The following is a 72089-nucleotide window of genomic DNA, read 5'->3' as shown; positions in this document are numbered from 1 at the left end:
TATTGTGATTCTATCAAGCAACTCGGGGCCTAACACTGAATCAAGAGCTGCTATAAATACTCCAGCACTAATATTTAAGCCGAATGGGAGTACTTTAAACTGGTAACTCCGACCAGCGAAAATAAAAGCTGTATACTTTCTCGACTCTTCTATCAAGGGGATTTGACAATAAAAAAATCGCAGATCAATGGAGGAAAGATACTTTACTCCAAATAACTTTCGGAATTGTTCCTCCAAGTTCTCTGGCCCAGTCCTTTCTGGAACAATAATTTTATCAATGTCACGAGCATCTAACACCAGTATTTTTACAGTATGCTTTTTAACTGCTAGGGTGACGTTAATGGCTTAATTATTCTCCAGTCTATATTAAGGTGAACTGTTTCCCCGAGCCTGTCTATTGTTATTAGCTTTATGATCATTTGGATGGCTGTTAAATGACTGATTTCCATTCGTAGGTTTATCATTGTGGTTTCGCCCATTAGAACAATTTCCACAATTATTCCAATTATTTTGCCTATTGTTGCTCTTCTCTTTATACTCGTAACCATTCCCATTGCAAATTTAAGTTTTCCTGGATTAGATCTGTTGAATCCAAAACAGGCAAGAAGTTATTCAAATCATTGTTTGGTACATGGATTAGTTTTTCTCTGATACTGGGTGTAAGACAGGCTTGGGGAAACAGTTCACCTCGATATAGACGAAAACAAAGATATGAGGAAAGGTTTGGCCCAGGAGGTGGCAATCAACAACAAATGCGATACGCAGGGAAAGAATGGGTTTGCAATGCCATGGTATCCGAGACAGGATAATCAGAATAACAACGAAAGATACTCAAACAATAGTAACAATAGAAACGAACATAGCCAAGCAGGTACTTCAAACAACCTGGCTTGGCAGAACTAGAGTCAAAGTGTGAGAATCGTCGATGTGACGAATGACAATTGGGTGGAAGTCTGATCACATCACGATTGAAGATCGCTTCGTCCCAGTATCGCGTTTTGTTAACATATTTTTCGAAATACTTTCTTAGGCTTCCTTGTTTAGGACTATATGCCTGTGGGATGTATACTTCTTTTCTAAGTCTTTCCTGAATACGGGGTGACCAGTATTTGTTTAGAAATGCTTTCTCAAACTGTTCACAGGTGCAGCTAGTTTCAGCTACATCTGTTGCATATAGAGCAGCATCTCCTACTATGCCCGAAACAACAAAATGTATCTTTTGTTTCTCGGTCCATGCTCCGGGCAGTATATTCCGGAAACTCTTTATGAATACTACTGGGCGAATGTTTTTCGTATCGGTGGAGAAGGTTTGAAACTGGCGATGTTTGATTAAACTTTCCTCCATCATTATTGAAGACACAGTAGTCACAGCCCACGCACCATTCAATAATTCACTGCTATGACAATACGTTCCTGCCTGTACCCCAGAAAGTGTGATATAGGTGGCAGCGAACGGCGGATAATCGTGTGAAACATGAGAAGCAGGTATATAATTGCCCTCCATTCTCACGTTGCGTACCCTTTGCTGTTGTGTCTAATTAATCGGACCATTTGAGTGAACTGCGCGAATAGCGCGTGTCACTTCTGTCTGTATTTTCTCGTCTATTTGTTTCTCTTTGTCATCTATCCGTTGTTCTACTTTTTCTACCATCTTTTTAGTGTGTTCCGCTAAGCAATTCTGTATCTTTTCTTCATTTCCTATTTCTATATTTTCTACCCTTTTGGTTATATTTTGGATATCTTCCTTCATGCTATTTTGTTCTTTCTGCAGATTTTGTACATCTGTCGTTAGACTGACTACCAAATTTGGTAATTCTTGGTACGCTTGTTTTAAGCTCGCTATGTCTGCTTTCATGACTTCGAAACTTTTCAGTTGCTCGCATATTCTGTTTTCCCATTCTTTTTTCCTTTCTTCTCTCTCTCTTTCTCTCTCCTCCAGTTACTGTTGGAACTGATCTAATTTCATCAATAGCAGTTACGGCGTCGTAATCCTGTGCGGCGCACGTTAACTGTTTATTGCGGGCGCGGCAGTTTCACCTGCAACAGTTGGCAACACACTGCCATCAGCGCTACGCACGATCTCTGCGCGCTGATGTGCAGTCTCGCTTTCATGGTTAGTAATACTGTCTTGCGTATTTCTATGCGAGGTAGATCCCATTGGAATTTCCTCTAATTCATTATCACTATCCTCTCGTGAATCTGCTTCTATATAGATCTCTCTCTTAGTCTTGCTACGTAATCTCATGGGTTCTGAACTGGACATTATTTTAGCACAACTATTTTCACACGGTAATCACCACAAAAATAATAATAATACAATCACCTTTTTCTAATTCTACACGAAATCTACAACAAATATAAATTTCCTTGCTTACTGGAATTACTATTTGCCAAATACTGGCACACAACACGACACACGAAAGCAAGAGATATTTTCAGAAGCCCTTGCCTTCGTTCTTATTGTCGGCTTTATTGTTATTAATCAGATCTGGTAGGAAGGTAGGTTCCAGATCTTTACATCGAAATTAATAATCCTCGTATACATGAAACAGATTACATGTACAAGCATTAAATTTCTTATCTTAAAAATATATTCTTTACATATACATAAATTTTCTGGAACATCGAGCCCCACGTTGGGCGCCATTTATCGCGTAGCCTTTTTTCAAAAGAGAATGAAATAAATTATTCTGATAATTGGAAATGAAAATGGTTTGTTAAAAATTCTCTTTTCTGTTGTTTAAAAGCCACGGCTAATTGTTTCTCAGGGCGCTATCGTCAGAAATATCACACCTATTCCAACGTGAAGACATCCGTCTTACGATGGATTTTAAAAAATCTTTCTTTTTATCTTACGCGAAAACCAGTTAAATAGACTGCTTAATTATTTCTTTTTCTGTGAGGATTCATGCTCCAGTATAGCTGCCTATGTGCAATGGCAGCGTATACATTAATAAAAATTATTATTCATAAAACTGTACCTCTGGTCTAAAAAATAAAATGGAAAATATTACAAGACGCCGTTCTGTATTCGTTAAGATTATTATCTTTAATACTTCTTGCAAGAAATGACTATTTAAAAAAAGCGTTTTTATCATTCAACAATTATCTTACACAAAATGGCCAGGGCAACATGTAATTATTACGTAAATGAATCACGGGTCAGAGAATGTGCTTTGTGCTACCAACAAAAAACACATTCTAGCATAAATAATTGCATATATATTTGACAAAATTGATAGTAACGCTACAGATAATTATATTAATTATTTACAGACCATGATGTCTATGCGACTGTCAGATAGGACATCAGAACCAACAAGACCAGGAAGTCAAAGAAGAAGACAAAGAAACAAAAATGTCCTTTTCTTATATACTACGATACAGAGATGGTAATTATTGCACATCTAAGGGCGCAGAGAGCGCTTCCATTGTTGAGGAATATCGGTAATTTAATTTACATTACTTTTTTCCGGAGGCTATGCTGTACCACCTGGCTGTCAGAATGTTGAGTATGGGTGATCTGAGAGAACTGGTAATGCGGGTCCATGGCGATGGTGAAGCAAGAGAATATCCTAAAAAGCGATATCACCTTTTATTGACGGCGCCCATTCTGTACAGCAAATTACTCCACTAATGGCTGGCAACCATGTCATGTACACACGAAAAGCACTGCAACAGGCGATTGTGTGAATGAACTGAGCCCGTTGCAAGACAGAATGCAATGTACTGGATGCTGAAATACGTGGCTGCATTGAAGTGCCTGCCAGTGGGGTTCCGTAACTAGCTGCCCATGCGTCTAGCTGCAATGGGCCTCTAGAGCCCTTGATGTAACGCGTACCTCTTGCCTGCAAGACGCCATTCGCGCATGTCTGTCCGATCACACGCTTCCATTTGTTCGTCTGCAGTAACCTACTAGTGACGATCACCTTCAGTAATGTAACGCACCACTCCATTTCCCCTGAATTGAATGAGAAGATTTGAGAAACGATTCACTAACATGTTACCACAAGCCCATTCACCACATCTTTGAAAGCATTGTGCGAGATGTACGTGTCTTAGGCGCAACTACAAACAATCGCATGAACTGTGGACAGCAACTAAGCCTTAGTGGATCAATGAGACGCCCCAGCGCTTGCTTTGCCTCATGGAATACAAACCGTGGTAAATTACTAAACCTGTTCTATGCAGGTGATATGGGAGATGATATTCGGAATCTATACACAGGTCTGCCGCCTCCGACAGCAACAATGGCTCTTATCCCACAAGGAATCAAGTGGAACTAAGGTTACAGGAACTACTTTATTAACGGATTCTTCCATTTTTCACCGAAATTTTCTTCTTCCATTTATTTCTTATCCGGGATGAATAATTCACCGTCTGTGTTTCAGTCTATTACGAATTATATTTGATGGAACAAATATAATCTTAAAACTTATCTTCTTGAAAAACTGTTCTGTTATGATTTCTTTGGTTATGCTGAATTTCGTTAATGTTGGCAACGCTTGAGGTTCGAAATTCCAGTAACAACCAACGATACTAATCTACATTGCTTTCTCCAGCAGCTACAGTCTGATTCAAGCGCAGCTCGGAGTGTCTTCGTAATCCGATAGACTTCACTAGAAAATTAGTTTCAAGTTAAAAACGTTTGAGGGTGAAGAAGCCCCATCCTAGACTCCTCCGCAAAAGAAGTTTAATCTCAAGGCAAACAACACCAAATACATCTCAAGAAATGGAAAGAAATGTTATCGTGGATTAAGCCAGAACCAGACGAGAGCCGAGCGTTTTATACTTAGTGTAGGAAGCATTTTACATTTCGTATGGTAAACAAACTCACCTGAGGCGACATGTCCAATGTCAGTATAAGGGACGTCATCTTAACAAAAAGTGTTATCCTAGAAGTTCAAATAAACTATCACGGTATTTTATTAACTTAAACAGTAAAGAAGAATGTGATAAAAGCACTGCATGCATCATGTGTATCATGCAGTGACATATAAAAATGTGTGTGAAATCCTATGGGACGTAACTGCTAAAGTCATCAGTCCCTAAGCTTACACACTACTTAACCTAAATTATCCTAAGGACAAACACAAACACCCATGCCCGAGGGAGGAGTCGAACCTCCGCCGGGATCAGCTGCACAGTTCTTCTGTCGCCTATTTTTAATGATTCTGCAGTTGCTTCCAATCTTTCATATCGACTCACTAGATCGGAAATTACTGTCAAGAATGTTCATACTCCTAAAAGGTTAACGACTTTGTGTCTACTTTGACGTAGCCAGAAAGTACTGTAACCTCTTTTTTTTTCTTGGCAACCTGTACATCAGACAAAAACAACCGAAAACTGTTCGCAGTTTGCGCCCAGTACTTCGACACTTTAAAGGTAGTGCACAATATACTTCTAGATTTGGTTGAAAGTGCTGAGGGACTGTCAATGGCAATTACTGATATGCTACTGCAAAGCTTAGAAAAACGCAGTTTACCTTCGTACTGTACAGACAATCCAGTGCGAACTTTGGGGGGAAAAAAACATTCCGTATATCACTTGATGAAAAATAAAAACCATAACTTACTGAAAGGTAACCGTTCTAATCATATATATATATATATATATATATATATATAAAACAGTTAAGTTTTCCGTTGTTAGATTAGATACTGATATTGAAAATATAGTACTGAAGTATATAATCACTTCCGTGTCTCAGGCAAAAGAAGAGTAGAACTGAAATCGTTCTTTGAATTTGTGAATTTGGAGTTGACTGAAATTTTGAGGCTTGTTCCAGTTGAGTGGCTCTCATTGACACCAGCCATTTTGAAACTGCTTGAGAGCTTGGAAGCAATTAAAAGTCACTTCAATAGTATTCCTGACCGTCCAAAATTACTGTTACACATTTTCATGAGATACGTCCCAGAGGAAGCAGAATTTTATGATACTTACTTTAATTCCTTAAGTAATACTGGGAGTCAGTTAGAAACGGTAGCTAAAACACTAAGATCTGACTTTAATATACTAGAAACTTACAAACAAATGAGACTTATCAATTCCAAAATCCAGCACAGAAGAAAAAAAAATTTTTTTGAGCAAAGCAAAAAACTCCTAAGTGGATTGTTTACGCAACTACAGAAAAAGGTAACGGAAGATCTTAACAGCTTCTATAGCGATGTGCTTCGTGTCTACAAAACAGGTACTACATGACACATGACAGTCCCTATGCAACCCTCGGAGCATTTCTCTGCAGGAAGGCAGTGAGTTCAAAGATTCTGGAAAGGCTGTAGAACTTTTTCACCTAAGTGAAAATATTTGCATAGATGACCTATATGAGGAGTTGAGCAGTTATCGAGATTACTTTAGCAGCAGTGTAAGCAAAGATGGTGGTTATGTTCCAAATTGGCTTAAATTCTTTTCTTTAGTAGCTAATCAAGGTGTACTAAGCATTTCCAAAGGGATAGAAGTTTTGTTCAGTATCCCTGGCTCTAGTGCCTTTGTGGAACGAAGCTTTTCATACATGAAGGCTAAGTGGAGTTACACAAGAAACAGGTGGTCAACAGATGTAATCAAGGCAGAACGCCAAGTGATAGGGAACTATGAAAACAAGACTTGCTCAGAATTTTGTAAATTTGAGAAGAATGGTTTTCGATTATGTGCCAAATGTTCACTGAATTACAGTTAGTATCTAACTGAATATGATTGATTGACTAGCTCCTGAAAATGACAAATATGTACTTTAAGTGCTCTTTAGAGGTGTGCTTCTGTGCTGTTAATATTTTGTGCACTCTGTTAAATATATAGAAGGGTTATGTAATTTTTTGTGTAATATAATATACATGTTCACTCTAGTTTTGAAACTAATGTTATTAACAAATAACGAGGGTCATGACTTCTTTTCATTTTAAAATGTCTGGCAGCCCTAAGTTTGAACATCACATGCGAATACATCATTCCATGTTGTAAGGTGGTGTGGCCTCCTGACCTTCATTTCTTACATATTCCGTCCTCACAATCGTACTCTGCACATCAAGACGCTTCATTCGAACCCAAACTCGATAAGGTAGAGTCAATTTTGTGTGAATTCATGTAAGCCATATGCAAATCTAATAAGTAAATCACATGTGCGCACCGAGGTTGAAAAACGTTGAGGCTGGCATACACAACATGATGGCCACAGGAATTTTCGCTCTAAAGAGGAAACCAGCCTGCTGGGAAGACCGTCCCTTCAAAGGGCTGGGTCAGCAACATACCTAGTTCGGCCGAAGCGACCGCCCAGAGAGAAGACAGCTTTTGTCAGAGCAAAAGGATAATGACCCCCATGTTTGACTTAAAAGTAAATTCCGCTACATTGTGTGGGAGCGCCCAGAAGACGCATTTTTTCATGGACCGACTGCATAGTTACAGAGTTCTCACAGAAGGACAGTATACACCTAACAGAGATGCTACAGATTTCCGCATTGGTCGACTTAAGCGAATCGTCATTCTCCCGTTTAAAAGAGCAACGCTGATTGGCGGAATATTTCTGACGCAAACAGCCAGAGGAGTGAGGGAAGACAGCGAATGGTATACCCTTGCAACTTTTCCAGAAAAAGAGGCACTTCTGTTGTCGCTCTTGGAGCAGGAACACATAATGAGAGCGAGTGTGCTCTTATGTGAACGCAAAGAGTGAGGAACAGAGTCTGTCCTCAGTACTTCACTGGGAGAGCACCTCTGTCATTAGCGAATCGGAGTGACACTCTATATTGAATCGCTCGCGATTAAGCATTGTTCACTGTGTTGCCCGCCACACTTATTGTACGGTGTGAACATGGACAGAGTACTAGTTAAACACCTGCGAGCGAGTATTGAGCCAATCCAGATAGAAAGAGATAGTTGTGTTATTTGACAGCAGCGAGCGACGCAGGCAGCAGTCATCGCAGCTCACGGTATTGTGCGCTACAGCGTATGCGAGCCCCATCTGTCTTCCATAACAGTGCACTCCATTGCATTTCTCATGCGACAGCCTTGACACTACCTAGAAAAGTTATTCAAGTTGTGCAGGCGCAGCTCTCAGCCATTCTGCCAAGTAAATAGCATTCTTAAAGTAAAGGTAGAAAAGAACTTTTCCATACGTTTTAAAATAATAGCATTCCTATCCATAAGAGGCAATCTACTGTTCTGAAAAGAACCTGGAAATTTATTATTTTTTTAAATAAGAAAAAGTTTCACTTGATTTCTCAGAATTTTTGCAATAAATAATATTTTTCGTTCGTTTAATGTTTTTCATACAGTAACTAGCAATGCTCCCATAACGAAGTATTCCACTAGTTACATAAGAATATAGAATATTTTTGTGTCTTTTCCTTACAGCGGATGACTCCAGAAGATATTTGTTGCTGAATGTTTTTCAAGCAGTTCTCGTTGGTTCATTAGGAGCGTCTGTCTGGCTTCTGTAGTAGTGTGAGGTGGCAATTGTTTCTTGCAGGAGCAAATGGGCACTTGTTGGATCAATCCATTGTGCATCTTTACAGAATAAAACCCACATATATTGTCACTTCGAGTTTATGCCAGAGTTCATAAACTGTAGTGGCTGGCGAGTGGTGGTGAGTCACGTTCTCTTGATAACCCAAGATCAGATGTTACAATAGGAGAGAGATCTGAAGAACGTGATAGCCAGGGCATCTGTCTGTAACACCTTTTGTATCGATGTAGTGCAGTGCACACCGGCAATTGCGGTCTTCCATTATCTTGTTGAAATATTACTTGACTTAGAAGCTTAACCTTTTTGCATCACCAAGGGACCAAAGACCTTACTACCGTAAGAAACCTAAATTTCAACGTGATACGTCTACCCGTTCCTGAGAAGAAGGGGTCTTAACAGACAGACAGACAGATGGACAGACATACAACAGAGTGATTCCATAACGGTTCCGTGAGGAATGGAACCTTAAGAAGAGCGTTATTTCAAAGTTGCTCAGCATTAATGTGTGAAGTAAACTCACTTTCACGCCGGATTTTATGTCGAATGAAACTCTTACAAACATAATTCTGACCTGCTATTAAGGTATAATGAAATTATGCCAGATCTGAAACTACGATGACGTTAGTGTTCTGCGAAATATAGATTTTTGTATTATATTCTCCATTACCCTCAGGACGAATCAGTTATGTTTTAATTCTATTTTAGTGCAACAGCATATGAGCCAGAAAACTTGTCAGCATACAGTGTCTGCCTGTTCACCCACTATCAGTTACAATATGTTTGATGTGCTTCAAAACATTAATTTTCTGTTGGCTCTACATTTCTGACGTTCGGAGTATTAAGTTGCTGACGCTTCATTCAAGAAAGTTTAGAGACAAATGATTCTCGGTCACAGACCGAATCTAAGGATTTACGCATATAAATGCAATATGAAATATGAAATTCATTCTGATGGGCATTGTATCTGTCTGTATAATATTTTAATTATTCGCCGTCAGTGTGTTCACATTGTCATCAAATTTATCTTTGATGGACTTAAAACCAGCAGCTTGACATGGCTAGCACAATGTTAATTTCTTAATTTGTCATTCTTGTGCTTCACTGGCGTCCCGTCCCTGTCGCAACGCCACAAGCTGCGCCGGATACCATCAAAGGTATGCAGTCCTTCGACGATCGACGGCAGTTAAGTGCAGTAGTATTTGTCAATACTTCTTTTGTACCTTCTTTCGCACTCAAAAATTGTCCATTACTGTGAATGTCTTCTCTGAGTGGCCATTTCTGTAGTCTGTCAGTCCATTCAGATCCGGAATGCAGACGTTAGCCACTTTTTTCCAACGTTTCTTTCCTGTCTGGAGCTTTCTGGCAGCTGTATACATGGTAGGTGAGAGAAAACGTGGAGTGTTGGAGCTTATTCTGTATGGATGAAGAATTGATACGGTTAAAGCCCCTATCCGCCGGCTGCGGCACGTTGCAAATGAACAACACCATGGGCTTAATACCCTTCCCCGTGCCCATCCACAGATCGCTGAACAATACAGTAATCACACCATCGTCAGTTTAAAAGTTTTACGAGACTTCGTGATTATACTTCTAATGTCGTACAATTGCACGCAAGCTTTCATTCAAATTCTAGTCTTCATCACATCCAAAATCACTCAGCTGCTGTGTTGATAGTAGGTAACAAATTAAAACTATGTTGGTGATCAAATCAGGATCCCTCAGTTACGAACATGCCTCATGGAACAATGTAAATCTTCAACTTGTCACAAGTTTTTCCCAGAGGCAGGGTATGAGTGAAATTCCAGGCCGACACAATGTTTTAACATGTCATGTACTGTCAAGATAAAACTGAATCACACGAATTATTGAAAGAAATACAGCAATCAGCCACTTTGTTGTACAGCTTTATTTATCCCAAGCTGCGTTTCGGGCTCTCACCTATCTTAAATTGGTGTAATACATTTACATTTTCGTTAGCATAACATCTTTATCTCCCCATGAACCATGGACCTTGTGACTGGTGGGAAGGCTTGCCTGCCTCAGCGTTACAGAAGCCGCACTGTAGGTGCAACCACAACGGAGGGGTATCTGTTGAGAAGCCAGACAAACGTGTGGTTCCTGAAGAGGGGCAGCAGCCTTTTCAATAGTTGCAGGGGCAACAGTCTGGATGATTGACTGATCTGGGCTTGTAACATTAATCAAAACGGCCTTGCCGTGCTGGTACTGCGAACAGCTGAAAGCAGGGAAACTACATCCGTAATTATTCCCGAGGGCATGCAGCTTTACTGTATGGTCAAATGATGATGGCATCCTCCTGGATAAAATATTCCGGAGGTAAAATAGTCCCCCATTCGGATTTCCGGGCGGGGACTACTCAGGAGGACATTGATATCAGGAGAAAGAAAATTGGCATTCTACTAATCGGAGCGTGGAATGTCAGATCCCTTAATTGGCAGATAGGTTAGAACATTTAAAAAGATAAATGGATAGCTTAAAGTTAGGTATAGTGGAAATTAGTGAAGTTCAGTGGTAGGAGGAACAAGACTTTTGGTCAGGTGAATACAGGGTTATAAATACAAAACAGAATTGAGGTAATGCAGGAGTAGGTTTAATAATGAATAAAAAAAGGAGTGCGGGTAAGCTACCGCGAACAGCATAGTGAACACATTATTGTAGCCAAGATAGATACGATGCCCACGCCTACCACAGTTGTACAAGTTTATATGCCAACTAGCTCCGCAGATGACGAAGATATTGAATATATGTATAATGAGATAAAAGAAATCATTCAGATAGTGAGGGGAGACGAAAATTTGATAGTCACGGGCGACTGGAGTTCGATAGTAGGAAAAGGAAGAGAAGGAAAAGTAGAAGGTGAATATGGAATGGGGGCTAAGTAATGAAAGAGGAAGCCGCCTCGTAGAATTTTACACAGAGCATAACTTAATCATAGCTAACACTTGGTTTAAGAATCATGAAAGAAGGTTATATGCGTGGAAGAAGCCAGGAAACACTTTAAGGTTTCAGATAGATTATATAATGGTAAGACAGAGATTTAGGAACCATGTTTTAAATTGTAAGGCATTTCCAGGGGCAGATGTGGACTATGACCACAATTTATTGGTTATGAACTGTAACTCAAGAAGGTAGTAATGTAAGAAGATGAGCCTAGATAAACTCAAAGAATCAGAGGTTGCAAAGAGTTTCAGCGAACGATTGACAAATACAGGGGAAAGAAATATAGTAGAAGAAGAATTGGTAGCATTGAGATATGAAATAGTGAAGGCAGCAGAGGATCAAGTAGGTAAAATGACGAGGGCTAGTAGAAATCGTTGGGTATAATTAATGAAAGGAGAAAACATAAAAATACAGTAAATGAAGCAGGCAAAAAGGAATACAAACGTCTCAAAAATGAGATCGACAGGAAGTGCAAAATGTCTAAGCAGGGATGGCTAGAGGACAAATGTAAGGATGTAGAGGCTTACCTCACTAGGGGTAAGATAGATACTGCCTACAGGAAAATTAAAGAGAACTTTGGAGGAAAGAGAACCATTTGTATGAATATCAAGAGCACAGATGGAACCCAGTTATAAGCAAAGAAGGGAAAGCAGAAAGGTGGAAGGAGTATATAGAGGGTCTATACAAGGGCGATGTACTTGAGGACAATATCATGGAAATGGAAGAGGATGTAAATGAAGATGAAATGGGAGATATGATACTGCGTGAAGAGTTTGTTTGACAGAGCACTGAAAGACCTGAGTCGAAACAAGGCCCCGGGAGTAGACAACATTCCATTAGAACTACTGGCAGCCTTGGGAGAGCCAGTCCTGACAAAACTCTACCATCTGGTGAGCAAGATGTATGAGACAGGCGAAATACCCTCAGACTTCAAGAAAAATATAATAATTCCAGTCCCAAAGAAAGCAGCTATTGACAGATAAGAAAATTACCGAACTATCAATTTAATAAGTGACAGTTGCAAATTACTAACACGAATTCTTTACAGACGCATGGAAAAACTGGTAGAAGCCGACGTTGGGGAAGGTCAGATTGGATTCCGTAGAAATGTTGGAACACATGGGGCAATACTGACCCTACGATGTATCTTACAATATAGATTAAGGAAAGGCAAACTTACGTTTCTAGCTCTTGTAGACTTAGAGAAAGTTTTTGACAATGTTGACTGGAATACTCTTTTTCAAATTCTGAAGAGGCAGGGGTAAAATATATGAAGCGAAAAGCTATTTACAATTTGTACAGAAACCAGATGGCAGTAATAAGAGTCGAGGAGCATGAAAGGGAAGCAGTGGTTGGGAAGGGAGTGCGACAGGGTTGTAGCCTATGTTATTCAATCTATACAGGGTGTTACAAAAAGGTACGGCCAAACTTTCAGGAAACATTCCTCACACACAAAGAAAGAAAATATGTTATGTGGACATGTGTCCAGAAACGCTTACTTTCCATGTTAGAGCTCATTTTATTACTTCTCTTCAAATCACATTAATCATGGAATGGAAACACGCAGCAACAGAACGTACCAGCGTGACTTCAAACACTTTGTTACAGGAAATGTTCAAAATGTCCTCCGTTAGCGAGGATACATGCATCCACCCTCCATCGCACGCAATCCCTGATGCGCTGATGCAGCCCTGGAGAATGGCGTATTGTATCACAGCCGTCCACAATACGAGCACGAAGAGTCTCTACATTTGGTACCGGGGTTGCGTAGACAAGAGCTTTCAAATGCCCCCATAAATGAAAGTCAAGAGGGTTGAGGTCAGGACAGCGTGGAGGCCATGGAATTGGTCCGCCTCTACCAATCCATCGGTCACCGAATCTGTTGTTGAGAAGCGTACGAACACTTCGACTGAAATGTGCAGGAGCTCCATCGTGCATATACCACATGTTGTGTCGTACTTGTAAAGGCACATGTTCTAGCAGCACTGGTAGAGTATCCCGTATGAAATCATGATAACGTGCTCCATTGAGCGTAGGTGGAAGAATATGGGGCCCAGTCAAGACATCACCAACAATGCCTGCCCAACCGTTCACCGACAATCTGTGTTGATGACGTGATTGCACAATTGCGTGCTTATTTTCGTCAGCCCACGTATGTTGATTATGAAAATTTACAATTTGTTCGCGTTGGCATGACGAAACTGAAATGAGCTCTAACATGGAAATTAAGCGTTTCCGGACACATGTCCACATAACATCTTTTCTTTATTTGTGTGTGAGGATTGTTTCCTGAAAGTTTGGCCGTACCTTTTTGTAACACCCTGTATATTGAGTAAGCAGTAAAGGAAACAAAAGAAAAGTTTGGAGTAGAAAATAAAATCCTTGGAGAAGAAATTAAAGCTTTGAGGTTTGCTGATGACACTCTAATACTGTCAGAGACAGCAAAGGACCAAGAAGATCAGTTGAACGGAAGGGACAATGTCTTGAAAGGAGGATGTAAGATGAAAATCAACAAAAGCAAAACGAGAATAATGGAATGTAGTCGAATTAAATCAGGTGATGCAGAGGGAATTAGATTAGGAAATGAGACACTTTAAGTAGTAGTTGAGTTTTACTATTTGGGGAGCAAAATAACTGATGATGGTCGAAGTAGAGAGGATATAAAATTTAGATTGGCAATGGCAAGGAAAGCGTTTCTGAAGAAGAGAAATTTGTTAACATCGATTGTAGATTTAAGTGTCAGGAAGTCTTTTCTGGAAGTATTTGTATGAAGTGTAGCCATGAATGGAAGTGAAACAAGGACGATAAATAGTTTAGAGAAGAAGAGAATAGAGACTTTCGAAATGTGGTGCTACAGAAGAATGCTGAAGATTAGATGGATAGATCAGGCAGCTAATGAGGAGGTACGGAACAGAATTAAAGAGAACAGGAATTTGTGGCACAACTTTACTAGAAGAAGGGATCGGTTGATAGGACATGTTCTGAGGCATCAAGGGATTACTAATTTAGTATTGGAGGGCGGCGTGGAAGGTAAAAATCGTAGAGGGAGACCAAGATATGAATACTCTAAGCAGATTCAGAAGGATGTAGGTTGCAGTAGGCACTGGGAGATGAAGAAGCTTGCACAGGATGGGGTAGCATGGAGAGCTGCATCAAACCAGTCTCTAGATTGAAGACCACAACAACAACAACATCTTTATCGACTGACTTTTGAACTCTGTAGCTGCCTTTTGCTCTGCAATCTTTTGGTGCTTTTTCTGTCTTTATATGCGCAGTATAAATACTTTTAGGTCCACTGATGCAGCACTACATTCATTATGTGGCTGAGCAATACTGGTTGTGGTAGTTCTTCAAGTAATTCAATCCCCAGCCACGAAATAAACCACCGCTAAGAAGGATAAATCGAATTTAATCACTCGTATTTGGTTTAGTACTATGTCCAAAACAAGTAACAAGATAACTTCTGAAACTGAAGATACACATGTTTATGTAAAAAAAGCCATAAACAGAAAATGCCTTCCGTAATTACAATACAGCTGAAAGGCTGCACATTTACCTTGAGTTTCTACTCACATTTCTATTCAGCAATTCAGCAAACTCTCTACGAGCTGGCTGAAGAGCTCCACTAGCATCAGTTCCATTCCTGAAGAAGACCTGTATGTAGATCTAGAAGAGTGGTCCTTGGGGGCCGTTGGACTGCATTTCGTCCCTTCATTTCAACTACATTGCTGTGCCGCCCAAGTACTCTATGTGATTCAGTGCCGAATACCTCATTACTTCACGCTGCGGTATCTTCTCCCGAGAGAAATTCATCCACAAAGATCGATGAGAGTGTGCATTAAACCCTTTAAGAAGAAATGCTGTACATACGGCACCTTTGGATAGTCAAACACGTGATTGCAATATTCTGCGCCTTAACAGTGTTCCTGCGTCCACACTGTATTAACACACTAAGATCCCATCACCAACAAACCGGTTTCTTTCCTAGATGTTCCACCGATTATGTCGACTACTACTTTGCCTCCATACAAATGGGTGACGAAAGTGAAGTCGGATTCATTTATGAAGCACACATAGCCGACGTATAGGATTCAATTCAGCCGCTCAGTAAATTCGATTCATCGTATGTCGGGAGAGCTTAACTCCTAAGGCAGTCAACTATCCTGAAGATATCGTTGGATTCCGTTGCGAATAACTGACGGACGAGCATCAGCAGTATAGTGTATTAGTTATTCCTGGTCGACCTTGCTGATATCTAGGCACAGTCAACAGCTGAAACTGTGGGCCGTGTATCACCTGATTGGTATCCTCGCCACACCCTGTATGTCGAACGAGGGGTTGTTTGCGGTCTAGAGTCGGAGTTATCCGCAGCTCCACCGTTGGCGGCATGAGTGTCGCGTACTCTTGATTCATATTGACAGGATGTGTAGGAAACGACTAAGGCTTCGATATATGTAAGCGGGAAGACGTAATTGTCTACAAATTTCGAGAAAATCGAATTCGAAAAGGCGTAACTAAGTACTTTGCACTGGACAGTGTCTTTCGAGTTTTCAAGACAAGTGCACGAATTATGCCTCAGTGATTTCATCCATATTGACAGACGGTGTGGTAAGCGACTAACACTTCAGCAGTTGTAAGCGGAAAGACGCAGTAGTCTGCCCGTCTCGAGAAGATCGAATTCGAAAATTTTAGGCGTACCTAAGTGCTTAGTGTGACCGGAACACTAAAGGTGACCACAGCTGAAATATTAAGCGCTTAGTTTCATAATTTCAAGTTGTTTGGATCGAGTTTTCTTTCTTTATTCCGAAGAAATTCTAAGAACAGAGATATTATGACTGTGCGAAATAGATTAATAAATTTGATTTTCGAGAAGCAAAGGTATGTACCGATCAAGGGCATGCATGGTATCCGCCATCCGTGAAACAGAGTCCCGTTTTCATCGGAAGCATGTGCTTTTGAAGACGTAAAGGCTAGGAAGTTTCGCCCTCTAGAAATTTCTAGAAAATTCCAGAACATTCGAGATTATTCGAGAACATTCGAGAGTATTCTAGAGCATTCCATAACATTCCAGAGTGCTCCGTAATGTTCCACTATGTTCCAGAATAATCTGAAATGTTCCGGAACAGTCTGAAACATTCGGGAACACTCCGAAACATCCCAGCTATTTATGGAACATTCCAGAACACTTTCGAATGCTGTGGAATGTTCTGGAACGTTGTAGACGATTCGAAGCCTTTTTGGTATGTTCTGGAATTCGCCACTGGTAGGGCTAGCCATTGGGAAGGGTATACAAAACAAGATACGTCGTGGATTCGATCGTCACTTTCTTATCACTGACGACGGAAGAAACCGAAAAAGTAATGCAGCGAGTGCATAAAAATAAACTGCGAAATGTGAGTAGTCAAACTGATACAGTGACTGAATATAAATCGAAGCGTACTTAGTATATCGGTTAATAAAAAGTTGATTTGATTTATATTTTAGATAATGCCCACACGTAAAACACGAGATCTTGCCAGTTCTGAAGCAAAACTCCGGAAATAAAAATGACAGTGAAAAAACGAAACAGACGAAGAGCACGAAGCACGTTTAAGTTCCAAACGAAGGCAAGGAGCAACGTGAGAAGCAGAGAAACCGAAGAACAATTAAATGAACGGATTGAAGAATCAAGAATTGCGACACAATCTTATGATATAAGACTGCGAACTCAAGCCAGCCGTGAACATATCACCCTACGAGAAGCGAGAACGATGAAAAGTAAACAATAGACCCTAACAAATGAAGCATTCCACTACGACCCGACGAAAGAATATAACCAACAGAAACACGTCGTAATAGGAAAAATGGAGAACTTCTGCCAATGTTTCAATGCGAAAAAATTCAGTAAAGAAATACCAGGATTATGTTGTATGAATTGCACGAATAGAATAATTCTATTACATTTGCAATCTCTGTTCACAACTTACATCCAAAAAGATATTTTCTAGTTAATGTGACCAAACACTTTTTATTTTACTAGAAACATAGTTTTTATCTTCGTACTGTCCATCTAGGATCCTTATAATTTAAACTATTTACATTAACGTAAAAGTTGTAACTACAGTGTACATCACTTGATAGCTACACTGTTTGCAGAAAAAGTGCGTAAAAACCTCGTAACTTGGGGTAACGCTCCTATAACATGCGAATAGCTTCGTCTTACTCCTAGCCTGTGACGTCACCAGGGCATCAGCCAGTAACAGAGCGTTTTTGATCACGTGATCAGATATTGATATTTAATGATTTTCAAGCTTTAATTACACAAAAATTACATATTTTGTGAGAACATGACTGTAAATGCTATGTAAATGTTACAGTCAATCAGAATAACAACAATCGAACCATATTTTTAACTATGGAAAACAGCCCATTGTACCCCGATCCGTCTTCTAGCAACACTAGGGAAGCTCCTCGAAGGGTATTACTTAAAAGACTACAAGACACTATGGTACGGGACAAAGTAATCCGACCTGAACACTTCGGATTCCAAAGCGAACTCTCCGTCGAACGTCAGCTACCGCGAATTACCGAAACCATACAAAACGACTTGAATAAACGATATTCTGGAATTGTAGTGATCTTGGACCTCGAGAAAGATTACAATGAAGTATGGCGTGAGGACTTAATTGTCAAGCTGAACCAAAACAAAACACCACCATACACGAGTGATACGTAAAACTACTTGATAACTTCCCTCGAGACAGGAAACTGCAAGTGCATATCGAAGACAAGAACTCTGCCGAGAAACCATTCCATGCTGGTATCCCAAAGGAATCTGTGATCTCGCCAGCACTTTTCAACCTCTATATCAACGACATACCTACATTTCCACACATGTCAGTTAGCCTCTGTGCTGCGTTTTTTAACAAGAGACAGGAAATTAGACCAAGGGATTGTAATATTGCAAGAACGGGATCTCATGGAGTGATGAGCACACAAGATTACCATCAACCCCGAGAAAACTGTGGCCATTATTTTCACAAGACGCAGAGCCGTCATCCGCACGAGGCTCGAAACCGGAAACCAACCTACCTGCGATAAAATACCTGGGCGTTTACCTAGACACCAAACTATTCTCCTCCCATCACTGTCAGGAAAGAAGAGAGCTGGACTAAGAATGTTGAGGTGTTTCATCCACTTCTTCAAGAGTAAGGATCTGAATGTTGCAGCGAAGAGGAGACTATACCGAGCCACGGTGGAGCCCACGCTACTCAATGGAGAGACTTTCTGGGCACAACATGATACACCAATTTCACACATAACAAATGTCTCCGATGGACCCTCAGAGCACATTGCAGGATAAGGCAGACGATCGAATTGCTTGTGCAGGACACTATATATATATATATATATATATATATATATATATATATATATATATATATATATATATACATATATATATAATTTAAAAAATAATACGCTCGCCATCCCAACATCTGTAAATAAAGAACAATAAGTAAAGTCTGAAACGTCTCCCTAACCTAACACACAGACAGCAAAATCACCAAAGGTGATAAGGCTCCACCAGAACCACACATTTAAAAAAAACATTGGTTGTCAATAGAGAAACAGTTACAGCACAATGGGTCAGCCAGGAGAGCTCAGTTATCTTCGAGCGAGGCCTAGTCACTGGATGCCACCTGAGTAACAAATCCATTAGGGGTATTTCAGCCCTTCTAAAGCAAGCCAACTGTCGGTGATGTGACTGTCAAGACACGGAGGAAAAACTACAGTTAAGCCAAAATGTGGCGTTTTTACCTGAAGTACCCAGCTTTTGCAGTCACAGCCATATTCTGTGCGCAGACAAACACGATCCGAAAACACTGTCCCTTCCCACGCTAAACTGTCAATCACTTTGTTATACTGCGCAACACACTTAAAGGATCACGTTTTGGAAACCCCGTCATTGTCTCCCACTGCGACGCAAAGTTTTAAATCACGCTCGAAGGCGCCTCCGCAATGGTGCAAAATTGAGGCGTCCTGCGACGTTAGCTTCGGGCTCGACGACGCATCAGACAGCAAAGGGTCGACACGCGTGAAGAAAAGATCACAGCTCAGAAGTTCGTATGAGATGTAAAGTGGGTTAATGATGTCACACTAGCAGAAAATTTCACCACAATTCTGCCCAGCTCCACTGTGGACGTGTCACGCTATGAGAAGGTTGCTATAGCCTCCGTTACCAACATTTCACCCCTTCTCTTGACGCGTCTGCGATGGAGGTAAGAATCGCAACGCCCAGAGTTCAAATCACTCGGTTTTGTTGTGGATGGCCAAGGAACAGAATTCAGACAACCGCCGCTCAAAATCGCTTCAGGGGATGGCATAAAGGGCGTGAAATAAATCACCCCTTTCCTTGTGGTGTTCATTCCCACAAACTTCGCGGTCGTTCACAGCGCGATGAGCAACCCGACGGCATTCTTGACAACCTTTCACACTACTTGCACCCTGGACGTTTCAACCTTTTTCTAAGGACATTGTGGAGCTGCGTCCCCACTGAACGTAATCGCACCCCTTTAGAAGGCAGCGCGACCTCAATTTTTGCTCTCGTGCGTAAGTTGGGATCACTGGGGACCATTCAAAATCATTCGACGAAACATGAACGCGAACCCAAGCAAGAAGGGGTGCTTATGTGTCTTCAGCCGTCCTGTGTCGCGTCGATCTCCATTTCGAGAACGCCCTCACTGGCACCGACCACCATCATTGAGGATTTTAAGAATGTGCCTTTACAATTACAACCTGTGAAATAGTCCTAGGTGTCAGAACGCGGCAACCCCTTGACACACCTCCGGTACCGATTCCTGCGGCCTTGAGTCCAAGAGTGACATCACACTGCGCCACAATTTTACACCATTACAGAGGAAGTTTGTAAGCACCTTTGAAACAAATTTTTGAACTTCTGCGTCGGAATGGGAGACAATTATGGAGTCTAAGAAAAGTGATTCTTTAATTTTGTCGCAAACTGCTGTTTTGATCCAGGTTATAACTTTTTACTTCCATGAGGTCAGACAACAAATTAGTCCTCAAATAACGATAAAGACAATTAGGATCTGCAGGAGCTGTGCCCAAGACAATATCCTCGAATTATAGCATCAGTACGTTTGCTGTAATGGGAATTAAGGGGCTTTTCATCGCGATCCCTTCGGGATGGTTAAAATATTTTCAACCTTAAAAAAAGAGTTTATGTCAGAATGTGCTTAAATAAATCCACGAAAGAATCATCAATCATGGGGACAGAAAATCTACAGAGTTCGTGATGGGAACACGCCTGAATAATGAGACCACAACAAAGATGAACACTATATCTCCTTCTTCAAGACATCGTCATTTTATTTGCCTGAAGAAGTTGGTCACATTTTTGAAATGGAACATACATTTACCAAAGTCCGAAGGAAGAAGCCTGGCTAGATGTCTCGCTAGTAGCCTTCATGAGTCTGCGGTTCACTGGGGCTTACAAAGTACCTTTTGGCAAACCGTAAAACCTAGGTGGTCGAGACGCTTGATGGAGGAGATTCTTAATGATACCCTCCCCTAGCCTGAGAATCTCCAACCTAATTCCTGCTGGACACCCCCATTTGAAATACGTGCACCTTCTCGCCGTGTCAGTAGAAGATCGACCCAGTTACAACGCTGCACTGACACATGTGGAGGCGTGATTGAACAACTGGAGGGGAGCCTATGTCGCCGCTGTGGTAGGTTCGTGAGAGACTCTCGCAGCTGTGATTGTATAGCAGATAAGATACAGGCGTACAAGGCTCGATAAAATCCCTAATGTGTACACTGTACGATAACTGACTCCTGAGCGAACTTTGAGAACCCTCCAAATTGGATATCGGTCCATGCAGTACCGACAACTCATACGTCACTGGAGCGGCTGTAACTATGCTTTAGTGTTTTGAGCAGCGAGTGATGGCTGTTTACTGTGGCGGTCCTGTTTAACAGCAAACTGCTGCAAAGACTGCAAATAATTTCTTGCTGACTGGTGAAATGAAAACCCATGTCCATCTTGGCGATCAGTGAACTTATATGAAGAAATACTAAGCTCATGACCTACATTACAATCAGCAGTTCCCGAGCATTAGTTTTATTGTGTATTGTATTGTGTATTAAACCAGGGACTTAGAAAGGACGGAGAAGCTTCGTCCCTGCTGTAGCCCTCAGTGGTTCACAGCCCCACAACAGGCCACAGCAGTCCACAGTCCATCCACCCCACCGCCTCCCCACACCGAACCCAGGGTTATTGGGAGGTTCGGCCCCCAGTGGACACCCCCACCCCCCCCCCCTCCTCGCCAGGGAACGTCTCGTCCCAGGCGAGTGTAACCCCAAATGTTTGCGTGGTAGAGTAATTATGGTGTACGTTTGCGTGGAGACAGTGTTTGCACAGCAGTCGCCGACATAGTGTAACTGAAGCGGAATAAGGGGAACCAGGCTGCATTCGCCGAAGCAGATGGAAAACCGCCTTAAAAGTCATCCACAGGCTGGCCGGCACACCGGACCTCGACACTAATCAGCCGGGCGGATTCGTGCAAGGGACGGGGCACGCCTTTCCGCTAGGAAGCAGCGTGTTAGATCGCGCGGCTAGCCGGGTGGGCGAACATTAGTTACATCAGACTTCAAGAAAATATAACAGTTCCAATTTCAAAGAAGGAAAGTGCTGACTGGTTTGAACACGCTGTCCAGCAAATTTTAACTTCTTGTCTGCCCGTTGGATAAAATTGAAATTATTGCTTGTCATGATTATGGGGAATATGGATTATAAAATAAAAATTTGTATCACATTCCGTTCTCCAAGAGTAAAGATTTTTTATTTATGAAAAATAAATAATTATGAAACTCTGGAAAGATAAATATTTCACTGGAGGGTAAGTTTAGAAGGATATTTTTGGTCGTTTTCTTTTGTATTCATGTTCTGCAGTGTTTTTAACTAAGGACTAACAATACTAGTTGTTTGGTTTTTGCAGTTAAAGAGGCCAAACTGCGAAGTCATCAGCCCCTACCAACAACATTCTGCCAACACGCTGCAGTACCACCGCCCAACAAACCTCCTTTGCATTACAACAATGTCCTCAGGAAAACGTGCGCCGTATTTACCACTTGCATTCCCCAGGTGCTGAGGGAAAAAGTCTTGATGGTAATCAAGGAAATGTAACTTTGGTGACATATGACACCTCTACAAAAACATCAGATTTGTGAATTCAAGGAGAGTACGTACACAGTGACCTGAAGCCATTACGTGCATCTTTCTCAGTCTTATTCAACGAGCTGGTCAAATCTCTATCTTGCATAAGCTGTCGTGATTGAGGACCAATAAAACCCCCTCTTTAATGTTTGCCCCACTGATTTTGGGAAACTTTGTCTTCAGAAGTGCAAAATCTTCCCCCTCCCTGGCCAGCACTTTTACAAATATCTTCATTAAACCCCATTGTAATATGCAGGTGTGGGAGTCGTACATCCTCAGGGTTTACTAACGGCACTTACGACACGTTTTACCTGGAATGTAGGCGTTTCACTTAGGCTACGCTTTACCTGCGTAATATTCTTTCTTGTATTGACTGTCTCACTCGCACAGAAACCAGCAGTACTTCGTGTAACCTGGTTGCAGACTAATCACTAGGTGTATTACTTCCAGATCTGCATACACTTTCCAGCTATACAAATCATAGAGTAAGTAACTGAGCAAATTTCGCATAGGTTAGGTTCATAAGTCTCTTTGTTGCTAACCGAGTATCCGACTGGAATTGACTGATATATAGGAGTATTACCAATATGAAAGAGTACTGCCCATAAACTTGATTTCGAGGAATCAATAAAGAATCTCCATCCTCACGGTTGCGAACAAGGCGCTACGAACCATAGATATCATTAGAGTACACAAACTCGTTCGAGAAAGAGAAAACCGTTTCAAACTCACGCTGGCACCTCCTACATGAAGTACGAGGTGCATTCAAGTTCTAAGGCCTCCGACTTTTTTTCTCCAGACTGGAAAGAGATAGAAACATGCGCATTGTTTTAAAATGAGGCCGCGTTCATTGTCAATACATCCCAGAGATGGCAGCACCGTACGGCAGATGGAATTTTACCGCCAGCGGCGAGAATGAGAACTGTTTTAAATACTTAAAATGGCGACGTTTTCCTTACTTGAACAGCGTGCAATCATTCGTTTTCTGAATTTGCGTGGTGTGAAACCAATTGAAATTCATCGACAGTTGAAGGAGACATGTGGTGATGGAGTTATGGATGTGTCGAAAGTGCGTTTGTGGGTGCGACAGTTTAATGAAGGCAGAACATTGTGTGACAACAAACCGAAACAACCTCAGGCTCACACAAGCCGGTCTGACGACATGATCGAGAAAGTGGAGAGAATTGTTTTGGGGGATCGCCGAATGACTGTTGAACAGATCGCCTCCAGAGTTAGCATTTCTGTGGGTTCTGTGCATACAATCCTGCATGACGACCTAAAAATGCGAAAAGTGTCATCCAGGTGGGTGCCACGAATGCTGACGGACGACCACATGGCTGCCCGTGTGGCATGTTGCCAAGCAATGTTGACGCGCAACGACAGCATGAATGGGACTTTCTTTTCGTCGGTTGTGACAATGGATGAGACGTGGATGCCATTTTTCAATCCAGAAACAAAGCGCCAGTCAGCTCAATGGAAGCACACAGATTCACCGCCACCAAAAAAATTTCGGGTAACCGCCAGTGCTGAAAAAATGATGGTGTCCATGTTCTGGGACAGCGAGGGCGTAATCCTTACCCATTGCGTTCCAAAGGGCACTACGGTAACAGGTGCATCCTACGAAAATGTTTTGAAGAACAAATTCCTTCCTGCACTGCAACAAAAACGTGCAGGAAGGGCTGCACGTGTGCTGTTTCACCAAGACAACGCACCCGCACATCGAGCTAATGTTACGCAACAGTTTCTTCGTGATAACAACTTTGAAGTGATTCCTCATGCTCCCTACTCACCTGTCCTGGCTCCTAGTGACTTTGGGCTTTTTCCAACAATGAAAGACACTCTCCATGGCCGCACATTCACCAGCCGTGCTGCTATTGCCTCAGCGATTTTCCAGTGGTCAAAACAGACTCCTAAAGAAGCCTTCGCCGCTGCCATGGAATCATGACGTCAGCGTTGTGAAAAATGTGTACGTCTGCAGGGCGATTACGTCGAGAAGTAACGCCAGTTTCATCGATTTCGGGTGAGTAGTTAATTAGAAAAAAAAATCGGAGGCCTTAGAACTTGAATGCACCTCGTAACTTTAACATCCCGAGCGATCGAACTCCATCCTTGCGATCTCAAAGACATTAACTCAGATTGCGCTTGGAACGGATTCAAGTCTCTAAGAGGTACTTACATTCTGCCTGCATAATGTGATGAGGTGATGTCGATTGGCCGGCCGAAGTGGCCGTGCGGTTAAAGGCGCTGCAGTCTGGAACCGCAAGACCGCTACGGTCGCAGGTTCGAATCCTGCCTCGGGCATGGATGTTTGTGATGTCCTTAGGTTAGTTAGGTTTAACTAGTTCTAAGTTCTAGGGGACTAATGACCTCAGCAGTTGAGTCCCCTAGTGCTCAGAGCCATTTGAATTTTTGATGTCGATTATGGTGGAAAATACTACGGATCCGGACCACCACGTGCTGTGCTAGTTGCTGCTGATGTTTATTTCCCTCTGCTGTCGAATAGCAGTTCTATACTCTTACGTTGTTCACCAATGATCCAATCACTTGGTGAATTAGGAGGTGGAGAAGCATCATGAGTAACTGGCAGCGCGTCTGAGGGCAGGTTTGGATACTGAATAGCATTTTTTTTTTTTTTTGCAAAATACCCGTTCACTTTGATGAAGCAAAATTAGCAGTCATTTGCATGATCCTTCTGTTCGCGCCGCACCATTGGTACCATAAGTGGTGTTGATGCTCGAAAAACCTGTAGTCACTTACGCAAGTTACTCGCACATGTGTCTCAACAAAGGTGAAGAGCAAAAGGCTTATCTTGGTCCACAACTCTGCAGCCAGAATACAGATCGTATACTTTCTGAATTGCAGGAGTAAGATTATACCTTTGGATTTGCACTGTGTATTCCCCATATAAGTAACAAAACATATTGTGGTTATTTACGTATTAACTGCCATTACAATGTAGCAAGAATACCCTTCCTTCGAAATTGCATGAAAACTCACCAGGTGACAGCACAAGGCAGAATTGTGACTTCTGTTTATGACAGATAACACTACGTCTACAAAGAGATCAAAATGCACGTAGAGGAGAAAGTTAGCGTACTGTTCGTGAATTGAATCTTATTTCAATTAAATTGAAGCATATTTCCGGAACGGAGAAAAACTGATACCCAGAAGAAACTGTACGTAACATGGGGAAACTAAAAAAAATCTGGATTCAGATACGAAAAAAAATCATAATCTACTTTCATGCAGAAGGCAAAAAGTATGTTGTGCAGTGACATTATAGAAACGCCAGTGTAATTAGTTACGGTTGCAAACAACTGACATGCATTCTGTACAGATGAATGGAAGGACGCCCACCGGAACGATCAATTTGGTTTCCGAAAAACTGTAATAAAACTACTTAGGAAAGAGATTGAAGAAAGGCAGGTCTACATTTGCAGCATTTGTAGATTTAGTGTAATCTCTTCGTAATATTGACTTCGAAATGCACTTTGAAATTCTCGAGGTAGCATGGGGTACAAATTATATAAAAGCCAGGCAGCAGTTACAGAAGTCGTAGGACGTGACGGGAAGACAGTAGCTGCGAAGTCAGTGAGAAACGTTTCTAGCCAATCGCTAATTCTGTTCAGCTTCTAGATAGAACAAGCAGTGGAGGAAATTAACGAGGGGTTTGGAAAGAGAATAAAGTTCAAGGAGAAGAAATAAAAGTTTTGAGGTTGGCCGATGACTTCGTAATTCTATCAGAGAAGGCAAATGACTTGGACGAGCAGCTGAGTGGCTCTGGTAGCACCTTCAAAAAGTGATCATAAGGTGAACATTAAGAAAAATAAAACAAGCATAATGGAGCACAGTCGAAATAAATTAGAGGATGCTGAAGAAATAAGACTATTAACTGGGAACTGGGACAAGGACATAGATAGGATTTTGTCAGAGTGGGCGGCGGGGAGGGGGGGGGGGAGGAGGGGGGGGGGGTCGATTTGCTAAAGCGAACCTTAAAAGGGCCCATGTTTTTCATTTAATCTGATTTATTTTAATTTCCCGTCTTCTCATAATTTCTTCAGTTTTAATATGCAGTTCATAACCAATAATTTGTGGTCGGAGTTCACATCTTCCCCTGGAAATGATTTACAATTTAAAAATTGGTTTCTAAATCTTTGTCTTACCATTATATAATCAATTTGAAACCTTCTGGAGTCTGCACGTCTCTTCTACGTGTATAACCTTGTTTCATGATTCTTGAACCAAGTGTTAGCGATGATTAAATTATATTCTGCGCAGAACTCTTCCAGGCGGCTTCCTCTTTCAGTCCTTTTCCCCATTTCATATTCACCTACTATTTTCCTTCTCTATCTTTTCCTACTATTGAATTTCAGTCTCCCATCTCTATTAAGTTTTCGTCTCTTTTAACTAGTGAAGCTAGTTGTCATATAAGCTTGTACTACAGTGGCGGGTGCGGGCTTCGCGTCTATCTTGGCTTTCACTATGCTGTTCGTAGTTACTTACCAGCATTCCTGTTTTCTAATTCATTATTACACCGACTCCTGCATTACTCCGATTACATTTTGTATTTATAGTCCTGTATTCACCTGATCAGAAGTCTTTCTCCTCCTGCCACCGAACATCACTATTTCCACCTATATCTAACTTTAACCGATTCACTTACCTTTTTCAGTTTTCTAACCTACCTGCCCTGATAATGGATCTAACATTCCACGCTCAGATTAATAGGATGCCAGTGTTGTTTCTCCCGATGACAACATCATAATGAGTAGCCCCCGTTTGGAGATCCGAATAGGGGCTATTTTACCTCCGGACCCTCTGACGCCCTCACCCTACCTCGCATTAGGCTGACGGGGACACACAGTAAAACAGCTGACGGGGACCAAACTATATGAAATATGGAATGGTAATAGCAAGAAAAGCATTTCTGAAAAAGAGAAATATATTACTGTCGTACATAAATATAAGTGTTATGAAGTCTTTCCCCAAAGTACACTCCTGGAAATTGAAATAAGAACACCGTGAATTCATTGTCCCAGGAAGGGGAAACTTTATTGACACATTCCTGGGGTCAGATACATCACATGATCACACTGACAGAACCACAGGCACATAGACACAGGCAACAGAGCATGCACAATGTCGGCACTAGTACAGTGTATATCCACCTTTCGCAGCAATGCAGGCTGCTATTCTCCCATGGAGACGATCGTAGAGATGCTGGATGTAGTCCTGTGGAACGGCTTGCCATGCCATTTCCACCTGGCGCCTCAGTTTGACCATCGTTCGTGCTGGACGTGCAGACCGCGTGAGACGACGCTTCATCCAGTCCCAAACATGCTCAATGGGGGACAGATCCGGAGATCTTGCTGGCCAGGGTAGTTGACTTACACCTTCTAGAGCACGTTGGGTGGCACGGGATACATGCGGACGTGCATTGTCCTGTTGGAACAGCAAGTTCCCTTGCCGGTCTAGGAATGGTAGAACGATGGGTTCGATGACGGTTTGGATGTACCATGCGCTATTCAGTGTCCCCTCGACGGTCACCAGTGGTGTACGGCCAGTGTAGGAGATCGCTCCCCGCACCATGATGCCGGGTGTTGGCCCTGTGTGCCTCGGTCGTATGCAGTCCTGATTGTGGCGCTCACCTGCACGGTGCCAAATACGCATACGACCATCATTGGCACCAAGGCAGAAGCGACTCTCATCGCTGAAGACGACACGTCTCCATTCGTCCCTCCATTCACGCCTGTCGCGACACCACTGGAGGCGGGCTGCACGATGTTGGGGCGTGAGCGGAAGACGGCCTAACGGTGTGCGGGACCGTAGCCCAGCTTCATGGAGACGGTTGCGAATGGTCCTCGCCGATACCCCAGGAGCAACAGTGTCCCTAATTTGCTGGGAAGTGGCGGTGCGGTCCCCTACGGCACTGCGTAGGATCCTACGGTCTTGGCGTGCATCCGTGCGTCGCTGCGGTCCAGTCCCAGGTCGACGGGCACGTGCACCTTCCGCCGACCACTGGCGACAACATCGATGTACTGTGGAGACCTCACGCCCCACGTGTTGAGCAATTCGGTGGTACGTCCACCCGTACATGCTAACGTAGTCTTCTTTTGTCATGGTTAATCGATGTACGCCATTACGTACTCATTTTTAAAAAAGGTGTGTATTGTAGATAAGTTAACATATTTGAATGTTTTGAATAGAGTTATTTAATGAAACCTTGCATTATTATCTGTAGTAGCTTGCTTAAATTATTATCCCATCATTTTAAGACATTTTCAGTTATTTAAATATTATCCGTGGTGCAGAGCTGCGCTACGAACGAACAAGCCGCTGCCGCGGCGCATTCAAACTGCATTAAAAGAAATCGATCATACCGCAAAGAAGCGGGAAGGTAATAGTGAAATAAAATCATCTCTTTTAGCTTCCGGACGTGCAGAGCAGAGCAACAGATTTTATGATAGGTTGACGCGGGCTGCTGATAATATATTGCTAACAGTACAAAAGAGATAATTTACCTTCGTAACATAATAGGAATTTTGTTGTGCTTAGTTCTGGTCTGGCAAACCTTATAGTGAAAACGTATTTTTCTCCGACAATAGTCTCATGTTCTTATGCTAGTCGTGGTAATTATTGGTGTTTTACGCTTAACAAAAATCCACTGCAAAATGTTGAACAATCTTTGCGAACTGTAACATCAGTATTTCACAACAAAGTAATTTTCATTTTCAATAACTATAAAGTAAAGAAGATATGTTGATTTTTTATAGTGAGTTACAGTAACCAAAAATGTTCCTTTAATAGAAAGCCAGATACAGAACAATAAGAACCCAATATATTCTGTTTTGTTGAAAATTAATGATTATAAAGAAATTCTTGGCACAGCATTACTAAAAGGTATTTCGCGGCTCTTTTCGTATATGCGTTATTACGCGAGCAATAACAAAAACAAAACCAAAATAAATAGAAAAGAATATATATATTTACGAAAAAACGCGAAATTGTCGCCCAAAAACGCGGGGCCCGAATTTGCAGTGGCCACGAAAATAAAAATATTTTATGTACTTTCTTTCAGTGTTTATTGTTATATATATGTATGTATATAGTGATAAATGTATGTATGTGTATCATGATTAATGCTATGTATTAATGAATGTACAAAAATTTTTCATGAAAAACCGCACCACTGCAAGCAAGTTAGAGGAAACGATCCTGATAGTACTGAGAAACTGTAACGACTACATAATCCGGGGGCAGCCGAACCCCGAGATCAGATAAATAAAAGGTAAGACTACAGTGTAGTTGTCCTGTTTGTAGAAGCTTAACTCCAGTGAAGTGATCTCATATCGCTAGTGGTGTGTAGTTTGATGTTAGTGTTTATGACAGGACAAAGTTGATCGTAGATAAACTAACATATTTTGTGTGCAAGTGAAAAAACTGTCAGGTCTTGTGTTCGAGTAGGTAATTTATGAATATGGTTAAATTGCGTAGTCAACGTCCGAGCAATATGGATACTGAGGAACAGTCATTAGTTAGTGTAGGAAATGTAGAAACGGGTGCATTAAGCAGTACAAGTACTCTCTTTGAGGATATACCATATGAAAATGTGTGGGCAGGGGCACAGGAAGTGGTGCCACCGCCCACCAGTGCTCAAGGAGAGGTAGATAAAGAAATTGCACCACCTCCAGAAGAGCAGGAACCAGAGAGTGGTAATCTGCCTGGTGGATATTCACTTCAGGCGATATTAGAGCGCGTGCTGGATTGCCAGGCAAAATTTGCGCAACAGCAAGCCGAGCGAGATCGCCAGCAAGCTGAGCGAGATCGCCAGTTAGCAGAAAATTTACTTGCCCAGCAAGCTGAGCGAGATCGCCAGCAGGCTGAGAGGGATCGCCAGCAAGCTGAGAGAGATCGCCAGCAAGCTGAGCGGGACCAGCAACTTGTGCAATCGTTAGAAAATATGAAAAAAGAGATTGCCTATATGAAACAGAACTATGAGTCGATACCTAAGGCCGTGCAGGAGTTGACTGTACAGGTCAACAACCTGCAAGTAGCAAACACTAACAGGGTAGACGAGATAGGTGTCTTAGCCAACCGAGTAGAAAAGCTAGAAATAGATTCCACACAGCTTGTAGAGCAGAAGTGGAACGAACAAGCGACTAAAATTGAAACCGAATTCAACTCATGGCTAGAAGCGAAGGAGAGTGAGATTGACAAAAATATTAATTCTAAGGTACAAGCAGCCATAGCGGATAGAGATTCCGAATCGTTCAGTACCGCAGTAAATAGTCAGGTACAGAACGACGTCCAAACCATCAAACAAATACTCAGTGAGGATATTCCGCAGTGGCAAGTGAATATTAACAAACGGATATCCGACTTGGAAAAGGGTTTAACACAAAGTAGCAAACATCTTGAACATGAAACTATGTCGACAACAGCCAATGTTTTTGGCAACGCACAAACTTATATGCGACGCAACAATGGTGAATCTTTAGGCGATAATGCGAAGAGCTGTAGCTTCGGTTCGGAGCACACAGCCTATGTCCCAGGAGCAAACCAGTATAGCCCAAAAATATTAGTTGAAGAAAGTTTGATAAAAAATAGGCAGTTTCAAACGTTTACTACTGAACGGAAGTCAGTACACCCAGTAGTATTCATAAAAAGCTTTAAAAATATCTTGCCTAGTGTGTGGAACGAAGCACAGAAAATTCAATATGTAATGTCATACATTCAGGGTGATGCAGCGTTGTGGGTACGGAAATAGCAGACAGCTGCATGACATATGAACAGTTCGAAAGGGCGTTTTTGTCGAAATACTGGTCGCCTTGTATACAAGAGCGGCTAAGAAAAGAAGTATACAATCCCGAACCGTACTCACCCCGTCTTGGGAATCTGAGACGGTATTTCGAGAAGTACATAAACAAAACGCGTTACTGGGACGAGCCTATCTCACCAAGAGACATAATAAGACTCCTAAAATCACATTTACCCCTTCATATCAAAGAGAAATTAATACACGTACCAGAAAGCGACATGGAACATTTCCTGTCTGTTCTAGATTCAATAGACTTAATCCAGGAAGACGCAAAAGCAGCGTGTGATCACTCGCGGAATAATGGATCAGGGTGTAAACATGACAGAAATAATAGTGCACAAAACCACAACCATGGAAATGGTGGGGGTGGTAACAAGCGGCAAGAGCATTCGCAAAATTGTAATAATGGTAGAAGTCAGAACGGGTATGGGCAGCCGTCCCATAATAAAAAGCGTCGATTTGACGACCGGTACGATTCCGGATTGCCAGGGACCAACCGCTGGAAAAATGCGCGAGGTCAGTGGCATAGCAATTACAATGACGGTAATCGTAATTGGAATCAGAATCAGCGACCAAGCCCAGAGCGGCAGGGTAATGACCGGTACGATAACAACAGACCACCACTGCAGAACGCGCCTATTGCGCAGTCGTGGCGGCCCACAAACCAAAGCGTAAACATAGTAGAGGTCGCGGATAGTAGCCGTCCAAGTACCTCGCAAGCAAGCCATCCAACAAACTAGAATCGGCCTCGATATGCTCTCCATCGCTGGCCGGGGGGTGGAGTGAGAGCAACACGAATAACAATAGTATCCCTGGAATACATATGCTGCGATACAACGACGGTATCAGTATGGATAAAGATCTACTGACCGAACCGCATGAATGTAAGAAAGATAGCAACGAAAATGTGCAAGCCATAATAGAAGCGAAAATCAATGATGTTGCAGTGAATATAATCATTGACACAGGTGCCTCAGTGAGTGTAATGAGTACAGAGTTGTTTAAAGCGCTAGGGAAGGGACGTAGTATACCGACTTTCCCGGTTAATAATTGCAAGGTGCCTGGAGCTATAAGTGCACAGAGCCAGTTAGTTAAGTACCAGGTGCAGGTGGAGATTTGTAAGGAGGGCGAAGCCATAGTGAGCTCGTTCCTCATTGTTAAAGGGTTAAAGGTGGCCTGCATTCTGGGAGTAGATTTTCTCCGTGAGAGGGACGCAGTGATCGACCTCTCCTCGGGAAAACTAAGTATAGTTAATAAAGGTAGGAGGATTGAGTTGTCTATGATGAAATCGAGGGAGGTACTTGTGCCATGTTGCAATCGAATTAATATCAAAGGTAGGAACCCCTGGGTACTACACTTTAATGATTATTCACCTGTGGACGGATCTCTATTATCCGAATGTAGGAGATAGAAATTTTGAACCAAATGTTGATGAATTTCGAACCAAAGTACAGGAATCTGAAAGTTTAAGCAACATACAAAAGCAACAGTTGACGCAGCTGTTATCGGAATATACCATGGTATTTACCGACCGACCAGGAATAGTCAAAGGGTACCACTATCACATAGAGGTGATGCCTCACAAAACATACTGTCGCGCATCTTACTCCATCCCTTGGTCGAGGAGGGAAGTAGTGGCTAAAGAGATTCGGAAGATGTTGCCACACGAATGTAGCTATTTGTTAGCACATCCCCAGACGGGGAAAATAAAAGGACTGTATCCACGTAAAGATGTAAAGTTATTTATTCACTGACATGTCTGATGTAAATAGTAGTGGTAAGAAGATTTCAATTGTGTTTTAGAGTATAAGTATGTTAGTTTTAAGAAATAATTTATGTATAGTTACAATTTTGAGGAAGTAGGATCAGTAAACTGAGCAATAATATGCAAATGGAAGACTTTGTTTACAGACAGTTAGTGTCATTAAAATACTACATGCTCTTCAAGCAATGAATAATCTTTTGTTGATAAAATAATGATTAATTTCTTGAATCATTTTGTAGTAAGTGAGTACAATTAATGATGAAATCTCATATAAATATGTAGCAGATGTAATTGTGTTAGAATTAAGGAACCCTGAGAGAGAGTCTATACTAGCCAAAAATTGACTTTGTAGTACGAAATAATTATGTGATGTAATGTTTACTGCCAATAGTGATCTGAGAACGACACTGGAGCAGAATCCAAAAAAAAACAAAACCGTTCCGTGTAACCTATGCTTTGTATGTATGAATGCTTCAATTGAAGCCTGTGTACTTGGTACACGTTCTTGAATATTAATTACGCGGTACGCGAATCAAGTTACGCGGAACTACACTGTAGTCCTGTAGGACGGACCGTTAAAAATAATACTAGTACTAAATGAAGTATTTATTGAACAATATGCCCAAGTCAAGCTGTCATGCACATGGTAAAATCTGTTTGCTAGATGGGTGATAACGTGGCAAGCTACACTAAAAGAGGAAAAGAAAGCTATGTACAAAAAAAAAATCACACACCCTTAAATAATTACAAAAAAGCAATATATGCCTAGTAATAGTATTAAAAGTGCGTAATGAGAAGGTAACACAATGGACTCAATGTAGATGAGAGTGATTATGCTAAGAACAGTTGTTATGCATTAAAAATAAACTGTGTGCATAAACAATCTAGGAAAGGACGGAATATTGTGTGTAGTAGGGACAGAAAATGACTGTTGTATCTGCACCAATATAGACGTCGGTATAAGTTAAGTGTTGAGTGACTGTCATAGTGCAGTGCTCAACGAACAGTACACTGTGAGTAAAAACGGTAGTTAGTGATCCGTTCGGAGTCGATTCAAACAAACATCGCTCGACGGAGACATTTAGTATGTGTGTACCGAAATATTTTCGCGTGTTGAAAGACGCTCTGGCAGTGTATCAACCGTGAGAACAAGTGAAAGTGTGTAGTACAATGTGCGTGTGACGAACCCTGAATACCAGTGTCACAATGCCACAAGAAACCTGTTATCACGCCAAAACGTCCTGTGCATACCAGCGAAGCGACGGCGTAATGAACAATAAACGCTTTTAACCAAAGCGCATTTTCTTCCACAGCTAATAAGTTGTATCCTTAAAGACAGTACACCGTTGTGGAATATTTGTTTCATGCGTTACGACGGGGAGCCATGCGGAGAAGCAGAGACGGGTGCCGTGCCGCCAGCTAGCCGGTCGCAGGAAACCACTGCAACACGCCGACATTGGTGAATGGTTCGGCGCGGTTCGCGACTGCTCGGGCGCCACCGCAGCACGCCGTCGATGTTGCTGTTAGCAGGTCGTCGACCTCAGCGGTCGTTGGCACGCCGCGCTCCAGACGACGCTACGCAACAATTGCTTCGCGCCGCCCGCTCCGTACGACATTGTTGACGTTCAACCGAACATTACCAACTACGTTGTTCATGTACTAATATGAAAATGATTTATTGAACACGAAATTACGTGACAAACATTTTTTTTTGCTGAGTATAACTCAAAACATTCACTTGTTCGATGATATATGTCATATGTTTTCGTCATATTAGTGAAACAAACTGACACGAATGCCATATAACGGTAGAACATTTGTCGTGAGTAAGTGTAGAGACAATCCATTACATTGCTATCGAACAGTTTAATGATTGACCTTAATTGTGACACAGAACACAAATGTGAAACAGTGTAGAAGGTACATTTTTAATAGAGAGACTAAAAGGTTTAACATTTTGACATAAATAATCATTGTTATCTGTGAACATTGGATAAAGTCCACCCTTGTTTGAGGAACAAAACCGTGTGTTAAGACAAACCAGGCGAGAGGACCATGGCTCCGGCGCAGTTTTCCCAGGTTTTCTGATCGCACGTAGCCCAAATGGGGGAGCCAGAAAACTGTAATGACCCTGGGACTAGGCTTACGGTCACCTCGCAAAAAGTGAAAAACTATAAAAAATGTAATTAAAACTATAATGTAAAAGAAGAAAGAAGTGAACAGTGAATATTCCAAACAAGGTGATAGACAATGGCAAAACGGACGTTAGTGGCAGCATATTGCCGAACATTCTTAACGTTAGTCAATTGCTGCCAGAGGGCATTGTAACGTCTCTTAGCAAAAGACATATTTTGTAGTAAAGAGAAAATATTGTGCATCGTATTCTGTTATTGTATGGAATTATGTATTTTTTTTATTATTATTTATTTTAGATAATATCTGTGTCGGCGAGTACTGAAACCGCACACACGATAAATATCATACACAGATGAAAAACATCACTAGTATAAATAATACAGCATGAACATTAATTTCTTTGTCTTCTTCTTGGAGTTACGGGAGTAAGATAGCCTGTGTCGCAGTTGTACATGTTAACGTAGTCTTCTTTAGTCATGGTTAATCGATGTACGCCATTACGTACTCATTTTTAAAAAAGGTGTGTATTGTAGATAAGTTAACATATTTGAATGTTTTGAATAGAGTTATTTAATGAAACCTTGCATTATTATCTGTAGTAGCTTGCTTAAATTATTATCCCATCCTTTTAAGACATTTTCAGTTATTTAAATATTATCCGTGGTGCAGAGCTGCGCTACGAACGAACAAGCCGCTGCCGCGGCGCATTCACACTGCATTAAAAGAAATCGATCATACCGCAAAGAAGCGGGAAGGTAATAGTGAAATAAAATCATCTCTTTCAGCTTCCGGACTTGCAGAGCAGAGCAGCAGATTTTATGATGTGTTTTGCAGGTTGACGCGGGCTGCTGATAATATATTGCTAACAGTACAAAAGAGATAATTTACCTTCGTAACATAATAGGAATTTTGTTGTGCTTAGTTCTGGTCTGGCAAACCTTATAGTGAAAACGTATTTTTCTCCGACAATAGTCTCATGTTCTTATGCTAGTCGTGGTAATTATTGGTGTTTTACGCTTAACAAAAATCCACTGCAAAATGTTGAACAATCTTTGCGAACTGTAACATCAGTATTTCACAACAAAGTAATTTTCATTTTCAATAACTATAAAGTAAAGAAGATATGTTGATTTTTTATAGTGAGTTACAGTAACCAAAAATGTTCCTTTAATAGAAAGCCAGATACAGAACAATAAGAACCCAATATATTCTGTTTTGTTGAAAATTAATGATTATAAAGAAATTCTTGGCACAGCATTACTAAAAGGTATTTCGCGGCTCTTTTCGTATATGCGTTATTACGCGAGCAATAACAAAAACAAAACCAAAATAAATAGAAAAGAATATATATATTTACGAAAAAACGCGAAATTGTCGCCCAAAAACGCGGGGCCCGAATTTGCAGTGGCCACGAAAATAAAAATATTTTATGTACTTTCTTTCAGTGTTTATTGTTATATATATGTATGTATATAGTGATAAATGTATGTATGTGTATCATGATTAATGCTATGTATTAATGAATGTACAAAAATTTTTCATGAAAAACCGCACCACTGCAAGCAAGTTAGAGGAAACGATCCTGATAGTACTGAGAAACTGTAACGACTACATAATCCGGGGGCAGCCGAACCCCGAGATCAGATAAATAAAAGGTAAGACTACAGTGTAGTTGTCCTGTTTGTAGAAGCTTAACTCCAGTGAAGTGATCTCATATCGCTAGTGGTGTGTAGTTTGATGTTAGTGTTTATGACAGGACAAAGTTGATCGTAGATAAACTAACATATTTTGTGTGCAAGTGAAAAAACTGTCAGGTCTTGTGTTCGAGTAGGTAATTTATGAATATGGTTAAATTGCGTAGTCAACGTCCGAGCAATATGGATACTGAGGAACAGTCATTAGTTAGTGTAGGAAATGTAGAAACGGGTGCATTAAGCAGTACAAGTACTCTCTTTGAGGATATACCATATGAAAATGTGTGGGCAGGGGCACAGGAAGTGGTGCCACCGCCCACCAGTGCTCAAGGAGAGGTAGATAAAGAAATTGCACCACCTCCAGAAGAGCAGGAACCAGAGAGTGGTAATCTGCCTGGTGGATATTCACTTCAGGCGATATTAGAGCGCGTGCTGGATTGCCAGGCAAAATTTGCGCAACAGCAAGCCGAGCGAGATCGCCAGCAAGCTGAGCGAGATCGCCAGTTAGCAGAAAATTTACTTGCCCAGCAAGCTGAGCGAGATCGCCAGCAGGCTGAGAGGGATCGCCAGCAAGCTGAGAGAGATCGCCAGCAAGCTGAGCGGGACCAGCAACTTGTGCAATCGTTAGAAAATATGAAAAAAGAGATTGCCTATATGAAACAGAACTATGAGTCGATACCTAAGGCCGTGCAGGAGTTGACTGTACAGGTCAACAACCTGCAAGTAGCAAACACTAACAGGGTAGACGAGATAGGTGTCTTAGCCAACCGAGTAGAAAAGCTAGAAATAGATTCCACACAGCTTGTAGAGCAGAAGTGGAACGAACAAGCGACTAAAATTGAAACCGAATTCAACTCATGGCTAGAAGCGAAGGAGAGTGAGATTGACAAAAATATTAATTCTAAGGTACAAGCAGCCATAGCGGATAGAGATTCCGAATCGTTCAGTACCGCAGTAAATAGTCAGGTACAGAACGACGTCCAAACCATCAAACAAATACTCAGTGAGGATATTCCGCAGTGGCAAGTGAATATTAACAAACGGATATCCGACTTGGAAAAGGGTTTAACACAAAGTAGCAAACATCTTGAACATGAAACTATGTCGACAACAGCCAATGTTTTTGGCAACGCACAAACTTATATGCGACGCAACAATGGTGAATCTTTAGGCGATAATGCGAAGAGCTGTAGCTTCGGTTCGGAGCACACAGCCTATGTCCCAGGAGCAAACCAGTATAGCCCAAAAATATTAGTTGAAGAAAGTTTGATAAAAAATAGGCAGTTTCAAACGTTTACTACTGAACGGAAGTCAGTACACCCAGTAGTATTCATAAAAAGCTTTAAAAATATCTTGCCTAGTGTGTGGAACGAAGCACAGAAAATTCAATATGTAATGTCATACATTCAGGGTGATGCAGCGTTGTGGGTACGGAAATAGCAGACAGCTGCATGACATATGAACAGTTCGAAAGGGCGTTTTTGTCGAAATACTGGTCGCCTTGTATACAAGAGCGGCTAAGAAAAGAAGTATACAATCCCGAACCGTACTCACCCCGTCTTGGGAATCTGAGACGGTATTTCGAGAAGTACATAAACAAAACGCGTTACTGGGACGAGCCTATCTCACCAAGAGACATAATAAGACTCCTAAAATCACATTTACCCCTTCATATCAAAGAGAAATTAATACACGTACCAGAAAGCGACATGGAACATTTCCTGTCTGTTCTAGATTCAATAGACTTAATCCAGGAAGACGCAAAAGCAGCGTGTGATCACTCGCGGAATAATGGATCAGGGTGTAAACATGACAGAAATAATAGTGCACAAAACCACAACCATGGAAATGGTGGGGGTGGTAACAAGCGGCAAGAGCATTCGCAAAATTGTAATAATGGTAGAAGTCAGAACGGGTATGGGCAGCCGTCCCATAATAAAAAGCGTCGATTTGACGACCGGTACGATTCCGGATTGCCAGGGACCAACCGCTGGAAAAATGCGCGAGGTCAGTGGCATAGCAATTACAATGACGGTAATCGTAATTGGAATCAGAATCAGCGACCAAGCCCAGAGCGGCAGGGTAATGACCGGTACGATAACAACAGACCACCACTGCAGAACGCGCCTATTGCGCAGTCGTGGCGGCCCACAAACCAAAGCGTAAACATAGTAGAGGTCGCGGATAATAGCCGTCCAAGTACCTCGCAAGCAAGCCATCCAACAAACTAGAATCGGCCTCGATATGCTCTCCATCGCTGGCCGGGGGGTGGAGTGAGAGCAACACGAATAACAATAGTATCCCTGGAATACATATGCTGCGATACAACGACGGTATCAGTATGGATAAAGATCTACTGACCGAACCGCATGAATGTAAGAAAGATAGCAACGAAAATGTGCAAGCCATAATAGAAGCGAAAATCAATGATGTTGCAGTGAATATAATCATTGACACAGGTGCCTCAGTGAGTGTAATGAGTACAGAGTTGTTTAAAGCGCTAGGGAAGGGACGTAGTATACCGACTTTCCCGGTTAATAATTGCAAGGTGCCTGGAGCTATAAGTGCACAGAGCCAGTTAGTTAAGTACCAGGTGCAGGTGGAGATTTGTAAGGAGGGCGAAGCCATAGTGAGCTCGTTCCTCATTGTTAAAGGGTTAAAGGTGGCCTGCATTCTGGGAGTAGATTTTCTCCGTGAGAGGGACGCAGTGATCGACCTCTCCTCGGGAAAACTAAGTATAGTTAATAAAGGTAGGAGGATTGAGTTGTCTATGATGAAATCGAGGGAGGTACTTGTGCCATGTTGCAATCGAATTAATATCAAAGGTAGGAACCCCTGGGTACTACACTTTAATGATTATTCACCTGTGACGGATCTCTATTATCCGAATGTAGGAGATAGAAATTTTGAACCAAATGTTGATGAATTTCGAACCAAAGTACAGGAATCTGAAAGTTTAAGCAACATACAAAAGCAACAGTTGACGCAGCTGTTATCGGAATATACCATGGTATTTACCGACCGACCAGGAATAGTCAAAGGGTACCACTATCACATAGAGGTGATGCCTCACAAAACATACTGTCGCGCATCTTACTCCATCCCTTGGTCGAGGAGGGAAGTAGTGGCTAAAGAGATTCGGAAGATGTTGCCACACGAATGTAGCTATTTGTTAGCACATCCCCAGACGGGGAAAATAAAAGGACTGTATCCACGTAAAGATGTAAAGTTATTTATTCACTGACATGTCTGATGTAAATAGTAGTGGTAAGAAGATTTCAATTGTGTTTTAGAGTATAAGTATGTTAGTTTTAAGAAATAATTTATGTATAGTTACAATTTTGAGGAAGTAGGATCAGTAAACTGAGCAATAATATGCAAATGGAAGACTTTGTTTACAGACAGTTAGTGTCATTAAAATACTACATGCTCTTCAAGCAATGAATAATCTTTTGTTGATAAAATAATGATTAATTTCTTGAATCATTTTGTAGTAAGTGAGTACAATTAATGATGAAATCTCATATAAATATGTAGCAGATGTAATTGTGTTAGAATTAAGGAACCCTGAGAGAGAGTCTATACTAGCCAAAAATTGACTTTGTAGTACGAAATAATTATGTGATGTAATGTTTATTGCCAATAGTGATCTGAGAACGACACTGGAGCAGAATCCAAAAAAAAACAAAACCGTTCCGTGTAACCTATGCTTTGTATGTATGAATGCTTCAATTGAAGCCTGTGTACTTGGTACACGTTCTTGAATATTAATTACGCGGTACGCGAATCAAGTTACGCGGAACTACACTGTAGTCCTGTAGGACGGACCGTTAAAAATAATACTAGTACTAAATGAAGTATTTATTGAACAATATGCCCAAGTCAAGCTGTCATGCACATGGTAAAATCTGTTTGCTAGATGGGTGATAACGTGGCAAGCTACACTAAAAGAGGAAAAGAAAGCTATGTACAAAAAAAAAATCACACACCCTTAAATAATTACAAAAAAGCAATATATGCCTAGTAATAGTATTAAAAGTGCGTAATGAGAAGGTAACACAATGGACTCAATGTAGATGAGAGTGATTATGCTAAGAACAGTTGTTATGCATTAAAAATAAACTGTGTGCATAAACAATCTAGGAAAGGACGGAATATTGTGTGTAGTAGGGACAGAAAATGACTGTTGTATCTGCACCAATATAGACGTCGGTATAAGTTAAGTGTTGAGTGACTGTCATAGTGCAGTGCTCAACGAACAGTACACTGTGAGTAAAAACGGTAGTTAGTGATCCGTTCGGAGTCGATTCAAACAAACATCGCTCGACGGAGACATTTAGTATGTGTGTACCGAAATATTTTCGCGTGTTGAAAGACGCTCTGGCAGTGTATCAACCGTGAGAACAAGTGAAAGTGTGTAGTACAATGTGCGTGTGACGAACCCTGAATACCAGTGTCACAATGCCACAAGAAACCTGTTATCACGCCAAAACGTCCTGTGCATACCAGCGAAGCGACGGCGTAATGAACAATAAACGCTTTTAACCAAAGTGCATTTTCTTCCACAGCTAATAAGTTGTATCCTTAAAGACAGTACACCGTTGTGGAATATTTGTTTCATGCGTTACGACGGGGAGCCATGCGGAGAAGCAGAGACGGGTGCCGTGCCGCCAGCTAGCCGGTCGCAGGAAACCACTGCAACACGCCGACATTGGTGAATGGTTCGGCGCGGTTCGCGACTGCTCGGGCGCCACCGCAGCACGCCGTCGATGTTGCTGTTAGCAGGTCGTCGACCTCAGCGGTCGTTGGCACGCCGCGCTCCAGACGACGCTACGCAACAATTGCTTCGCGCCGCCCGCTCCGTACGACATTGTTGACGTTCAACCGAACATTACCAACTACGTTGTTCATGTACTAATATGAAAATGATTTATTGAACACGAAATTACGTGACAAACATTTTTTTTTGCTGAGTATAACTCAAAACATTCACTTGTTCGATGATATATGTCATATGTTTTCGTCATATTAGTGAAACAAACTGACACGAATGCCATATAACGGTAGAACATTTGTCGTGAGTAAGTGTAGAGACAATCCATTACATTGCTATCGAACAGTTTAATGATTGACCTTAATTGTGACACAGAACACAAATGTGAAACAGTGTAGAAGGTACATTTTTAATAGAGAGACTAAAAGGTTTAACATTTTGACATAAATAATCATTGTTATCTGTGAACATTGGATAAAGTCCACCCTTGTTTGAGGAACAAAACCGTGTGTTAAGACAAACCAGGCGAGAGGACCATGGCTCCGGCGCAGTTTTCCCAGGTTTTCTGATCGCACGTAGCCCAAATGGGGGAGCCAGAAAACTGTAATGACCCTGGGACTAGGCTTACGGTCACCTCGCAAAAAGTGAAAAACTATAAAAAATGTAATTAAAACTATAATGTAAAAGAAGAAAGAAGTGAACAGTGAATATTCCAAACAAGGTGATAGACAATGGCAAAACGGACGTTAGTGGCAGCATATTGCCGAACATTCTTAACGTTAGTCAATTGCTGCCAGAGGGCATTGTAACGTCTCTTAGCAAAAGACATATTTTGTAGTAAAGAGAAAATATTGTGCATCGTATTCTGTTATTGTATGGAATTATGTATTTTTTTTATTATTATTTATTTTAGATAATATCTGTGTCGGCGAGTACTGAAACCGCACACACGATAAATATCATACACAGATGAAAAACATCACTAGTATAAATAATACAGCATGAACATTAATTTCTTTGTCTTCTTCTTGGAGTTACGGGAGTAAGATAGCCTGTGTCGCAGTTGTACATGTTAACGTAGTCTTCTTTAGTCATGGTTAATCGATGTACGCCATTACGTACTCATTTTTAAAAAAGGTGTGTATTGTAGATAAGTTAACATATTTGAATGTTTTGAATAGAGTTATTTAATGAAACCTTGCATTATTATCTGTAGTAGCTTGCTTAAATTATTATCCCATCCTTTTAAGACATTTTCAGTTATTTAAATATTATCCGTGGTGCAGAGCTGCGCTACGAACGAACAAGCCGCTGCCGCGGCGCATTCACACTGCATTAAAAGAAATCGATCATACCGCAAAGAAGCGGGAAGGTAATAGTGAAATAAAATCATCTCTTTCAGCTTCCGGACTTGCAGAGCAGAGCAGCAGATTTTATGATGTGTTTTGCAGGTTGACGCGGGCTGCTGATAATATATTGCTAACAGTACAAAAGAGATAATTTACCTTCGTAACATAATAGGAATTTTGTTGTGCTTAGTTCTGGTCTGGCAAACCTTATAGTGAAAACGTATTTTTCTCCGACAATAGTCTCATGTTCTTATGCTAGTCGTGGTAATTATTGGTGTTTTACGCTTAACAAAAATCCACTGCAAAATGTTGAACAATCTTTGCGAACTGTAACATCAGTATTTCACAACAAAGTAATTTTCATTTTCAATAACTATAAAGTAAAGAAGATATGTTGATTTTTTATAGTGAGTTACAGTAACCAAAAATGTTCCTTTAATAGAAAGCCAGATACAGAACAATAAGAACCCAATATATTCTGTTTTGTTGAAAATTAATGATTATAAAGAAATTCTTGGCACAGCATTACTAAAAGGTATTTCGCGGCTCTTTTCGTATATGCGTTATTACGCGAGCAATAACAAAACCAAAACCAAAATAAATAGAAAAGAATATATATATTTACGAAAAAACGTGAAACCTGCTATTTTGTAGCTAAATGATAAGGGATCTTTCTTTCTATGTATTCGCAGCACATTACACTTTTCTACATTGAGATTCAATTGCCACGAGTTACGTAGTATAGAGCCAGTTGGTACCACACATTAAGCTAGCTTTCGTCCATCTTCAGGCTGGCACGACTTGTAGTATTTTTCTCGTTCAGAATCTTCATTACTGTCTTCTTGGTTTTCTTCATCCGGGTAGAGTTTGGCAGTAACAGTTTTGCCTCACTGAATGTCGTTGCCTCGTTTATGATGAACGCCGTCTTGAGAAGTATCAGATAATGCGACCATTTTCCGAGTGCGGTGTTTGAGAACAAACTAATCATGATAAACTGGTTCGCTTAAACATATTTTTCCTTTATATTTGAACTGGTAGTGGAACTCAGCTGGTTCCCACACTACTTCATTTATAGGTGACTGCCGAAGCTATAGTCAGCCAGCGACATCTCTCGTGTTGCCAACTTGACACCGTGTGCTGTAAGTAGCATCGCATCAAATAGCGCTGTGCAGTGGGATAACTAACTCTATATACAACATTAATTTATCTCGCGTACATAAATAAATATTTTAATCATACATAACACCGACTGCAATACAATAATATTAATGAACTGCAGTCGAAACATTACAAGGTGCACACATCCTGTTACAGTAGCATATATCGTGTAGCACACATGCCTTCCAGTTGCATAGTTTTTACTGAATTTGTGAGTAGTTTGGGTGGTGAAACATTGTCTGCTTCGTAGGAATATTTAGTCTATTCCTGGCACACTGAGCACACAAAAACCAACAAAAATATCGTTCCACATTCAGTACATAGGTATTTACAATGGAGTTGTTATAGATGGTACAGTTTTGTGGAATAAATATAAAAAAATATATGATCACGAAAGTATTAGTCTTTTCTTTTAATTATTTAAGACAATCGAAGACCTCAATGAAGTCCATAGGAATGAGGTAAAATTTCAGTTGTGTAACACTAACGTTTATTTTTTGTACCAGTTATTTCTGTAGATGCATTAACCTAGGGTTTCGATAGTGAAGCGATCATCTTAAAACAGTGCAATTCTTTTCTGACAAGTGTCCCGCATTGATGCAGGATCAGCTTGCTCGATCGCTTCCTGCCACAAAACACTGTTGAGCGCATAGTCTGGTTTAAGGTGTGTCACCTGCATCTTTTCATTGAACTTGTATTAAAATTGTTTGTTGAGGTGGCTGCGGATCTCATCATCATCATCATCAAGCGAGGTAATGGATGTCAGTTTTTGTTACTGAGTTGAGGTCATTTCTGGTGATGTGTCCATATGAGGGTATGCTTTTCTTAATCTGTTGTGTGGCACTCATGGATCAGCATGAAATACCCTTTGCTAGCCCATTCAGCGCTTGTTAACGTTTTCTTATTGGTAACCAACATTCTGAGCAGTACAGAGCCACTGAGTGGATGACAGATTTACAGGTACAAACATTCTCCATAAGGCGATTGGATAAAAATCACAGCAGTGGCTCGGCGCCATTTCACGAAGTATTAACTCGTACCTGAGCATCTGGGGATGTCACGCCATTCGAAACCGTAAGAGATCCAGATACCTAAAGTGTTCAGTTTTGCTGAGTGGTGATATGGTGCAACTATTCCGCGATCCACATTTCAGGTCCCGTTTTCTTGATGTTTAGCCTCAAGCCGTTATTGCATAAACGATACTTCCAGTTCAGGATCCGATTTTCGAGATATTGGCGCGTTCGGTCGGCGAGAAAACAATCATCCACATATAACATCGTCCAAGGATAGGGTGTCTAAATATCAGTCGAGATGACAGGCATCTTATCCACATGGCTGTAACAGATCGTGCAGCCACGTCTCGATCCCTGAGTCAACAGATGGGGACGTTTGCAAGACAACAACCATCAGCACCAACAGTTCGACGATGTTTGCACCAGCATGGACTATCAGCTCGTAGACCATGGATGCGGTTACCCTTGACGCTGCATCACACACAGGAGCGCCTGCGATGGTGTACTCAACGACGAACCTGGGCGCACGAATGGCAAAACGTCAGTTTTTCGGATGAATCCAGGTTCTGTTTGCAGCATCATGATGGTCGCATCTGTGTTTGGCGACATCGCGGTGAATGCACATTGGAAGCGTGTATTCGTCATCGCCATGGCGTATTACCCGGCCTGATGGTATGGGGTGCCATTGGTTACACTTCTCAGTCACCTCTTGTTCGCATTGACGGCACTTTGAACAGTGGACGTTACATTTCAGATGTGTTACGACCCGTGGCTCTACCCTTCATTCGAGCCCTGCGAAACCCTACATTTCAGCAGGATAATGCACGACCGCATGTTGCAGGTCCCGTACGGGCCTTTCTGGATACAGAAAATGTTCGACTGCTGCCCTGGCCAGCGCATTCTCCAGATCTCTCACCAATTGTAAACGTCTGGCCAATGGTGGCCGAGCAACTGGCTCGTCACAATACGCCAGTCTCTACTCTTAATGAACTGTGGTATAGTGCTGAATCTGCATGGGCAGCTGTACCTGTACACACCATCCAAGCTCTATTTGACTCAATGCCCAGGAGTATCAAGGCCGTTAATACGGCTAGAGGTGGTTGTTCTGGGTACTGATTTCTCAAAATCTATGCACCCAAATTGCGTGGAAATGTAATCACATGCCAGCTCTAGTATAATATATTTGTCCAATGAATGCCCGTTTATCATCTGCATTTCTTCTTGGTGTAGCAATTTTTATGGCCAGTAGCGTACTACGTGGATATTATATCACCTGTTTAACGGAATGAACTTCATATGATTCTGTATACGATGTACTATATTTCAAGCTAAAATATATAAAAAGAAATTAATTTGTTGAAATCGAAATGTACTAACGGTTAAAATTATTCTTCTTTTAAAAATATTTGAAATTACGAAATATCTGGCATATTTAAAACTCGTATTAGTAATTGCACACTCTAACGCTAATTACTAAATTTATTTCTGGGTTTATTTATAAAATAATGTTATAATTTGGTGCTGATTCTCCTTTTGTCAAAAAAATTTGTAAGCTCTTTCGGTTTGTAAACTCTTTGGAACATTGCAAGTACCGTAGAATATTAGTGGTAGTAGCAGACATGCCTCTGATGGAGACGGACGTATTTATATTATCGGAGCTAACAACATAATTTGGAATATTAAGTGGAAATTGTAAAAATGGTGTGATATTTAATAATGTGACAAGGAATAAAATTCAAGAAATATGCAGGGAAATCTTTATCAGTTATTAATTCATCACGAACCCACAACGTTATAAATCAAAATTTCGGCGCCAAGAATGTACCCCTAGACGCAAGACTCGGAACCAAGAACATGAGATAATGAAGATAAGTAAAAAGTTTTTCTTTTGTATGTCTTACGCCTCTGGAGGTTTTTTGAAACTAATGATGACACTAAGAAAAATTTAATGGTGTTGTGCGGAAGGGTAAGATTACAAGCTAGTAGTGGCTTCTGGCCCTCATCGTCTTGGCGTCAGCTGTGCAAAGCGTAATCAAAGTAGGGATTCTGTTGCATTGTGAGAGGATGCACACAACTACTGCCATCGCTGAAATCCTGCGTGCACGCAATCTGCTCTGCAATCCGTCTGCACACCACATGCTGATGCTACATTGGTAAGAACTGCCGCACGCTCCGTTCTTTGCGTTCGAATCTCATTCACACTAATGGTCAAACAATGCCTCCCCCCTTTCGCTCAGAGCTCCTTCTCCACACGTTTTACCTTTTGAAATCCCCTAAGAGCTGGACGAACATCTCATTCATCTTTTGTACTCTTTTTATACATTCATGACCCCGTGAAGGACAGGCGATTACTACTGACAATCTGGCGTTGTAGTTTTGTGCTATCTCATCCTGTAAAGACTGCCTTGCTCTTCATATATGTTTATGGTTCAGAATATATAAAAATAATTGAGTTTCTCCTTTCTGTTACTTGTTTGTGGCCTTCCCTTTGTCCCTAATTCTGCAACACTGTCCAGTTGAAATACCTGCTGTAGGTTCCATTATCCAATGCTTATACTATCGTACAAGAAGGTCTTTCAGGTAAGCTATTATTTTTGTGGAGACAGTCGAAGGAAGTTACAGTTAGGGCAACTGGTGCGATAGTCATCATCAGTGGTATTTGACAGTTTAATTTTGCTATTTCTTTGACGCTTTTCTGTTGATAGACTACTAACATACCTTAACCTTGATTCAGTACTCGCTTCTTGAGTTGCTGATTGGTTCGGCCGGCCGGGGTGGCCGAGCGGTTAAAGGCACTTCAGTCCGGAACCGCGTGACTTCTACGGTCGCTGGCTCGAATCCTGCCTCGGGCATGGATGTGTGTGATTTCCTTAGGTTAGTTAGGTTTAAGTAGTTCTAAGTTCTAGGGGACTTATGACCACAGCAGTTGAGTCCCATAGTGCTCAGAGCCATTTTTTGGCTGAATGGTTCGTGAAGCTCTTACAAATTTCCCGAGGTTATATATAAAAACAAACACGCAGCAAGCACAGTGAAATACTTCAAATATGTCATTTTCATCTGCACTGATACATTTCATATACCATTCTTATTACACCAATTTATTTCAATCTGTATAACGATTATGCTGATTGGTAAGTATCTGCGTTAATATTGTGAAGCTTGTCAATGACTGCAAAGAACGAGTCACTAACCGGCATCCCAGTTCATTTTTCATTCTGTATGTTTAGTTTCGTGTCCTCAATTCAATGAGTTTTATGATTCGACGGAGTTGTGGGTGAGCCACGTCAGGCAGGAGGGTAAACCGGAAGGCATCGGAGGAGTTTTTGGGGGTAGAGGTGACTTCGAAAAGGAAAGGCCGCTACAAGAAGGGGGCACTGGCCTGACCCCTTGGCGACAGGTGAGCTTCTGCAGACGCACCGTATTCTCTGCCACAACTCTAGCCAAACGCAGGCACACAAAACTCTTCAGAACTGCTGCCCCATAGTGTACAGTTGAGGACGCCCTCTAAAAAGCTCGGTCTCACGGAAAATGACATGCATCCATGCAAAGGATGTTATTTTATCAGTTAGAATCTCTGCTAAAAAATATCCAAGTGCCATGATCTTCGCCGGCCAGCCTTCCGAGAAAAAGGATAGATGTCCGACTGGCCGAGAGATAGCCATGTCGTTGCCTAAGTTATGTGGCAGTCATTGTTAAAAAAAAAATTGTACTTGTGAGGGAGGTTTGGCGACATCTAGGCGCCATTCCACGTGGTCTGCAAATTTCTCTTTCTCGTAAAGAGGGAAGGCAGCTCATTGGCTAACTTAAAAAATATAGGCTAGGTGAAAATTTAGGACTCTGGTTCTCAAAATTTAGTGCACAGGTAGACAACACACGGAGCGACTAAAAAGATATATGCTAGGTGGATTTTTGGAGAGCAGTTGAGAAAAATCTTATTTTTTTATCATTGGTCAAACCATTCCCACTGGTCCCACTGGTAAGGCTCATTGGCAGAGCAGAGAGGAAGTGTAGAATTTTTAGAACGCTCTGGACAGGGATGTGGAAGAGGACAGTCTGGCTCGAGGCATAGTCTCGGGGAAGAGACGTAAAAGATGATGGACTTCACTGGGAACCGTAGCTAGAGCGGCAGCCTGCTATCTCAAGAATCAACTCACCATACCATCACCAACGATTTGCTGCCTTTGGCAGGCCCCAGCAGGTGCTAGTCTTGTCCCCTTGAGTCGTCGATTCCAGCGACAGTAGCTTGCAGCTTGGGTTATTACCGCAGCATCATGAATAAGTTCTTTCAGTTCGTTTACTACTAAGTATGGTTAGGCAGTGTGGTTCGGTCAAGTGTCATAGCCGAAATATCACCCTTGAGCAAGCAGATCTAAACGTTTGATGTGGAACACACCCCTTGTTTCCTAGTTTGATCAGATCAGCCACTGCGCGTCCAGCAGTATGAATTTAGGAGAACGAGCTGTTGCGATAACATCATATCTACCCCTTGCGGGCCTTATGACGCCGGCTCTGTTAAATCGTTCCTATGTTCATGTTTGTCATCGTTCTGTTTCCTTGCTACTCTTATTAATTTGTGGTCTTTCGCTTTACTCACGTGTGCATCCACGATTCTAATCCTTAATGATCTACATCTACATCTACATTTATACTCCTCAAGCCACCCAACGGTGTGTGGCGGAGGGCACTTTACGTGCCACTGTCATTACCTCCCTTTCCTGTTCCAGTCGCGTATGGTTCGCGGGAAGAACGACTGTCTGAAAGCCTCCGTGCGCGCTCGAATCTCTCTAATTTTACATTCGTGATCTCCTAGGGAGGTATAAGTAGGGGGAAGCAATATATTCGATACCTCATCCAGAAACGCACCCTCTCGAAACCTGGCGAGCAAGCTACACCGCGATGCAGAGCGCCTCTCTTGCAGAGTCTGCCACTTGAGTTTATTAAACATCTCCGTAACGCTATCACGGTTACCAAATAACCCTGTGACGAAACGCGCCGCTCTTCTTTGGATCTTCTCTATCTCCTCCGTCAAACCGATCTGGTACGGATCCCACACTGATGAGCAATACTCAAGTATAGGTCGAACGAGTGTTTTGTAAGCCACCTCCTTTGTTGATGGACTACATTTTCTAAGCACTCTCCCAATGAATCTCAACCTGGTACCCGCCTTACCAACAATTAATTTTATATGATCATTCCACTTCAAATCGTTCCGCACGCATACTCCCAGATATTTTACAGAAGTAACTGCTACCAGTGTTTGTTCCGCTATCATATAATCATACAATAAAGGATCCTTCTTTCTATGTATTCGCAATACATTACATTTGTCTATGTTAAGGGTCAGTTGCCACACCCTGCACCAAGTGCCTATCCGCTGCAGATCTTCCTGCATTTCGCTACAATTTTCTAATGCTGCAACTTCTCTGTATACTACAGCATCATCCGCGAAAAGCCGCATGGAACTTCCGACACTATCTACTAGGTCATTTATATATATTGTGAAAAGCAATGGTCCCATAACACTCCCCTGTGGCACGCCAGAGGTTACTTTAACGTCTGTAGACGTCTCTCCATTGATAACAACATGCTGTGTTCTCTTTGCTAAAAACTCTTCAATCCAGCCACACAGCTGGTCTGATATTCCGTAGGCTCTTACTTCGTTTATCAGGCGACAGTGCGGAACTGTATCGAACGCCTTCCGGAAGTCAAGAAAAATAGCATCTACCTGGGAGCCTGTATCTAATATTTTCTGGGTCTCATGAACAAATAAAGCGAGTTGGGTCTCACAAGATCGCTGTTTCCGGAATCCATGTTGATTCCTACATAGTAGATTCTGGGTTTCCAAAAACGACATGATACTCGAGCAAAAAACATGTTTTAAAATTCTACAACAGATCGACGTCAGAGATATAGGTCTATAGTTTTGCGCATCTGCTCGACGACCCTTCTTGAAGACTGGGACTATCTGTGCTCTTTTCCGATCATTTGGAACCCTCCGTTCCTCTAGAGACTTGCGGTACACGGCTGTTAGAAGGGCGGCAAGTTCTTTCGCGTACTCTGTGTAGAATCGAATTGGTATCCCGTCAGGTCCAGTGGACTTTCCTCTATTGAGTGATTCCAGTTGCTTTTCTATTCCTTGGACACTTATTTCGATGTCAGCCATTTTTTCGTTTGTGCGAGGATTTAGAGAAGGAAGTGCAGTGCGGTCTTCCTCTGTGAAACAGCTTTGGAAAAAGGTGTTTAGTATTTCAGCTTTACGCGTGTCATCCTCTGTTTCAATGCCATCATCATCCCGTAGTGTCTGGATATGCTGTTTCGAGCCACTTACTGATTTAACGTAAGACCAGAACTTCCTAGGATTTTCTGTCAAGTCGGTACATAGAATTTTACTTTAGAATTCACTGAACGCTTCACGCATAGCGCTCCTTACGCTAACTTTGACATCGTTTAGCTTCTGTTTGTCTGAGAGGTTTTGGCTGCGTTTAAACTTGGAGTGGAGCTCTCTTTGCTTTCACAGTAGTTTCCTAACTTTGTTGTTGTACCACGGTGGGTTTTCCCGTCCCTCACAGTTTTACTCGGCACGTACCTGTCTAAAACGCATTTTACGATTGCCTTGAACTTTTCCCATAAACACTCAACATTGTCAGTGTCGGAACAGAAATTTTCGTTTTGATCTGTTAGGTAGTCTGAAATCTGACTTCTATTACTCTTGCTAAACAGATAAACCTTCCTCCCTTTTTTTATATTACTATTAACTTCCATATTCAGGGATGCTGCAACGGCCTTATGATCACTGATTCCCTGTTCTGTACATACAGAGTCGAAAAGTTCGGGTCTGTTTGTTATCAGTAGGTCCAAGATGTTATCTCCACGAGTCGGTTCTCTGTTAAATTGCTCGAGGTAATTTTCGGATAGTGCACTCAGTATAATGTCACTCGATGCTCTGTCCCTACCACCCGTCCTAAACACCTGAGTGTCCCAGTCTATATCTGGTAAATTGAAATCTCCAGCTAAGACTATAACATGCTGAGAAAATTTATGTGAAATGTATTCCAAATTTTCTCTCAGTTGTTCTGCCACTAATGCTGCTGAGTCGGGAGGTCGGTAAAAGGAACCAATTATTAACCTAGTTCGGTTGTTGAGTGTAACCTCCACCCATAATAATTCACAGGAACTATCCACTTCTACTTCACTACGGGATAAACTACTACTAACAGCGACGAACACTCCACCACCGGTTGCATGCAATCTATCCTTTCTAAACACCGTCTGTACCTTTGTAAAAATTTCGGCAGAATTTGTCTCTGGTTTAAGCCAGCTTTCTGTACCTATAACGATTTCAGTTTCGGTGCTTTCTATCAGCGCTTGAAGTTCTGGTACTTTACCAACGCAGCTTCGACAGTTGACAATTACAATACCGATTGCTGCTTGGTTCCCACATGGCCCGCATGTCCCCGCATGATATTGTAAGAAGCGACACCCACGACTCATATAACGAGGGGCAAATCTTTCTCATTATTCAATCCGATGCGGGACACATCCATTTCCGTATCTGAGTTCGTGAGGAGCAATCTGCATCTTCCTCGGTCCTGCTGAGACAGATTATTAAAATGACCGAGAGCTGGTTAGTGCGAATCGACGCCTCGCATTTTGTTGATTAGGCTTGGAGATACGAGATTCGAATGCTGCTGGTCGACTGCAAATGGACAACAATTAAGTAAGGGTAGACTACCCCGGAAGTCGGGAGCTAAATATCACCACTGAATCACATATTTGTCTCAGTGACCAGTTGCTCCAGTGTCTCCGTTGGTCCCTCGACATACCGGCTCTACCCTCAAGCGGAATCTGGCTTCAGCTCATCTAACAGACGATTCTCTGTAGTTCTCCATACCAGCCGACTCTGTATGCCTTTTGCCAGTTTTACTTCTTAGATTTCCTAAGACATTCTCTTTGTTGTACGCGTACTGTCGATGAACCCTGTTAGTATCGCCAAACAGTCTGGGTGTACTAGCGTAATCTGACCTTTACAATGAACCTTCTTTTGGTCTATGGCTAATGTGAGGCGTGAGAACGGAGCCGATTATGAAAAGGCGTCACCAGTTGTCCAGGCTCGCTTGCTGATGGGCTTATTTATGTCGTAACTGGCCGAAATGCCCCGATTATCATTTGTCGACTGTTACGATTTAACGTGCGTGGTAGTGTGATAACTCAAGTTGCATAATACCGAACATCAATGTATACTACGAAAATTCCGTGACGAGGAAGTAGCCACCTGACTGACGCAACGCCGAAAGACGTGAATCATCCTGGGATGACCACAGCATTTTCACTAATAGCCATATATTGTCTTGTGAAAATATATTGATCATTCCTCCATCAGTTTCTTGGGTCCGTTTCTTATCTTCGGCCGAAAATAGGTACTGTGTCTTCTGCAGTTACTTTCAGTCAACAAGAAGCTAATAACTGAAAAAGAAAAAAAAATATTTCCATGTCATACTTAAATCTGCTGCAGTTTTAATACTCCACATGCATATTTCATTGAAGCACTTACGTTACCTAGCTGATGCAGAACGCATTTCCTCCTTAATGTTATATATTAAAATTTTGAAAATTGCAACACCCAGAGCTAACGGTATCGATGAATCTCAAGTTTCATAAATGTTAATGTTATTTTGTGTCAGTTAAATTTTCACTTCCCAAGAAAGCACCAGTCATATAGGGACACCGGTCACTAACCATCAAATTTACTCCTTAATGGTTTTTGTTGCTGGTTATACAATCATTTCCTCCTAAACGTTAATCTACACACTCACAATACAAAACACATTATTTTCATTTAGATTTTGAATCCTTGTCAAGGGCTCAGAGCGGAGATGTGTGCTCCTGCGAAAGGTTTCTCACCAAGAACCCATCTAACACTGAGCAATAAATTAGTTACCCCGACAAGTTTAAAAGGAAATTAAGAAGATACCTCATTAATGTTCTTTCTAAGCACTACGCAAGTATCTGGATTCAGGCATTGACAAATACTTGTAGCTACATGATAAGTAACAGTGTTAATAGTAAAGTTGTACGGCGCGTCCTAATGTACAGTATTATAAAAAGGATATTAGAAGGTATCGGATAGATTATATAATGGTAAGACAGAGATTCAGGAAACAGGTTTTAAACTGTAAGACATTTCCAGGGGCATATATGGACTCTGACCACAATCTATTGGTTATGACCTGTAGATTAAAACTCAAGAAACTGCAAAAAGGTGGGAATTTAAGGAGATGGGACCTGGATAAACTTAAAGAACCAAAGGTTGTAGAGAGCTTCATGGAGAGCATTAGGGAACGATTGACAAGAATGGGGTAAAGAAATACAGTAGAAGAAGAGAGGGTAGCTTTGAGAGACGAAACAGTGAAGGTAGCAGAGGATCAAGTAGGTAAAAAGACGAGGGCTACTAGAAATCCTTGGGTAACAGAAGAAATATTGAATTTAATTGATGAAAGTAGAGAATATAAAAATGCAGTAAATGAAGCAGACAAAAAGGAACACAAAAGGCTCAAAAATGAGATCGACAGGAAGTGCAAAATGGTTAAGCTGGGATGGCTATAGGACAAATGTAAAGATGTAGAGGCACATTTCACTAGGGGTAAGAAAGATACAGCCTACAGGAAAATTAAAGAGGCCTTTGGAGAAAAGAGAACCACTTGCATGAATATCAAGAGCTCAGATGGAAACCCAGTTCTAAGCAAAGAAGGGAAAGCAGAAAGGTGGAAGGAGTATATACAGGGTCTATACAAGGGCGATGTTCTTGTGGACAATATTATACAAATGGAAGAGAATGTAGATGAAGATGAAATAGGAGATATGACACTGCGTGAAGAGTTTGACAGAGCACTGAAAGACCTGAGTCGAAACAAGGCCCCGGGAGTAGACAACATTCCATTACAACTATTGACAGCCTTGGGATAGCCAGTCCTGACAAAACACTACCATCTGGTGAGCAAGATGTATGAGACAGGCGAAATACCCTCAGACTTCAAGAAGAATATAATAATTCCATTCCCAAAGGAAGCAGGTATTGACAGATGTGAAAATTGCCGAACTATCAGTTTAATAAGTCAGAGCTGAAAGATACTAACGCGAATTCTTTACAGACGAATGGAAAAACTGGTAGAAGCCGACCTCGGGGAGATTAGTTTGGATTCCGTAGAAATGTTGGAACACGTGAGGCAATACTGACCCTACGACTTAGCTTAGAAAATAGATTAAGGAAAGGCAAAGCTACGTGTCTAGCATTTGTAGACTTAGAGGAAGCTTTTGACTATGTTGACTGGAATACTCTCTTTTAAATTCTGAAGGTGGCAGGGTTAAACTACAGGGAGCGAAAGGCTGGGCATGTAAGGGAAGCAGTGGTTGGGAAGGGAGTGAGACAGGGTTGTAGCCTCTCCCCGATGTTATTCAATCTGTATATTGAGCAAGCAGTAAAGGAAACAAAAGAAAATTTCGGAGTTGGAATTAAAATCCATGGAGAAGGAATAAAAACTTTGAGGTTCGCCGATGACATTGTAATTCTATCAGAGACAGCAAAGGACCTGGAAGAGCAGCTGAACGGAATGGACAGTGTCTTGAGAGGAAGATATAAGATATACATCAACAAAAGCAAAACGAGAATAATGGAATGTAGTCGAAATAAATCGGGTGATGCTGCGGGAAATAGATTAGGAAATGAGACGCTTAAAGTAGTAAACGTGTTTTGCTATTTGGGCAGCAAAATAACTGATGATGGTCGAAGTAGAGAGGATATAAAATGTAGACTGGCGATGGCAAGGAAAGCGCTTCTGAAGAAGAGAAATTTGTTAACGTCGGGTATAGATTTACGTGTCAGGAAATCGTTTCTGAATGTATTTGTATGGAGCGTAGCCACGTATGGAAGTGAAACATGGACGATAAATAGTTTAGACAAGAAGAGAATAGAAGCTTTCAAAATGTGGTGCTACAGAAGAATGCTGAAGATTAGGTGGGTAGATCACATAATTAAAGAGGAGGTAATGAATAGAATTGGAGAGAAGAGAAATTTGTGGCACAATTTGATTAGAAAAAGGGATCGGTTGGGAGGGCGTATTCTGAGGCATCAAGGGACCACCAATTTAGTATTGGAGGGCAGCGTGGAGCGTAAAAATCGTAGATGGAGACCAAGAGATGAATACACTAAACACATTAAGAAGGATGTAGGCTGCAGAAGGTACTGGGAGATGAAGAACCTTGCACAGGATAGAGTAGCATGGAGAGCTGCATCAAAACAGTGTCTGGACTGAAGACCACAACAACAACAATATAAAGAGGATGGAGGATTTCGCATTTACATATGCAGGAAATTATTTTCTTTAAAAAGTTCTAATCAAGTATTTACTAAGAGCTAAGCAGGAATTATTTGGTGTAACAGGGGAAGTACTAGGTTCTTTCAAAGTACCCTATGTGATCAAACGTATCCGGACACCTGGCAGAAAATGACTTACAAGTTCATGGCGCCCTCCATCGGGAATGCTGCAATTGAACATGGTGTTGGCCCACCCTTAGCCTCGATGACAGCTTCCACTGTCGCAGACATACATTCTGCCAGGTGGTGGAAGGTTCCTTGGGGAATGGCAGCCCATTCTTCACGGAGTGCTGCACTGAATAAAGGTATCGATGTCGGTCGGTGAGGCTTGGCATCAATGCGACATTCCAAAACATGCCAAAGGTGTTCTATAGGATTCAGGTCAGGACTCTGGGCAGGCCAGTCCATTACAGGGATGTAATTGTCGTGCATCCATTCCGTCACAGGCCGTGCATTATGAACAGGTGCTTGAGACTGCTGAAAGATGCAATCGCCATCCCCGAATTGCCCCTCAACAGTGGGAAGCAAGAAGATGCTTAAAACTTCAATGTAGCCCTGTGCTGTGGTAATGCCATGCCAAACAACAAGGGGTGCAAGCTTCCCCCATGAAAAACACGACCACACCATAACACCTCCGCCTCCGAATTTTACTGTTGACACTGCACACACTGGCAGATGACGTTCACCGGCCGGCCGCGGTGGCCGTGCGGTTCTAGGCACTTCAGTCCGGAACCGCGTGACTTCTACGGTCGCTGGCTCGAATCCTGCCTCGGGCATGGATGTGTGTGATTTCCTTAGGTTAGTTAGGTTTAAGTAGTTCTAAGTTCTAGGGGACTGATGACCTCAGATGTTGAGTCCCATAGTGCTCAGAGTCATTTTTTTGACGTTCACCAGGCATTCGCCATACCCATACCGTGCCATCGGAGCGCCACATTGTGTACCGTGATTCGTCACTCCACACAACGTTTTTCCACTGTTCATTCGTCCAATGTTTACGCTCCTTACACCAAGCGAAGCGTCGTTTGGCATTTACCGGCGTGATGTGTGGCTTATGAGTATCCGCTCGACTATGAAATTCAAGTTTTCTCACCTCCCGCGTAAGATTAGATTAGATTAGATTAGATTAGATTAATACTAGTTCCATGGATCATGAATACGATATTTCGTAATGATGTGGAACGAGTCGAATTTTCCAATACATGACATAATTAGGTTAATTTAACAACATACTTAAGTTAATATAACAACTTTATTTTTTGTGTTTTTTTGTTTTTCTTTATTTTTTATTTTTTTTATTTTTATTTTATTTTATTTTATTTTTTTTAACATTTTTGTTTTTTTTTTCTTTTTTTTCTTAATTTATATCTAAAAATTCCTCTATGGAGTAGAAGGAGTTGTCATTCAGAAATTCTTTTAATTTCTTCTTAAATACTAGTTGGTTATCTGTCAGACTTTTTATACTATTTGGTAAGTGACCAAATACTTTAGTGCCAGAATAATTCACCCCTTTCTGTGCCAAAGTTAGATTTAATCTTGAATAGTGAAGGTCGTCCTTTCTCCTAGTATTGTAGTTATGCACACTGCTATTACTTTTGAATTGGGTTTGGTTGTTAATAACAAATTTCATAAGAGAGTATATATACTGAGAAGCTACTGTGAATATCCCTAGATCCTTAAATAAATGTCTGCAGGATGATCTTGGGTGGACTCCAGCTATTATTCTGATTACACGCTTTTGTGCAATAAATACTTTATTCCTCAGTGATGAATTACCCCAAAATATGATGCCATATGAAAGCAATGAGTGAAAATAGGCGTAGTAAGCTAATTTACTAAGATGTTTATCACCAAAATTTGCAATGACCCTTATTGCATAAGTAGCTGAACTCAAACGTTTCAGCAGATCATCAATGTGTTTCTTCTAATTTAATCTCTCATCAATGGACATACCTAAAAATTTGGAATATTCTACCTTAGCTATATGCTTCTGATTAAGGTCTATATTTATTAATGGCGTCATACCATTCACTGTACGGAACTGTATGTACTGTGTCTTATCAAAATTCAGTGAGAGTCCGTTTACAAGGAACCACTTAGTAATTTTCGGAAAGACAGTATTGACAATTTCATCAGTTAATTCTTGTTTCTCAGGTGTGATTACTATACTTGTATCATCAGCGAAGAGAACTAACTTTGCCTCTTCATGAATATAGAATGGCAAGTCATTAATATATAATAAGAACAACAAAGGACCCAAGACTGACCCTTGTGGAACCCCATTCTTGATAGTTCCCCAGTTTGAGGAATGTGCTGATCTTTGCATGTTACGAGAACTACTTATTTCAACTTTCTGCACTCTTCCAGTTAGGTACGAATTAAACCATTTGTGCACTGTCCCACTCATGCCACAATACTTGAGCTTGTCTAGCAGAATTTCATGATTTACACAATCAAAAGCCATTGAGAGATCACAATAAATCCCAATGGGTGGTGTTCGGTTATTCAGATCATTCAAAATTTGACTGGTGAAAGCATATATGGCATTTTCTGTTGAAAAACCCTTCTGGAAACCAAACTGACATTTTGTCAGTACTTCATTTTTACAGATATGTGAAGCTACTCTTGAATACATTACTTTCTCAAAAATTTTGGATAAAGCTGTTAGAAGGGAGATTGGACGGTAATTGTTGACATCAGATCTATCCCCCTTTTTATGCAAAGGTATAACAATAGCATATTTCAGTCTATCAGGGAAAATGCCCTGTTCCAGAGAGCTAACTGTCATAGTACTTGCAGTGGCTCTTGATGCACTTTGGAATTCCAGTGCGATGGTCTGGATAGACACATTTCGACCTTCTTCAACTGTCCAAGGTCTCTGTCAGTCAACAGACGAGGTCGACCTGTACGCTTTTGTGCTGTACGCGTCCCTTCACGTTTCCAGTTCGCTATCACAACGGAAACAGTGGACCTAGGGATGTTTAGGAGTGTGGAAATCTCGCGTACACACGTATGACACATGTGACACCCAATCACCTGACCACGCTCGAAGTCCGTGAGTTTCGCAGAGCGCCCTATTCTGCTCTCGCACGAAGTCTAATGACTACTGAGGTCGCTGATATGGAGTACCTGGCAGTAGGTGGCAGGACAATGCACCTAATATGAAAAACCTATGTTTTTGTGGGTGTCCGGATACTTTTGATCACATAGTGTAGAAGCCTTCTTCTCTCCCAGTTTATTCGGTTTAATTTAGCTCACATCGTCTTGTATAGCATTAAGCAGCATAGTATTTTCACTCCTAATGCAGTCTACATGTAAATTTTCTATGTTTTACTTGTCTTTTGTCGATGCAAACCTTGATCTGATCCCCATCCCTGAAGATTATTTTTCAAGATGGGATCTACGGAATACGATGGGTGAATGAATGACTGAATGAGCATTATCAGCTATTTTAGGAAACATGAACGCAATCAGAAATGCCTTAATTACGGTGTAGTCAGGGTGTTCAAATGGTTCAAATGGCTCTGAGCACTAAGGGACTTAACATCTGAGGTCATCAGTCCCCTAGAACGTAGAACTACTTAAACCTAATTAACCTAAGGACGTCACACACATCCATGCCCGAGGCAGGATGCGAACCTGTGACCGTAGCGGTCGCGCAGTTCCAGACTGAAGCGCCTAGAACCGCTCGGCCACACCGGCCGGCAGTCATGGTGTCCCAGGAGGAATGGCCAATATTCAGGGATATGACCAGAACGATCATTCGAAGTAAAAAATCTAGTAAATATGGGCTCTAAAATGCATATTTTAAGAGTTGTGTGCACTTCATCTTCTATACTCTCGAACAACACTATTCTACTGCAAGCTCTTTCGTTTCCATATTTTGAGAGTTGGTAGTATGGAGTGTAAACCAACACAAAAAAGTAAACATTGGCTCTAAAGCGCCTACCTTGAGAGCTATCAACACTTGTCCATCTTCGTTCTGTGAGCTCTTCTACCGAACAAGTCCTCATAGCTCTAAAGGTATGCATTTTAGAGCCCATGTTCAGCAGACTTCTTTGCTTCGAGTGGTCGTTCCTGTCATATCCCTGTGTACCGATCATTTCTACTGGGACACGCTGTACTCGTATAAGTGATGTGGTGGATAACATTGGAGGCTCTTAGGTGCTGTTCGTGGATGGTGCAGTTATATATAGGATAGTTGTAACATTGGCCAACACTAGCGAAGTACAGGAAAACTTGCAGATACTCAACATTTGGCACAGGCACCGGCACACGACACTCAACACAAATAAATATAACGCACTGAACATAAATAACAGGATGGTCCTTTATTATTCGAGTGCTATTGCCCATAAATGACTGTAAACGGCAACAACCATAAAATATTTGAGGCGACTGTGCGCAGTCACCTATGTGGCAAAATCACATCAAACAATGAGAGAAGACACCAGTAGTAGGACAGAACGAAGGAGACTGTTGCTGAGAGACAGGAGACAGTGACAATTATAGAGACACAAAGAGATGATGACAATGAACTGGTCTGAATGAGGAAGGGAGAATGGACCAAAAAATTTGTGAAAAAAATGATGTAATAAACTGAAACTTACGAAGGAAAGTGCTGACTTACAAAGCCTTGTTCGGCCTATTTCCTTCAGTGTGGTACCGTTAATAGAGAGTATTAGGTGAAATAGGAGAAAACGTCCAGAGAAGAACAGGACGTTTCGTCACGCTTTCGTTTGTAAACTCTCAACCACCTCCAATGGCGGAAGACAAGAGAGCCGTTGTGGACCATGAGAAACTTACTTTTATAACTCTACGTTCCAAGAAGAGAGTAGCAACTCTTTTTCTTCCCCCGTACACATCTCGGTGAATGATTACAGCAAAAAGATTAGAGAAATTTTAGGTGATACGGAGAATTACCGAGAGTGGTTACACAACTGGACAAAGGACCAATTATAGTGTAGTTTATGACACTAATAGATGGTTGTGTAATATACAGTTAACGCTCCTGCATTATAGCCCATTGGCGGACAGAGTGAAGTGACGACAATTTGACGACTCAGTGGTCTGCTAACGACCCCCACATAAAGACCTACTGGGTTCGAACTTCACCACCGACATTGGAAAGCTCTTAACGGGTCTCGAACATCACATGGAGCTTTCCAGGAATCTGTACAAATGGGGCGAGTCCTCAGTGTGACTGTGGTGCTGTGTGCCAGACGCTGGAGCATACTGTGAGTGACTGCAACATCGGAGCGTACCCAGGATCAAAAACAGGTTTATATTAACTGACGGATTCTGTAGTTTCCTGACTCCGTGGCTTAGACATTAATCTATATGGACTATGCTTACTTGCATTTACCTTAGTCCAGTCAACTTTTTCGTTAAATTTTTTGTTCATTTTGTTGTTGATTTTAATTCTATTTTATTGTTCATTTTAATGTTCTTTTTATTCGTCAATAGAAATTTTTATTTGATTATAAAGAAGAATCTTTTGCATGCCCTGTGCTGTTGCTGTTGTCGATTATCATAAATGACTTTAGAAGCACGAAGTTCTCAAGAAGTTTCATCCAATTTCACAAGACTGCTTCTTCTGCGTAAATGAAGATAGAAGCTTAAGGTTAATTTTAATGTTCTTCATGTGGAGATGGGGTATGGCAGGCTAATTTCATATTTAGTGTTTAGTGGTGAAGCTATGTTCTATTTCAGTAAGAAAGTGAAGCCGGCCGGTGTGGCCGTGCGGTCTAGGCGCTTCAGTCCGGAACCGCGTGACCGCTCCGGTCGCAGGTTCGAATCCTGCCTCGGGCATGGATGTGTGTGATGTCCTTAGGTTAGTTAGGTTTAAGTAGTTCTAAGTTCTAGGGGACTGATGACCACAGATGTTAAGTCCCATAGTGCTCAGAGCCATTTGAACCATTTAAGAAAGTGAACCGCAAAGTAAGAGCAGGGGCAACATAGCGTCCAAGCACTACAGTCGAGATGGAGGGAGACTCAGTAGAGCTTCATATATTTGTGAGTCGTTTCCTGGGAAAAGTATTACGTTCCGTTCTTTTTAAGTTAAGAAGGTTACGGGAATCACTTTCCTGGTTATGTTAGAATCCGACGTTTTCCTCAATCATGGCGAAAATTTCATTTTTCAAAAAGACGGAGCACCACCCCACTGGTATCTATTGATATACTCTCTGATGAAAACCATCCAGACACCACATTAATAAAGGGTGTGTCCACTCTTCACCTTTATGATGGATTGAACTCACTTTCAGTGAGGTGTCTGAGGAGGAGTGTCAGCCCATTCTTCCTCAAGAGTCAAAACGAAAGAAGGTAGTGATGTTAGACGGTGGGGTCTGGAGTGAAATCGATATTCTAACCTCTCCCAAAAATGTTCCGTTGGATTCAGGTCGCGACTCTGGGGGGTCAGCACATTTCTGGAATGTTAGTGTCCACAAATTATTGCCTTACAGGTGCTTGCTGCTTTCTGACACTGTGCATTGTCATGCTGATAAATCAGTCATCGTCTCCGAACTGTTCCTCTACTGTATGCAGTACACAATGCTGTAAAATGTATTCGTATCTCTCAGCATTCAGCGCAATAGTAGGACTACAGTCATCCACTGACAAGGGGCGTCGATCTTAGCGCTACCTGAGGCACCACTTACAAGTGGCCACAGAGATGTGTGGCTTATGAGGAGCTACTCGACCATCGTACCTCATTCTTTTCCACTCATGATGCACAGTCATTGTGCCAGCTGGACTGCTGATAGCACTTTGGAACTCAAGAGTGTTTCCCTCCATTGATTTTGTGGACTTTTTTACACCCACTCTCCGGAATGCTCGACAATCCCTATCCGTCTGCACATCACATCTGTCTGGTCTTGGTTTAACTGTTGTTTTTCCTTCGCTTTCCCACTTCACAATCACATCATCGACAGCAGACTTTGGCAGTATTAGAAGGGTTGAAATATTGCTGATGGATTTGTTACGCAGGTGACATCCAATGACCAGTCACTGAGCTCTCGTAACCGACATTTTCTGCCATTACTGCTTCTCTACCAACGACACAAAGTCCACGCACTCTTTTATACTAACGGGTCCACGTCACGTAACATCCATGGTCAGTTACGAATTACACATGGTTATTTTTTTATCGGATGGTGTAAGAGAATATTAACTCTTAGCAAACAGCTGCCTCAACTATGGCTCGTTCGTAAGGGATGTACCAATGTTGAACTTCCCCACTGAACTCCAAGGTCACCTAAAAACAGTTCTTCCTTTTTTTCAGTAATTCCAAATGTCCCGGAAAGTTCGCATAGCTTTGACATGAATTTAACTATCAACTGGGATTTTTGTCGTGCGTCCAGCAGAGTGTACTTTAAATATTTATGAAAGGTATATGAACACTTTAATTCTAACTGTAAGAAGTACCCCAAAGTTACATGTGCATGTATGTAAAAATTATACGCTTGTAGTATCGGATGACTCCTTTGAAAACAAAAACGTGTAGTTCTATGGGTAAGTTAAAATTTATCTCAAGTTACTGTCTTCATTCAAATAGAAGGTACAGTCTTGTGAGTTCGGATGAATCTTCATGTTCAACCTGTGCTGTTCTCCACATTAGTAATGTTGTTTCTGCTGCCAAGGAAATGCCTGACTGTTGTGACATTCCCGTCAGTAACATTCCTAGGATTAATTACGTGAGCAAAATGTCGTGCATCATTCAACAGATAAAATGAAACATGAACGTTGAACATAATAATGTCCTTCGCACCAATAGAAAGCCTTTGTTTGTAATGCGCTGTCACGTGATAGCTTGTGTTCTTCATTTCGTCTCAGTTCCTTCACATATGTCTCGTTGTTACTTGAGAAAACAATACTTTTGTGACTATCATTCAATTAGAAAAACAAACGTAGTTTTACAGTTCTAATTCCACGCAGAAGTGCGTTAACGTGAAATGTTTACAGAATCGAAGTCGAGACGGCTGGGATATTAACTTACAAGCAGTACCTGGACGCTATCCCACGCAGCACGGCTCGTTTGCGGAGCCTAATTGAAAGCAAACCGATGCTCAGGTCGTCTCCACGGCAACCGTGCGCGGGTCGCTAGACCCGCTGCAACTATCGCCGAGCCGCTCCGGCCGGCGCCACCTATCGATTTTACGGGTCACGTTCAGGTAAAAGGGTGAAGATCCTCCCGCGCGGGAAAGGCACAGCCCCTAGCGAAGGGAATCGCTCGCGTAGGTGGCGGCGACAGTCGTCGTGTAATTGAAATTCGAAAAATGATCCTCTACTATTCACTTCTGCTCGTCGCAATGGTCAAACGATTTTGTACCTGATACTTTCGCCGATTCAACGGAGAACTTATGAAGTCACTGTATTCTCTTACTTAGCAGCATATGTGCACAGTTCCTTAAAAATGACGTCCCGTTTGAGTCTCTTACTTAAGCTCCGTTCTCACGAAATGGTGCCCAATTCACTCAGGAGTAAAACTTTGCGCGGCATGAACTAGATCGTCTTCACGTTGCTTATATTGCTTGGAGGACTTGTAGTCCAAATTTGAGATTTGCATTTGATGTTTCCAACGGACTACAAAAATATGGCTAACAGCAAGAAGGTGTAATGTTTTGAATTATGACCAAGGTGTAAACTTTATGTTTTTCTGTGTTTAAAGGCAACTGCAAGCCGAACAACGAACTTACAGGTGACATGCTGTACGCCGAAGAAATGGCAGCAAAACACAGAAAATATGTTGTAAATAACGACAACAAACGCAGAAACCATGCTCTGACTCTAGTAAATGAGAATATAGAAAAATTCACTGACGTTGGCGATGTTGTCACTGACACTAGCTTGGGAAAGGGAATAAATAAAACAAAAGTCTTTTGCATCAAGACGGACCCACAATCTCATATTGTTGTTTTTATGCAAACATGGACCAATGGAGAAGTTTCAAGATAAAATGAAAGTACTAAAGACTTGTTCCCATGTTATAAGCGCTGTCATTTCTGAAATATGTAATGCGCCACTGACTCAGGGCTTTTTCTAGAGACTGAAATATGTCTGTCAATAATTAAAGACCAATTTCATACTGACCTCATTTTCCAAAATTTTTGGGTAGGAAATTTGTTCTAGAATAGTATCCTATATGAACAACAACAATATCCTCAGTAAATCGCAGTTGGGTTTCCAGAAGAGTTGCTCAAGTGTGAATAACAATTACACATTCACTCGCCACATTTCACCAGCATTAAATCATAAATAGCTCTCACTGGTGTTTTCTGTGATCAGTCTAAGGCGTTTTACTGTGTGAATCACAAAGCTTCCCGGGTATACTGATATTTTATGGAATTGACGGTATAGCCAACGTATGGATAATGTGATATACAACTAAAACAATGGAGAAGGATGTGCTTGATATATCAACCAATGTAAGCAGGAGAGAGTCTTCCGACGGAAGAAATCTATTGTGGGATCCTACAAGGCTCAATCTTAGTTCCACTAGTGTTCCTCAAACATATAAATTACCTAGCTGCTTAATATAGACCAAGCTGAATTAGCTTTTTTTGTATATGACACTAGCTAGTACTGTAATAATTTCAACTATACATACAGAAACAGAAGTAATAGAAAATAATGTTCTTAAAAATATTATTGAGTAGTTTTCTGCGTGTGGTCTCACTCACAATTTCAAAAAGACACACCATACTCAGTTTTGCACATCTAGGGGTGCTACACTAGTAGTATGATAACATATGTTGCCGAAGTAACAATTAGAGTGAAAACTTCATAATTTTAACATGTCCATATTGATGAGAATGTAAACTGGAAAAAACACATTTTGGAACTTCTAAAACAACTTAGACCGGCCACTGTTGCATTTACAGTCATTGCAAATCTCAGGGAGAGGCAAATCAATAAGTTGACGTATCTTGCATCTTTTCAGTTAGTAATATTACGTGGAAAAAGTTCTGAGGTAACACACCTTTAAGAAATAAAGTGTTCATTGCTAAAAAATGTGCGTGATAAAAATGTGTGATGCTCAACTACGATCATCTTATAGACATTTCTTTTAGGAGTTAGACATTTTGATTACTGCTTCACAATATACAGGGTGTTACAAAAAGGTACGGCCAAACTTTCAGGAAACATTCCTCACACACAAAGAAAGAAAATATGTTATGTGGACATGTGTCCAGAAACGCTTACTTTCCATGTTAGAGCTCATTTTATTACTTCTCTTCAAATCACATTAATCATGGAATGGAAACACACAGCAACAGAACGTACCAGCGTGACTTCAGACACTTTTTACAGGAAATGTTCCAAATGTCCTCCGTTAGCGAGGAAACATGCATCCACCCTCCGTCGCATGCAATCCCTGATGCGCTGATGCAGCCCTGGAGAATGGCGTATTGTATCACAGCCGTCCACAACACGTGCACGAAGAGTCTCTACATTTGGTACCGGGGTTGCGTAGACAAGAGCTTTCAAATGCCACCATAAATGAAACTCAAGAGGGTTGAGGTCAGGAGAAGGTGGAGGCCATGGAATTGGTCCGCCTCTACCAGTCCATCGGTCACCGAATCTGTTGTTGAGAAGCGTACGAACTCTTCGACTGAAATGTGCAGGAGCTCCATCGTGCATGAACCACATGTTGTGTCGTACTTGTAAAGGCACATGTTCTAGTAGCACAGGTAGAGTATCCCGTATGAAATCACGATAACGTGCTCCATCGAGCGTAGGTGGAAGAAACTAAAATGAGCTCTAACATGGAAATTAAGCGTTTCCGGACACATGTCCACATAACAGCTTTTCTTTATTTGTGTGTGAGGGATGTTTCCTGAAAGTTTGGCCGTACCTTTTTGTAACACCCTGTATACATACCCACATGAACTCTGTTGTATACAACCACTGTAGTTCAAAAGGAATGATATGTGCCTAATTACAACATAAGAAGAAATAAAGACATTCATTACCTCGCAGAAATACTGTCTTTATCACAAAAGGTTGTGCACATTGCTGCAACCATAATATACACTGAAGAGCCTAAGAAACTGGTACGCCTTCCTAATATCGTGTATCCGAGAGCATGCAGAAGTGCCGCATCACGATGTGGCATAGAATCGACTAATGTCTGAAATAGTGCTGGTGGGAATTGACACCATGAATCCTGCAGGGCTGACCATAAATCCGTAAGAGTTCGAGAGGGTGGAGACCTCTTCTGAACAGCACATTGCAAAGCATCCCTGATTTGCTTAATAATGTTCATGTCTGGGAAGTTTGGTGGCCATCGGAAGTGTTTAAACTCAGAAGAGTGTTCCTGGAGCTACCCTGTAGCAATTCTGGACATGTGAGGTGTCGCATTGTCCTGCTGGAATTGCCGCAGTCTGTCAGAATGCACAATGGATATGAATGGATGCAGGTGATCAGACACGATGCTTACGTCACATGATGCTTCTCACCTGTCAGATTCGTATCTGGACGTATCAGGGGTCTCATATCATTCCAACTGCACATGCCTCACTCCAACTGCACACGCCCCACGCCATTACAGGGCCTCCACGAGCTTGAACATTCCCCTGCCGACAAGCAGGGTACATACCCGTACGCATTCATCTGCTCGATGCAATTTGAAACGAGACTCTTCCGATCAGGCAACACGTTTCCAGTCATCAACAGTCCGATGTCGGTGTTGACGGACCCAAGCGAGACGTAAAGCTTAATGTCGTGCAGTCATCAAGGATACACGAGTGGGCCTTCGGCTCCGAAAGCCCATATCGATGAAGTTTCTTTGATGGTTCGCACACTGACGCTTGTTGACGGCCCAGCACTGAAATCTGCAGCAATTCGCGGAAGGGTTGCACTTGTATCACGTTGAACAATTCGCTTCAGCCGCCGTTGATCCCGTTGTTGAAGGATCTTTTTCCGACCGCAGCGGTGTCGGATATTTGTTGTTTTACCGTATTACCGATATGCAGGGTACACTCGCGAAATATTCGAAAGGGAAAATCCCCACTTATCGCTACCTCGGAGATGCTGTGCCCCGCCGTTCGTGCGCCAACTACAACACCACGTTCAAACTCATTTAAATCTTGATAACCTGACATTGGTAGCAACAGTAACCGATCTAACAACTGCGCGAGACGCTTGTTGTCTTATACAGGTGTTGCCGACTGCAGCGCTGTGTTCTGCCTGTTTACATATTTCTGTATTTGAAAATGCAAACCTATACCAGTTTCTCTGGCGCTTCCGTGTATGACTACTAAGCGATCTATATGAAATGACTGATAGACAGGAAAATTAAATTTGGAAACAAACTAAAAAATGTCTTGAAGAATTTCTATTTTTGTGTTCTGCAATGGGTGCTGAATAGGATTTAACAACTCACATTTGCCAGCTACATTTCTAAAAAAAATTAAAAATGCATTATAAACGGTCAGTATGCAGGCACATTTACAAATGAATGAGAATGTGGATGTCAAATGACTCACTCATTCCATATAACTATGATTAATCGTACTAGTGATCCAAAGAACATGGAACGACCAACTAGCGTTGGAGCCATACCCCGAGTACATCTTGTCGTTGACTTCATACAAAAAACGCCGAGCTCTAGGCTAACATAAAAACTGTTCAAAAAGCTTTTGCATCCCTCTCGTGTACATATGCTTTGATACACCGTACAGTTTGTGAACATGCCTCGAAGCATCATTTAAGCGCACAGCTTGCATTCACTGCCACTTTACGGCAAGGAGAGTTGTTAGCAGGTGGAGTTTACCGCCTAATTGATATGCACAACAGCGACATCTCCGCGTACTTACAAGGAACCCATTGAGTGCGAGGTCGCAAAAGGCCAATGATGTTTACGCCGTCCGACGCCCCACTTATTGTCTACCATGCAACCACAATATTGACTGCTAACGGCAACAGGAGGGGGGACTGGAGATATCAGGCGATGAGCAGAGCATGAGGCTACGGAGGGTAGGTGAACTACTTGCTTGTGGTGTGGATGCAAAGCAGATCAATGGCAATGTTAAAACAGAGTGTAGATAAAAAAAGCAAACATTGCATTGTACATACAATAACAGTGCTGAAGTTGACATTTCGTCAAAAAGGAATCCAAGGAATCTCGTAGAATGAGAAAGAAGTAGCAGATGAAATATTAGCATTTTTGCAGGGTGAGTCAGTGGAATGCGTGAATTTGTGTATGCTCGATTGTGCGGACAATGTACATGAGGAGAAAAACGATGATGACACATGGTTAACAAGTGAAAGTGATACTGAAACAGGTGCCGAGCCAAGTAGTTCATCATCTTTGTCGGATAGGGAGCCACAAATCCCGGCTCCAGCGATACTTAGTAAAGGACAAGCATTGTGCAAGGAGTGGGTACTAAACATAATAATGTACATGGAAGATCATTTGCACCATACTAATATACTTGCGAGGGCATTTCGAAAAGTAAAGATACAATGGCTCGCAGTCCTTAAATAGAACATTTATTTAGAAAACGTCAGTTACATCTTGACATCTTGGGTTGTCGGGTGTTCTGCCGGATATCAGCGTCGTACTTGCACGATATTTCGGTCACGTAGCTCGTGACCTTCATCAGGTGCGACCTGAGACTGCTCCTCGAGACGCAGACGCAGACGCACATGACTAAGGGCTGAACCCTCTGCTGGGGACGAAGTTCTAGCGCGTGCTGCGCTTCTCCTTCTTGCTTGGTGTGGTGAGGATGAGTGATGACGTGATGGTTGTGGCTGTGACTTGACAGTTGTGCTGGATTTTTTTTTTTTTTTTTTTAAAGAAAGATGAAAGGATAGTGAGAGGGACAGTGAGAGAAAAGGAAAACGAACGGCCCAATTGACAGGCCGGTAATTACGATTAGTTACAGAATAAAGGACAGAAGGAGGAACAGTGAGAGTGAGTGAAAGCGAATGGCCATTATCCTGGCCTCTTCTTCTGTGTAGCGGCGTCGTGATGGCGGCGGCAGTCAGTCTTGAAATGGCAAATTGGGGGGGGGGGGGGGGGGGGAAGAGAAAGAAGTCAGAGGGTGACAGTCGAAGAAGTGGAAAAAGGAAGGGCCGATCATGATTAGGCCAACATGGGTGGTAGTGTGGGGGGAAGAGGGTGGCGTGTTGGGGGAGCGAATGACATGGCATGTCGAGGGGAATAAACTACGGCGTGAGGGAGGTAATCGGCATGAGAAGAGGTACCTGGTGCAGGCGAGGTCATGGGGGGCGAAATAAAAGGTCGGGCCATCGAGTGGTGGCTAGTCGGTGAACGCGGGTGCCCAGGGAATGCTCCTCGAGAGGACCTGGTCCAGTATTTATGCCTATGGTCTTCCCCCTCCACCAACGGTTGCAGGCGCTTCCTCTGTGGTCCGCGCCCATTCCCTGTGACCTGCTGGAGCGTTGCTGCTCCGTTTTCCGTCCGCTGCGGTTCTAGGTGTTCCCTCTGCGGTCCGCGCCCACCAAACCCGCTCCTGGGGGTTTCATCTACGGTCTGGGGTATCAAGCGTTCCCCCTGTGGTCCGCGCCCGCTCACCACGACCTGTAGGAGCGTTGCCGCTCCGTTTTTCGTCCTCTGCGGTCCGCGCCCACCAGTCCCACTTCTGGGTGTTCCATCTTCGGTCTGGTGCGCCTGGCAGTCCGTCAGGGGCTCGTTTTCCATCTCCATGTCTCTGGTTCTTCTGTCTGTGTAATGTAGCAGCTGGCCCCGTTGCTCCTTCAACAATTCCATAGCCGGATCCCAGGCTCTGCTTAGCTGTTACCCTGTGTCACGGTTCATAAGATCGTCAGCCATTTTAATTTCTATAGATTCTCTTATAACACTGTCCCAAAATCTGGTTGTTTGTGCTAGAATCTTGGTGTCCTCATACTTGATGGCACGATTTAGTTCTAGAAAGTGTTCAGCATTGGCTGACTTAGTCACCTGTCTTAATCTAGTGTGCCTCTGATGTTCTTTGCACCTGATCTCCACAGTTCTTGTCGTCTGACCAATGTAGGACATGCCACATTGACAAGGTATATTGTAAATCCCTGGTTTTCGTAACCCCAGGTCGTCTTTGACACTCCCCAGCAGTCCCCCGATCTTGTTGGATGGACAGAAAACACACTTGATACTGTGTTTACGGAGGATCCTACTGATTCTGGCAGAAATAGAGCCAGCATAGGGCAGATATGCCACCTTCTTTGCTTCATCTTGGTCTTCTTCAGGAACCTGTGGTATAGTGGCTGGTAGGAGTGTCCTCTCAATTTGTCTGTCCGTGTAACCATTCTTGGAGAAAACTGTTTTGGGACGTTCTGTCTCTATAGGTAGATTCTCTTGGTCTGACAGGGCACATGCTCTGTGGACCAAAGTCTTCAGAACCCCATTCTTCTGTGCA

This window comes from Schistocerca serialis, chromosome 1 (assembly GCF_023864345.2).
Source record: "Schistocerca serialis cubense isolate TAMUIC-IGC-003099 chromosome 1, iqSchSeri2.2, whole genome shotgun sequence".
Lineage (NCBI taxonomy): Eukaryota > Metazoa > Arthropoda > Insecta > Orthoptera > Acrididae > Schistocerca > Schistocerca serialis.
Note: the sequence above shows the minus strand (reverse complement) of the source record.